Source organism: Cyprinus carpio, chromosome A7 (genome assembly GCF_018340385.1).
Source record: "Cyprinus carpio isolate SPL01 chromosome A7, ASM1834038v1, whole genome shotgun sequence".
Taxonomy (NCBI): domain Eukaryota; kingdom Metazoa; phylum Chordata; class Actinopteri; order Cypriniformes; family Cyprinidae; genus Cyprinus; species Cyprinus carpio.
Genome location: NC_056578.1, coordinates 6,661,610 through 6,733,698, shown reverse-complemented (window position 1 = coordinate 6,733,698; position 72,089 = coordinate 6,661,610). Strand labels below are relative to the sequence as shown.

The following is a 72,089-nucleotide window of genomic DNA, read 5'->3' as shown; positions in this document are numbered from 1 at the left end:
CATTCCTGTCACTCTGCTCACTATACTCTGCTCACGGCGCGCACTCTTCAACTGCACGCGAACATGCGCGCAAGAAACTAACGGCTAATTCTGTCATCAGTCAAGTCGTGAAATTACCAAAAAGGCTAAGATTAAATCTGTGCAAAACTGTGCATGCATGTATATGCATCACATTTTCGTCTCTCAAATGCATGTGCTAAAACATCCTGCAATTCGAGATTACAATAATAAAGATCAGTATGTATTATTTATATATTAAAATTATAATTAAAATAAAACACATAAAAATGCATAAGTATATGTGAGCACAGAGCACTTGTACTAGAATTTTTTTCGTAAAAGTACGAATATGAAACGAAAATGAAATCATATTTAAATGCATAAAATAACTCAATTTACATTCCGGCGTTTATGTGCTGTTGACTTTCGCCCTTTTTCAAAAGTGAACAGGTTTTATTTCCCTTTTCCTTTGTACACAGTTCAATGTAGGTTTGAAAGAACTATTGCAATTAATTTAAACATTCACTGTTTACTTTTCAGGGTGCATTGATTAGGCTATACAGTGAAGGTTGGCTAAACTACGAAGTGCATGTCTCGTACAATGATGGAGAACAAGCTAGAACCAAGTAGACTAAATAATACCTGGAGGTGAGGAATAATGCAAAAAGTACCTCGATTACAATTAAGTACAAATGAATTGTATTCAGTTGTGTTTTAGGCTCTAAAACAGTCCAGTACTTTATAGTCAAACACATTTTTATACTGAAATAATGAAGATTTCTGTGCCACCCCAGACTGGTTGTTTCATGGCCCTTTCCTGGCCACCCCATGTGCTATAAACCCGAACGGTTTTCACTGACTGCATTACGTTTCCATTTATCCAGCAGAATGAAATAAGTCTCTGTCAGTTAATGTGCTCCTCAGTTAGTCTAACAACCCGATCATCCCGTCAGTCCCTCCGCGAACAGCAACCCCCCGCTAAGTGGCTAATGACCGAGGCGTATAATCCCCCTCAAAACAAGCACAAAGATGCTCTTTCGATCTCTCTATAAATAGGCTTGACTTCTGCCGCTCCTCCTTTACTAGAAGCGGCACCGCGCACTGGAAGACTCCCAGATCCTACCGAGAAATCAGTCGGGTTGGAGGTACTTTCTATAACTGGTGTATCAGTGTTTGTACAGCTGAAGCAGTGATCAGAAAGACGCGTCCGGTGGATTCAGTCGCTCGCGCGCAATGGTGATATAAACAGACGCGCAAAACTCAAACCTAAAACCAGAAACAACAAACACAAACATATCCACTCTTCCTATGTTCACACCATATCAACACCCTAGAATCTGCCACAATCCTGAGAGAATCAGAAGGAGACTGGAGACATGGAGCGCTTGGGTCGCTTCCTCTGGTCGCTGCCCGCCGCGGTGCCCGGTTCCGCCGGAGAGCTGCTCAACCGGCACGAGTCGGTGATGCGCGCCCGCGCTCTCGTCGCCTTCCACGGCGGGAACACTTCGAGGCTCTCTATCAGATCCTGCAGAGCCACCGCTTCACGCGGGAGTCCCACGCCAAGCTGCAGGACCTGTGGCTGGAGACGCGCACTACCCGCGAGGCGGGAGCGCCTGCGGGGGAGGCCCCTGGGCCGGTGGAGACGAGAAGTACCGCATCCGGAAGAAGTTTCCCCTTCCTCGGACCATCTGGGACGGCGAGCAGAAGACCCACTGCTTTAAGGTGAGACACAAAACTTGAGAAAGACGCAAAACTTTGAACACTCTAAAGAGATGTGACTGGGCCTTACACTTCTTACTAATACGTATCTTTAAGGCACTAATATGCACTCTCTATGGGTAAAAATTGTCCAAAAGTGTTCCTTTTGAAAAAGGGACCTCACCAGTGACAACTTTTGTAGGCTACCTGTTTTTCTGAGTGGAAAGCTATTAAAGACTGAAGGGAGGATATTTTGGACACACCCACTCATTATGACTACTTGCCACATTTTAAAATAATACTAGTCATAAAAGCTTTGAAATAGCAGAGATAGAAATTATGCACTGGGTTATGCAGTGATCATAAATGTTAAACTAATTCAGACTCTCATATCTGATCTTCTTCAAAGTTGTCATGCTCTCAAATAGCTCCATGAGCTGCATCCTGAGATGCTTTTTAATCAAGCTTAACTTCTGGATGTTTTTCCTTCACTCCTGAATTTAAATGAAACATATATATAAAAGTAAGGCAAGTAGGATTGAATTAACATGAAATTTTGAAATAAAGAGACTGAAATAGTATTTTCTTGTAAAACAGATAATCTTCGTTTTATTTACAACTTTCAAAAAAGTGTATATATATATATATATATATATATATATATATATATATATATATATATATATATATATGTATATATGTATACACACCACACACACATATACACACATATACATATATATATATACACACATATACAACTTTAACTTAAATTACGAGTACATTTCACAATTAAAAAGAAACAGCAGTAACATTGAAATAAACAAGAAATTTGGAAGCAGAGAGACTGAAAAAGTGTTTTCTTGTAAAACACACACATAATCGTTTTTTTTCTTAAATATTATTTTTTACAGTGTAACTCAATTGACTAAAGTCTAAAAAACAAAAGCATGCTGAATATGCAAAACTTAAGAAAGATTGTCATTCAGTAGTAAAGTGCTTTGTATCTGATCGTTTGTGCACTAAAATGTTTTTTCAATGTGCTTCTTGTTGTAAAATCTACATTAACTTGCTGAATTCCAGTCAAAAATGTAATTTAATGCGACTGATTCAACCTGAATACATTAGGTTATGACTAACAAAGCCATACTAAGAGTCTGATATAGTAGAAATAGCTCTACATTTTCACATTTACAGTCGCAGTGCAAACAAATAAGGACTTAATTACACTGCATTCTTCATGCAACAATGCAAACACAGCATTAATCTCCAGCAGCTATGCGTCTCAATGCTGCTCCTGCAGGCTCACTATATAGAGTGCACAGACTCTCCTGACACATTGAGACGCCACCGGTGCTTCTTAAGCCTCTTGAGCCGAGGACCACCTGTGGCATTTAAGCTCTCATTCCGCATGATGACTTTCTACCTTTTCACCCTGCTCCAGACACTAGTGGCCAGATTAACTCACAGCTAAACTGCTTTGCAAAGCCCTCATAACGATTCCCCGAGTCTGTGATTGTTTTTGCAGTCTGACCGAATGTGAATTGAAACGGAAAGTGGATTATGAAGTGGTCTTCGTGCTGGTTCACTTCACAACGGTGGAAATGCAGGAAATGACGCTTAATCACTGCAGCAGACAGTAAATGAGATAAGACGGCTAGCGCTACGTATCTGATCTCTAGCACTTTAACACACAAACCAGGATTGACTTCAGAAGGCCTGATCCCAGAACAGTGCTTTAAGCCTAATAACAACTTTTGTCCTTCATAGCTTGGATTTCCAAGGACATCATGATGAAATGTAGACTACTGCATGACTACAAATGTATATAGTGAAGCTAATTGTAACAAATCAATACTATAAACAATGCATATGAAGGCAGTTCATTAGATGTTACTCCCTAACAACACGATAATGTTTCTCCAGCTTATAGTGATCTATAAATACATCCGACTTGGCAGATTGATTCATTTAAATGTGCTTTAATAAGATATAAAGCTGTTAACCTTCTTGATCTTTTTAAGACTCAACAGCGAATCTGAAATTAAGCTTTGCCAAATAGGTTATTATAGTTTATTTCTGAAAATGGGCACAAGCAACTGTTTTCAACATTGATGATAATCAGAAATGTTTCTTGAGCATCAAATCAGCATATTAGAATGATTTCTGAAGGATCATGTGACACTGAAGACTGGAGTAAATTCAGCTTTGATCACAGGAATAAATTACATTTTAAAATATATTCATATACAAAACTCTTATATTAAATTGTAATAATAATATGTCACTGTTTTCACTCTATTTCTCGCCTTGGTGAGCAGAAAAGACTTCTTTAAAAATCTAAAAAAATCTTACCAACTCCAAATTTTTGAACAGTAATGTAACTTTTAAGTAAATGTCTTTTTTGCTCTTGGTTTTGTGTTTTTGAGGAGCGAACCCGTAGCCTCCTGAGGGAATGGTACCTGCAGGATCCCTATCCAAACCCCTCCAGAAAGCGTCATCTGGCTCAGGCCACAGGCCTCACACCCACTCAGGTGGGCAACTGGTTCAAAAACAGAAGACAGCGGGACAGAGCGGCGTCTGCTAAAAACAGGTACACAAAACCCATACACTATTTCATTGCTCATTCAGTGTTGTTAATATTAGCCAAAACTATTTCTGTTCGTCTTGAATAATTTTTGTATTTTTTTTGCTGTCCATTGTCTTGAATAATTCCAGTATTTATTTCACTGTCCATTCATATTTCATTGTTCATTCACAAACATTTTAATAAATAACAATGAAATAAACAAAAAAAAAAAAAAAAAATAATAAAAATAAATAATGTAAATCTTATTAATGCCATGACAACCAATACAAATAAAAAAAAAAAAAAAAAAACAAAAAAAAAACATATAAAAAAAAAAAAATAAAATATATAAACATACAAAAATAAAAGCTAATTCAAGGTTTTAATAAAAAAAAACATAACACAAAACTAATTCACAAATCAAAAATAATAAAAAAATAAAACGAAATTCAAATACCAGGATTCAAAAAAGGACCACAAAACAAAACATAAATACAACACACAAAAATGTACATTATCTCACACAAACAAATCATGCATATGACGTTCTCAAATGAATGTTGTATTTCTCACACAAAGCTATTGTACAGCTTCAGAAGAGCTGAAATAAAGCGCATGAGTTTATGTGCTTTTACACTCAAACTCACATGAAAAATAAAGCTTCTTTTTTGGGGGGCATTGATGGTTCCATGAAGATCCATGGAATTATTCCATTCCACAAAAGGTTTTTTTAGATGTTTAAATGTTTCAAAAATGGTTCTTTTTGAGAACTGTTCACTTGAAGGTTCTTTGGGAAACCAAAAATGGTTCTTCTATGACATCACTGCAAAAAAAACTGTGTTTGGAACCTTTATATTTAAGAGTCTTAGAGCTTCAAATGTATCTATGTTGATTTGCATCTCAAGCATAGAGTAAATATTCTTGTACCTCAAATTTTTTTCCTCAGATTGCAGCAAGATTCATCCCTCCTTCCCTCCGGAAGCTCTCCAGAATGCTCCTCGGAGCACAACACGCACCTCCAGGGCTCCTCACTGCATCGTCCCGGGAGCCCGGGGGAGAACAGCGACTGTAGCTCAGGCACAGGGCCGCGGGGGACCGGGGCCTCCACGCCAGACATATCCGTTAGCAGCGACAGCGAGTTTGAGTCGTGAAGAACGCCTTCACCTGCCCTCCGAAACGGATGGAGAGACACGAGAGTTTGAAGCGTCTGGAGGGCAGAGGACTGCTGCTCGTACATGCACTTAAAGGAAAGACTGAGAAGTCAGACTGCAAGAAGTCACACAAAAAACAACACATCCCTCATTTGCTACCTTTTCCTTCCATCAACCTCTTACCCTGACCAAAGAGGAACTACAATTTTTAAACTGGACCTCTTAAAAGGCACGTGCCAAATCAATCTCTTCAGGTTCACTGGCTTTTTCAATCATTCTAATACTCAGGTGGCACAAAAGAGACGTATCACACAGAAGGACATATATTATGCAGATTTTGTATTTGAAATATAATCTAGATCGTCCAGCCAGGTCTTTCATAGCACTGCAAACATCTGTCAAAACCATGAAACAGTTAGATCTGCTCGTCCAAAAAGAGACCCACTGAAAACAGAAGGTAGAAGTAACTTGCTGCTGTATGTTTTCATAAGAATGTAGTGTAGATTATGTCAGTTACTTGAGCTAACACTGAATTTTGTTGTTTTTTTGTTCGTAAATGAGGATTTAGGTCCGTTGAGCTGTTTTATCTGTTGAATATAATGATGAAGTCTGGATGAACATAGATTAACTGACGTTATGGAATATTAATGCTGCTTACCTTTTAATACGCTGTGAATTTGAACACAGTGTGAACACACACCATTTTGCACTCACTCAGCTTTTTATGTGCCTATACATTGAGGACGACATCAGACCCGTCATTTATCATTTCCACACCCATACTCACTGAAGTCACATGAAGAACGGGGCTGTCTTGTGTTCATTTGTCTGAAATTTTGAAATAAATGATATTATTTTTGAATCTAAGAGACTTCAAGCTTGAATTGTAGATGCTAAATGGCTGGTAAAACAAAATTCAGCAATAATACAGCTTTACAAAACCTAAATCACAATTTCTAGGAATAATTTAATGATAAATGGACATTTTGACATAATTTACTCACTCTCATGTCATTACAAGTCTGTATGACTTTAAAAACACAAAAAAAGAATTCTGATCCCTACTTATATATACAAATGAATATTGCTTTGTTATGTACACATTTGCTCAATTATAAGGTAACTTTTACAGTAATTTAAGTATCTATTGGATATGAAAAAAAAAAAACAAAAACATAAATACATTATAATAAATTAAAAAATCAACAATCAACAGACTTTTACTTTTTTCTATTAAATTACATATTTTTAGAGTTTAACTCTGCAGGATAAAAGGTTTTTCTTTTAGGATTTTTACTGTTTTACTGTAAAAATTGCTTCATTAAATAGACTAAACATTTTATCAGTTATAAGGTAATTTACTCTTTATGTATAATTTTTCATAATATTTCAATGACATGTATTGTCTTTTAAAATGCAACATTTTATTGCATGATACACTGTTAGACATTTCTATAATTTCTACAGTTATTTACTGTATATCACCCAGTATAATACTGCAAATTCCCTTTACAGCAAGTAACTGTAATACCCTTTGCATAATGGGAATTTTCTGACATCAAACTCCACATACAGTGACTTATTGTATTTTTAAAAATTGCTGTATACTACTGTATTTGTCTCTGTGGCGCCATTCCATTGAGGTTGTTTTATTTTCCTCATTTCTTACATTTAAGGTGACATAAAAGGCTTTTCCTTTGGGATTTTATTTATTTATTTTATTTTATTTTACTTTTACCGTAAAAATACATGTATTGCTTTCTTAATTATAAATGGTCAATTATAAGGTAGTTCATTATTTTTATGCATCATTTTTCACAATATTTTACAGTAATTTAAATTATATATTCTTTACTTAGATATTTCAAAGTATAATATACTTTCTGTCCGATAAAGTTCACCAATTAACAGGTTTTACTGTATTCTTGCATAATTTTTCCATTAAATGTCATTTTTAGAGTGTAACAAGCAGTGCTTGCAGTGTAGGCGGAGTCACTCTGTTCCTCCTCAGGTAAACCGGCCCCTTTAAATCTGACCTCACTTCACAAAACAGCCTGACCGAGACTGACAAGCGTCTACATCCTCACTGAATGCACTGACAGACACTGCGGGTGTTTCCCTGCAGCTCATCTGAAACAGCATGGACAGCAGCGGGAGGAAAGTGGTCGTCTGTGACAATGGGACGGGGGTAAGAGATTTACAAGTCATTATTATGGGACTAAAACTCTATGTAAGAAATGTATCTGATCACTGATTTAAATATTGGATACTGATGCACAAGATTGAACAGCAACACTATTTGTGTTAAAATGAATGTTGAAGGAAACTTGTTTCAATTCAGAAACTTACATAGAACTAAATATATAGCTGTTTTAAAAGCTTCCAACATTCTTAACTAAACTTTTAACTTGATTAAACTTTTTATTTGCATGACTTTACTGAAGTGACTGCATTGCTGCATGCCTGACGTTGGCTCATGCAGAGGCCTGCTGCATTGCTAAAATCTGTCTGAACACGTCTGCCCAGAAACACCACTCACTTCACCTTAAAAGGTGTCAGGGAAAAAGATTCACAGTTATTGGTCACAAATAAGGAAGTGCTTTAAACTTTGAAGCTTGTTAGTGCTTCTCTAGTCTGTAAATTCATGAGCTTAAACTTTAAAACACAGATTAGTGAAAGTATAGAGAAGTTAGAGGGAGTAAGGGAAGCTGCAGTTCTTCAAAACAAGCCAATCTCAGATAATTCGGTGCAATATCTGCAGCGCTGACCTTAGAAACCTGAAATAGGAATAGAAGAGAACTGAGTTGTCATCTTCCCACATAATGTCTGCAGTTTGTCAAGTGTGGTTTTGCTGGCTCCAATTTTCCCGATCACATCTTCCCAGCCCTGGTAGGACGTCCCATCATTCGGTCAGACACAAAAGTTGGGAATATAGAGATCAAGGTGAGTTATCCGGGCAAAAAAAAACAAAAATACACATGCACACACACAAGCCAACATGCACACAGGCACGCACACACACATGCACACACGCACGCACACATGCACCCATCAGTGTTGTTATCGTTAACTAAAACTAAAATTATTACAATTGTTTCCCCAATTAAAATAAAGCTGAAATAGAAATATTATAAGAAAAAATAAAATGAAATTTTAAAATGTTGCAATACCAGGTTGTGAAATAAATACATTTAAAACAATAAAATTGCATTGAAATAAAACTGTTAAAACAAATAAAAAGAAATTAAAGTTATACAGAAATACATAAAAAACAATGCAAATGACAAAAGAACATAAAACTACTAAAACTTATCCTCAAATCCTTGAAAATATTCAAATATGAAACAATTCAAAATAATAATATATGGCATATTAATAAATAACACTAATATACATTGTAGCAATAAAAACATCTCTCATTTGTTATAGTTTACTATTTAAAATAACTCATCATTTTTATATATTTTACTGTAGTGCCTTGTTCTATATTATTTAATGCAATAATATATCCCTTGCATTTTCATACATTTCAAGACATTCAAACGTTTCAATAAACACAAAAATGTAATATAAACAATACACATTTACTATTCTATTGTAGATTTATATTTCTCAGATATATAACAACATTTGGTTAACATATGGTTAGACACAACCATACTCCACCTTTAAATTTTAAATTTAGAATTAATGGAATACGTGGATGAATTTTAAGTGAATTGAATAAAAATGAATTTGATGATTTATTAAAAACTTCAATACCCTCAGTAAATCAGTTATTTGTTCGTTTTTTTTTTATTTACTCTTTGAATATTGAAATCAACACTGTTCACCTGTCTCCAGGATCTGATGGTTGGTGACGAGGCGAGCGAATGCCGCTCCATGCTGGAGGTCTCGTACCCCATGGAGAATGGGATAGTCCGCAGCTGGGAGGACATGCTGCACCTGTGGGATCACACCTTTGGCCCGCAGCGGCTCAACATCAGCCCTCCCGACTGTAAGGTCCTGCTGACGGAGCCACCCCTGAACCCGCTGAAGAACCGGCAGAAGATCGCCGAGGTCATGTTTGAGACCTACAAGTTCCACGGCATCTACATCGCCATTCAGGCCGTGCTGACTCTCTACGCTCAGGGTAAACAAAGAAAAAGGGTTGCCAGGTCTGCGAAACAAAACCAGGCCAATGGCCCTCAAAAAGAAGCCAAAATAGCCCACAATCCGCTAATATCTATACACTGTAAAAAAAAAAAAATGCTGCGATTAGTTATCACAACTCATAATTTATCATTCGAATAATTAGTGATGCCTTATTGTTTCAACTTGTTTAAAACATAAGTGGAAGATTAAAAAGTAGGTTTAGTTAGTCTACGTCTAGTTTAGATAAGATTGATATTTCATCATCTATACAAAAATGGTGAATTTACAGTTTTAATAACTAATTACAACAACGACTCAGAATACACCACTCCCATCAGTGGAGCCTCTAGGGATTCTGGGTCCACTGCACAGAATTTGCTATGGGGCCCCCCTCAAAATCACATTCAGTCGGGCCCCTCAGTCTCTGGGCCCCAATGCACTCTGTCTCTTTTATGCATTAAACCAAAGTCCTTTTTAAGGAAAGTCCTTTGGAAAAACCTCTTACTACACTCAGGTTTAAATAGCATACATGAACAGCCCTATAAATATAATTTCCTAAGCTTAAATAGTGTTAAAAAGTCGTGTTGATCGATGACGTGATGACTTGACCAATCGGTGATTGTCTGTTTTATTTAAAAGGCTGGATTTGAAAATCACTCATAACCAGTCTGTTTTCAAAGCAGCTTAAAAGGCTGACTGGGACCCTCCCTCACAAAACTTGTCAGTTAGCACAGTTTTATCACTGGTTGAATATAAAATGGCTAAAATATATCAATATAAATATTCCAGTCAAATATGCAATATGTCAAACCTGTGAGAGAAAAAATAAAATAAATCAATCCGTCATAACTGTATAAAAGGAGCCCGATTCAGAAATCCGCAGACTTGGCAACCCTGAATGTGTGTTTTGTTGGTGTGGCAGGTTTGTTGACCGGTGCGGTGATCGACTCCGGAGATGGTGTGACTCACATCTGTCCCGTTTATGAGGGCTTCTCTCTCCCTCATCTCACTCGCCGCCTAGACATCGCAGGACGTGACATCACACGCTATCTGATAAAGGTGACATTTTCATATTCTCACCACCCAAAATGAGCATCATTTACTAATCCTCATGTCATTCCAAACCTCTATGTCCATGCAATTGAAAGTCAACATGGTGATGGTCCAGTGTAGTTTCATGTTGCTTAGAAGGCTGCATTTATTTGATCAAAATGACCTAATATTTTGAAATATTATTACAATTTTAAAAAGCTACATTCTATTGCAAAACATGTTAAAATATAATTTATTCTGTGATCAAAGCTGAATTTTCAGCATCATTACTTCAGTCTTCAGTGTCACATGATCCAATATGCTGATTTGCTGATCAAGAAACATTTATTATTATTATCAATGTTGTGCTGCTTCATATTTTTGTGGAAACTGTGAAATACTAACATCAGGACTCTGATGAATAGAAGGTTCTGTAATCAACATTACTGCCGACAGGGTTTAACTTCTATTGAACTCTATAGAGAGTCTATTTTGCGGACTCATTTTCATAAATGATCTTAAAACGGATCAAAACTAGAATCTAGAATTATTGAATTATTTTTTAAAAAGATCTGTCTGCATCTGGCATTATCAATATATGCTAAGTTTTAGCAAAACATGCATCTTTCATCTATTATATATTCATCCAGAATATTCCATCCATGTAGCTTTTGCTTCTGCGAGGCTATGCCTTCAACCACACGGCGGACTTCGAGACGGTGCGGATGATGAAGGAGAAACTGTGTTTTGTTGGCTACAACATTGAGCAGGAACAGAAACTGGCCAATGAGACCACAGTCCTGGTGGAGTCCTACACGGTAATACCCTAGAAATACTCTTACAGCTGACGAAAACGAAGGCATTGTAGGAATGCCTCACAAACCATGAACAAAAACAGGCAAAGTTCTTGGGTCCTGAGGCAAAACTAACTGAGAATCACAGATCTAGTGCATATTAATTTAACTTTCCAACTGAGATTTCCAGTTAAACCATCAATTCCTTTGATTCATAAGGAAATTAACAATAACTTCTAACATTTTAGGTCAGACTTGTTGTGAGCTCCAGGGTTGTTAATCGATGGTATATGCTTTGTTTGACACCATCTGTTCACATTATTTCAACTATTTCTTTTTAAATATTCCTGCTAAACAGTGGGATTTGTGGTGAAAAACTACATTTCCCATGATGCTGTGCAAAAATTCCACCAATTAGAGTCGCCGAGAGCTCTTTAGCTCCACCCACTCCAATGAAACACCAGAAATGATGTAATCATTGATGACATAAAAAGTAGGTCTCTCTACACTCTCACAATACTTAAATAGTTGTATAAACATTGATATTTTGCAATAAACGTAAAATCCATTGTTCCTATAGATAAAATCAACAACTTGAAATGAATACTTTTGTATTTTGCCGTCATTTTTAATTCAATCATGTCATTCGTAATGCTTCATGGGATTGTAGTTTTTTCCCCCCTCACTGAAACCGTTCACAGTCTTGTCTGTTTGTTTGATTTTCAAATACATCTTTGTTTCAAAATCCAAGTATGTAATGCTGTGATTCACCTTGTAGCTTGGTTCATGGCTTATAGTGCCTTAAAGAAGACTTTTTAAAAAATCCCTATGAGAAAAATGAATGGGAAAAAAAGCAGTTTGGCACTAATGCACTCTAAGTATCTGCACACAGGGGGCGCAAGAGAGCTGCTATAAGTTTCTCATGCATGCTTATGTAAACTTAACTGGCCTCTTTACGAAATATAAAGATTTTACTGACCTTGTGTGTGTGCAGTTACCCGACGGGCGGATGATAATGGTTGGAGGAGAGAGGTTTGGAGCACCAGAGGCTCTTTTCCAGCCTCATCTCATTAATGTGGAGGGTGTTGGTGTGGCCGAGCTGCTCTTCAACACCATCCAGGCGGCAGACATTGACATCAGGTCAGAATAATTCAGCAGCATCATCCTCAATTAGACGCTTAATGCTTGACCCTGTGCAGAAGTCGACTTGACATATGGTCAGTTATTGGACAGATTTGTTCTGCAAATGCTTATCTGCTAACAAGTTGGGAGATATTTTTATCCAAGAGCTCTTGGAGACTTTACTCAGTAAAGGAATATTTCAGGTCGGATACAAGCAAAGCACTTTTTCTGGGGTCATTTTCGGCATGTCACAGTTGTAGTCGATGGAAATTAAATCTGGGATGCTCCGTCATGTCTCACTGTCCATCTGCAGGTCAGATTTCTACAAGCACATCGTCCTGTCTGGAGGAAGCACCATGTACCCGGGACTTCCTTCCCGTTTGGAGCGCGAGATCAAGCAGCTGTATCTGGAGAGAGTGCTGAAGGGAGACACTGAGAAGCTTTCTGTAAGCTGTCACGCTAATGCTAAAGTTGCTAACTCCTATGCTAGGATTTCTGGATTTTTCTCCCTAGAGGAAACACCCTTAAAACTAGATCAGTTTATTTCAGAAGCAAAATTATGTTCAATATTAAAGCTTATTTGCATTATTTCCCCATTAGATTTTTTTTGTTTCAAATATTTTATGCATAAACCTCAAAATTCCTAGATTTATGCCTAAACCAAGACAAAAATTAATTGCAAGTGGGCTACAGTGTACAGTGTTGTTACTGCTAACTATAGTTTAGTTATAGTTTATTATATATATATATATATATATATATATATATATATATATATATATATATATATTAATTAACATACATTCTGGCAATTAAATAAAGTTGAATGAATGAATGAATGAATGAATAAATAAATAAATAAATAAATAAATAAATAAATAAATATTACATGTAAAACTAAAAAGAAAATTTCAGAAATAAGAAAAAACGTTTTACAAATTTTGAAAATTAGTAATTAAAAAAAAAGTCTTTCTTTTTTAAAGAAAACTTTAAAAAATAGAAATGTTGCCTTGATAACTAATTCAAATAAGATGAGGTTGAAGTACTTAAATTACTAAAAGTAAAATTTAAATAAAAAATTAATTATATAGAAATATTTTAAATACAAATATTAATAAAAATGATAAAATCAACTAAATGACAAACTAAATGACAAAAACTAAAAAGAAAAACTGAAAATATAAAAACAAACTAAAAGCCAATTCAAAATAATAATAATTTATAATAATAATAATAATAATAATAAATATTATAATAGTGTATTATATGCTAGTGTATGGACTTATATGCTAGTGTAAAACTCAGTTAGTGTGTAGAAAACATTCATGCATGAGGCCCCAGCTGAGCAGATCTACATCACACAGACCTGAGAAAAGCAATAGAGTTCACTGCTATTGAAATGTAAATGAAGCAAACATAGGTAACTATCACAATAAACTTATGTTTCAAATTCAAAAGATGCAGGCTATATGTCAGAAATTGAGCTCTTGTATTAGATTTCAGTTCATTTTGTTTCGGTCAAGCTGATTTTGGCGTTCTCTTCACTGCTGTCTTCTCACAGAAATTTAAGATCCGCATTGAAGACCCTCCGCTGCGCAAACACATGGTGTTCATGGGAGGAGCGGTGCTGGCCAACATCATGAAAGACAAGGAGTCCTTCTGGCTCTCGAGAGCCGAGTACGAGGAGAAAGGCCTGAAGGTGCTGGACAAACTGGGAGGAGCGCTGAGATGAGAGCCTCTACTGCTGTTCAACAGACTCTCACACTCAGACACGGCACATCAAACACATCTGATGCGTGTCTGAAGGATAATTACAGGTTTTAAAGTATAGCTAAGTAACTCCAACACTACCTAACTATCAGATAAATGCTCAAATAAATACTCAAATACATAAACGTCATAGTCAGGGTTATTATAGTCAACTGGAATTAAAAGCACAAAACTATTTTCATTACTTGAATTTAAATAAACTCTAAATGAAATAAAATCAAATATATATATATAATAGATATAGAAAAAATATATATATATATATATATATATATATATATATATATATATAAAAAACCTAAAACTTGTTTTATTTCCATTTAGCTGCTAAGGCAACATTTCTCATTTTGATTTAGTTTATCTTATACTATATAGACATATAAAAAATGAATAAAAATTACAAAATTTAAATGTAACAAAGTAAATTGAAAACACATAATGTAAAAAAAAAAAAAAAAATTAAAAATATGAATGAAAACTATAATAATATCTCAATGATACTAAAATAACCATGGTCACACTTAAGACTTAATACCATATTGATTATTTAAAATCAGATTTTATATTATTATTGCTGTCTTACCAAACACCAAACTTTATAATTTAAAAAAAAATTACAAATTAAGCTTTTTTACTCTATTTATGAACAGTTTTTCTCTCTGAATGAGGGCTCAAGGCGATTCTATCAGATTTAACTCAAATGTGTCCTCAAAATATAAATGTACAATTTTTGAATAAAGCTGAAATAAAATAAAATAGAAATATTAGAAGAAAAGGTTAAACTTAAAAAAATATAAAATAGTAATGTTTCCACTAACAAAAATAATGAGGTTATTGAATTAATTAAGTTAAAAATTAAACTAAAACTGAAATTAAAATTGAAGCTAAATAGAAATATATATAAATTCATAAATATAAAAAAAAAGATGAAACCTCCTAAAATGACTAAAAACTAAACCAAACCAAGAAACCAAATGTTATTTTTAGAAATAACAAATAAAATATTTTTCTTTATTTATGAACTCTTTTGCATATGAAACGAGTTATGGTTTTGTCAGATTGAACTAACTGGAGACTTGAGCCAATATTGACCTCACAGTATAAAGTCTGAATCACATCATGTTCTGTAGCCTACACAAAACAGAAATGTAATGCAATAAATGGTAAATTGAAACTAAAGACATTGAGAGAAGTGTATGACCTGGCTAAACATTTTTACATATTAAAATAGATCAATAAAAGTCACTTGTTGATAATCAATCTTTCTCATTGTTATTTTTCCAATCCACCAAATATAATTAAAATCTGAAAAAGATCTACGTTACACACATTATTACTAAGTTGCTGCTGCCATCTTGTGGGCTGCAAAGACTACAAACTTACTAAAGTTTTACTAAAGTTACTAAAGTCAGTGTGAGTGAAGGCTATAAAACAGCAAACAATAATCCACAATCACCAGCGGCTCCAGAGAGACAGATGTCAGGCGTTTGCATTCATAATACTGTATGTTTAATACTGTATGTCAGTGAACAAGCGTACAGCACTGTTCCCAAGGCAGTAAACATTCAGAGAAATTAATCTGAGCGTGATGATGCCATATGAAGCATATTGTTCATTCATGCATCACAATGAACCGCATCACAAACAAACGCATGCATCAGCCACGAGTTCAACTGATCCAGCAATAAAAAGCATCAAAGCTGAACTGAAGTCATAATCAGAGCCCCATGAATCATAGAATAAGCATTACATTATAGTTATAGTTCACTGTAGAAAGAAAGTATTACAATGTCACATTCAGAGTCAGAGTGAAACCGGCGAAAGAGCGTTTGATGAAACAGTCGTTTGACGGGACATTGACAGGAAACGCTGCCGTGTGTGTCTAACTCTGTCAAGTGTTTCATGGGAAAGAGAGTCATTAAAAATAAATAAAATGATAAATATTTGCATATTGTTCCCATTCATCACCATTACATACTAATGGGTTATATAGTGTTGGAACGAGCTCAAATATCAGACATTTTGACACTGATGTTCAAGCCTGAATATCAGTTGTGTATATATATATATATATATATATATATATACATATATATATTAGTATTTAGTATTAAGTAATTATACAATATATGTAGTGTACTGATTAGTAAGATATACTTTATAGTGCCAATATATATTAATAGATTAATACTAATATATATATATATATATATATATATATATATATATATATATATATTAGTGCTGTCAAATGATTAATTGCAAAATAAAAGTTTTTGTTTATAATATATGTGTGTGTGATGTGTATATTTATTATGTATATATATACACACACATGCATGTATATATTTTAATGAAAATGTTACATTTATATATTAAATATTATATAATTTATATGCATGTAAATATTTTCAATATGCTGTATGTGTGTGTCTTTATATATACATAATAAATATACACAGTACACACATATATTATGTAAACAATTTTTTTTTATTTTGGATGCGATCGCGAATAATCGTTTGACAGCACTAATATTTATATATATATATATATATATATATATATATAGTTATGTTATATGTTGCATATATGTATGTATGTATGTATATATATATATATATATATATATATATATATGACATTTTTGCACTGATGTTCAATATATATGATTATATATAGAGACATTTTACTATATATTTTAATAATTAAAACACATATCTGATTTCTGAACCCCAATTAAAAAATTAGTGGTGCAAAAATGTCATTTTTAAAAAAAAAAAAATTTTTTAAAATAAATTAATATCATAATAAATAAATTTAATTTTAATGTTGTAAGGCACACAAACATTAACTTATTATTTTAAAATTTTTTAATTTTAATGTTGTAAGGCACACAAAACCAGTGATACTCTACCAGAATTGTCTATTCAAATTAAAAGTACAGTCCAAACACGGTCCAATTAATGAAGCTTTTCATGGTAAGAGTAACAATAAATAATATTGGTGCTGTGTAAGGCAGTAACTTCATGTTTTATTCATGGGATAATAGGTAATAATTAAAAAAGGGTATTCGTGTTTCTTCAAAAACAATACAAAATTTTTAAAAAAAAACAATAATTCATCAACAAAAAACACCACCTCATCATGCGCATGACCCTGGCTTAAAACTAAAACCTGTCTGTGAAATACCCAAGTTTGACAGTTGATGACCATTTTGAGAATCTCCCTCTTCAGTCTGAGAGAGAAATTCATCCTGACTTAACACAATTTGCCTGCCGGTGTGAGCTGAACTGTGGGCAGCCTTAACTGGAGCTCCTGACCGTGTCTGCGTGGTTATCTGCCCACCACGAGGTGAAACCAGAGCTGTGCATTCATTATTAGTGCTGAACACCTCTGCCAAACACAACCAGCTGGATTCTTTGGAGTCTATTTACATGAGTATTCACAAATGATCATGATGCCACATGTTCACTACATCCTTCACACGCTTTCAGAAGGATATGAAGGAATAAATCAAACAAACACCAATATCAGGCCAGTGGTGATTCAGTGAGCAAGTCCACAATGATCAGCTAACAAAATAGCCGGTGCAGTTCAAGTAAAACTCATAAAATCAACCAAAGTACCACAAAACGACTGTAGTACCAGCAGTGTAACTGCAAAACCCACAACATACTCAATCCTACACACCCCAGAATCACACTGTATTCACACTGGAAGCGTGTCGGTTGTCTGCACTGGAAGTATCAAAGCTGCACTTCACCTCATAACGAAATATAAGTATATATATAAGCTCGATGTTAAGAGTTCAGCAAGAGCAAAATGTGTGAATAACTTTGATTTTTTCCAACTATATCGATATAGTTATAGATATATACAACTATGTTTCAGCAAAAAGCTACACTTCTGTTCAAATGTTTGGGGTCAGTGAGATTTATGTTTTTTTTTTAAAGAGAAATGGATACTTCAGCGAGGATGCATTCAATTGATCAAAAGTGGCAGTAAGGACATTTATAAGGTTACAAAAGGTTTCTTTCAAATAAATGCTGTTTTTAAACTTAACATTCATCAAAGAATCACAAAAATTATGGTTTCCACAAAAATATGAAGCAGCACAACTGTTTTCAACATTGACGAGAATCATCAGAAATGTTTTTTGAGCAGCAAATCAGCATTTTAGAATGATTTCTGAAGGATCATGTGACACTGATGCCGAAAATTCAGCTTTGCATCACAGGAATAAATTATACTTTAAGATATATTCGAACAGAAAACAGTTATTTAAAATTGTAATAATATTTCACAATATTACTGATTTTACTGTATTTCTAATATTATAAATGCAGCCTTGGTGAGCAGAAAAGTTAAAACATTAAAATATCTTTACCCTTATACGTGACGTGACATTTTGAATGGTAGTGTATACAACTATATATTTTAACAAAATAATTGGTATAAAAACGTACTACTATATATTTAATAGATGATTTTTGCCTATTTTTCTCATATGATTAAATATTTTGATTAAAATAAATTAATCAGCATTTCAGTGATGATAATGCATGTTCATAAACACAATTTGAGATGTTGTGCTACAAAGGAGCTTCAAAAGAAAATCTGAATGAAAAGGGTAAAATCTCACCTCAAAATCATATATATATTTTTTTTTAAATCAAACCCATTTTTTTTTTTTTTTTATGTGGTCTTATTGACCCCAATGCAGAAGTAAATAACATTAATATCTATCAATTCACACCTATGGTATTTGTAAATACATTTTTGTATTTCAGATGAATGAAAGAAATACAGAGGCTGCGGCAGCTTTGTAATGCGTCAGAAACAAAAAGTGCGTCACATCAGACACATCCAGTGTAAACAGCTCCAGTGATTCAAATAGGAGTGATATAATGCAACATGCTACATGCGTCCAGTGCAGACACAGTGCCATTACTCAGATGTGTACATATATGATGTATTATTTAAACATAACTCATTTTTTTTTTTGTTTATATTCAACACTTTGGTATTACTCTGCAATGCACACCTCTGCAAGCCAATCAAAAAGTGACCGCTGAATCTCAGAATGCTGAACAGCATTTCCAGATCTCCTGTTTGGCAGATATTGCTTTTTGCATTATTACCAAGTATCTTGCTTCGATTCATTTGAAATGCTATTGTGCTTTCTGATTACACGCAACACACATAAAAATAATCACCATCATCCATAGAACTGAACACATATACAGCATTCAAATACTTTGTGACATCCGTAATCCACTTGCCACCGACGTGACAACAAATATAAATGTAAAAGTCACATTGTGCACCTGCGTCTCTTCACTCCTCGCACACCGACTCGCCCAGATCTACAGCGCCTCCTCTGGTCAGTCTGCGCATCTTGCTGAAGTCGTGATCGGAGCGGAGGTACGACAGCGACCCCCCCTCATGCATGCCCAGCTGATGGGGCTGAACGTGGGCCGGTAGAGGACGCATTTCCCCTTCACTCCTCCAGAACAGACAGTAGTGCTGCGGCTCCGTCACGCCGAACAGACCGGCGCAGGTTTGGGCCAAAACCTCAACGTTTTCTCCCGCCTTCCAGAGGAGTGTTCGCACTCCACTACGACTGTCGTCCTGGAATAGCACTCGCACAAACCTCTGCACTCCGACAGCAAACAACAAGAAACACAAACACACATAGTTGATTTAAAGACATGAGAAATGTAGCATTGCATCACTTGCTCACCAGTGGATCCTCTGCAGTGAATGGGTGCCGTCAGAATGAGAGTCCAAACAGCTGATAAAAACATCACAATAATCCACAAGTAATCCACAGCACTCCAGTCCATCAGTTAATGTCTTGAGATGTGAAGGCTGTGTGTTTGTAAGAAACAAATCCACCATTAAAAGGTTTTAACGTTAAAATGTTGCTTTCAGCTAAATTACGAGTCCATAATCCACAATCTTCCAGTCCATCTCAAAAGTCCTTTTACATCAAAATCCATCAACAAATTTGTTATGAACTGTTTTGGCTTGTAAGCAGTGCTTGATCTGTGCATATTTCTCTCCTGATTCAGATGAGATTACTTTTTCACTGGAAAAAGCAGTATTATGGATTACTGACTCATATTTTAGTCGGAAGGAATAGTTTGAAGTTAAAAACATCTTGATGGATTTGTTTCTTACAAACATGCAGATTTTCACTTCACAAGACATTAACTGATGGACTGGAGTGGTGTGGATTACTTGTGGATTATTGTGATGTTTTTATCAGCTGTTTGAACTCTCATTCTGACGGCACCCATTCACTGCAAATAAATAAATAATCAACTGTTTAAATTCTTAATACAGTTTCAGTGTGCATGATTAATCTGTGCACACTATTTAAAAGAAAAAAAAAGTATAATCAATCATCAATATATATTCTCAACGTTTCAGTTTATGTAATCAAGAATGTGTGGGCAGGGAAAAAATATTATTTTGTTACCTAACATGTTTCACCGCTTCAAAATCCAATCAAACCTCTGATAAAAATCAAGACCTATGATCACAAATTTGTCACATTACATTATAATACATTATAATTTGTATCTACCTTCCCTTTAAGTTATTTTCCTGTTATATATGTATATAGCTAACTATGGCTAACTTTCTACCGTGTATATATATATATATATATATATATATATATATATATATATATATATATATATATATATATATATATATGTATATATATATAGTGTAATGAATAAAATATATGCAGTCGATGGTTTTTAACCTGTTTCAGCTGACTGTCTTTCTGGGTCTTGGCTTCTTGGCCCCGCCTCCTGCTCCACTCCCTCAAGTACTCTTGAGCCTCATTGGTCAGACTGCAGGTGGGCGTGGCCCCAGGCTTGCTCTGGATCAGACATAGGCTGGCATACACACTCGTCAAATAGTATCCACCTAGAAAAACAAACAACCATGAAAACCAGTTTGGAGTCATCAACAATTCAAACTTTTAAACTCATTTTCAGAACATCTAAATTCCAAAATAATGCATTTAAGTAGTTTTAAAGTGTAGATCAACTCGATTACATAATTCATAAGACTTCAGGGAAGTGTGCGTTCGCTGCTGGGTTTCCATGGTAACAGCAACTTCTGATTGCTGTTGCTCTGTTCAGGTAGTGTAGCTCTTCACTGGGAATATGGCTACTGAAGTTGATGAAGATTTATGAGAAATTATCTGGAAATCACACCCACTTGCAGCTCAGAGTTTATGGTAGGTCTGTCTCGAAAGGTTTGCATTTTATTGTAAAAAATAGAGTTTCGTCATCTGTAGAGCTGGTTCATTTTTAAATGAAACCATTTTGATTGACATTTCCCTGTAATTAATATCAATTTGTATAATTGGATAACCCTTGATTCTGTTCCTCCCAGTCTAGGATTCTCATATCTGTAAAAGGACTCATCCAATACCTGTTATCTAAAACGTTATCTTACACGTTAGCATAAAAGTGTCATCTACTGATTGGATCCATTAGAAGCAAGTCTAACAAACTCCAAAATGGTTTAAAACGGAGTCAGTATGTGTTTGTTTTTACCTTCTCCTGTCAGCCATGATGGCTCAAGCAGCTCCATCATGTACTCTGTCTCCAGCAGCAGTTGTGGGATGTTACATTGAACTAGCACGTAGGACAGCGCTGGTAGGAAGTCCTCAGACCCCACGTCCTGATCTGCAAAGAGGAAATAAACCTTAAAAACTAAAAGTTGTTCTATACCTAATGACAACCCAGTCTCAAAATCTTTCCTCACCAGGTTGCGTCCCCATGGCTTTGTACACACTCTTGCACACCTGCAGCAGAAGCAACACCTTGTCAATGGGTGAATGGCTGCGCTGCATTAGCGTGAGCTTCGCCTTCGCTCTGTCCATGCCACGGACGTCCAGGACGCTCACTCGTACGGCCAGGCGCTCCAGCGCCCCCTCCTGGTAGGCCAGCAAGCTGTCTGTGATCTTCTGTAGGGAGCCGTCCTGAGTGTGGATTGAAATGAGCGTCTGCTGCAGCTGAATCTTCAACGGCTTCAACACACAGCCGAACAGAGCCTTTTCCAGGGCAAGATCTGTGGGTCACATGACAGGAAATATGAATTAAAATGAGAAATAAGCATCTCGTACTGTGGGCAAAGCACATCACCTGTTATTTAAAGCTGTAAAGTTTCTAAACCATCTATGTGAAGTCATCCTCCTGTGGGAGGATATTTCTGAATGAGAACAGTCTCTTTCAGGTGCCCTTGTGTGCCATTTACAGTGTTTGCTGGCAGGGATTGAAATACTGGATGTTACTTTTTATAGACAAGGTTAGTGATTTTAAATGTTTCGCACATAAATATTGTCACTATACTTTGGAAATAGTGTTTATTTTAATGTTTATTGTGGTGCAAGGCCTTGCCCTGTAAACTAACATTGTATGTATTACTGAACATGCAATGCTTCATGTAAATAGAGCATATCTTGAATTGAACCCAGAATATTTCCTCATATGTTTGTTTCTAATTTAATAATGCTTTGATCAACCAAAATGAATGCTTATGTCTCACACAGGTTTTTCCTATGCGATGCAGCAAATGAGAAGATATGGCACAGATTGCATACTGGCATGCTCATGTTTGCCTACAGCTATTTGGAACGTGCACGTTTTTCCTGTAGCTCTATTTAAACACGGTTATGTTTTTGGTAGTGAACAAGGCACACAGCCACTGAGCAGCTTGGCGAAAATAAATAAGATCTGTTTAATAGCAAATTAATGTTTGTACAGCAGAAGAAAGAGCCAGACACATTATAGCAAACAAGAAAATCTGTGCACTGAGAAAATCTCCTCCCCAACCCTCCTTCTTTCTCTCTCTCTCCACGCGCTTCCTGAAGTATGCGTGGGAATGTGCTATGTGCTAATGATAAATGCAAAGTGGAAAATGCGAATGCCTCCACCAACATCTGAAACAGCATCCATCCCCGGGGATGTGGCCGGCTTTTAGATTTCTTGCTTTGATTTGGGGGAGATCTCATAATCAGCTCATAATCCCAGTTATGCAGGTTTATAAAAGATTGGATTTTCTTATTTGACTGACGTAATTGTTCTGCAGCTTAAAAATAGAGCTACAGAAACTACCAGAAGTTAGCATGCTGCATTAACATTAACAATCTTCCTGCAGAAACAAGGAAAATGTTTGGAATTATATATATATATATATATATATATATATATATATATATATATATATATATATATATATGATTTTACGAATGCATCATAGAACGGGAGTCATCATCTCACACCAAAACTGTGCTAATAAAAGGTTCATGTAACATTGCAGTTCAAACATTAATGCTATTTTCCAGAAATTCATTATTTTAAAGGATTAGGAAACCAATCACATCTTTTCTCCACTCCATGGGTTTAGAGTTTTTAAAACCCACTGATTGGTTTCCATGATGCAGTTCATAGCGTTGAGTCATTTACTTCCTGTGAAAGCCTTAGTGGTGTTTGCCAAGTCAAGCATCACAATTCATATTGCTCATACTTAGGGTTAATGACCTTAACAAACTCCAAGTGGATTCTAGTGTATTAAACTTGGTGCAACTTGACTGAACCATTTTTAAACACGAAAGGTACATCATGCTTCTTGTTGATTGTTTACGTTCATAAACAATCAGACCTTCAATTTCCACCTGGCAGACATTAAAATTGGCAAATAATCACTCAAAAAGACATTAAAGTGGGCATTAAAGTGGGGAAAAAAGACTAGACTATCATATGGTGCTTTTCCACTGCATGGTACGGCTCACGTTTAGGGGGTTTTCGACTGGGTACAGTACCTAGTACCTGGAACTTTTTATTAATACAACCTCGGAAGAGGTTACAAACAAGCCATACCGATACTAAAATGTGATGTGTGAATACTGCAGATCACTGATTGGTCAGAGAGAATTGTCACTACCAGCATCACTGGATTTGCGACACGAGACACCAAACAAGCTAGATTTAAATAGTCAGCAACAGCCACCGCAGTATCATTTGTTCAAACAATTTTTTTAAACAACTTGCTTTAAATGACCGTTGCATGCAACTTGAAAAAAATAAATGGCTGTATCGTGGTCAACAGATGAGGTGTCGGCGCAACTATAATGATCAGTCTATAATCCCACTCAGTTTGAAGCGGTATTATTGGAAAAGCAAACTGAGCCAAAGTAAAGTAACCCGAGTCGTGCCGAGCCGTACCATGCAGGTGGTGATATAATCTCAACCGTAAAACCATGTTGGCCATTCAGAAGCCTGAAAAAGTTTCCAGTAGGTGGAGATAACAGCGCGTGCTCAACGTCACAAACCAAAATCTCAGATTTCGCTGTCTACATGGTAACACCATAACCAGAGATTTTGAAAATCTTCACCCTGGCAGGAGTTTTCAAAAATATTTGTTTCAGTGACCTGGTGCTGCGTTTGCATGTGGACGAATGGCCAAACCGCATAGAAAAAGCTGCAGTTTTGAAAATACCCGCGTTCGTCTGGACAGGGCCTCAAACTCAATTCTTGGTGGGCCGGAGCCCTGCAGAGTTTTGTCCCAACCCTGCTCCAGTGTAGTTTTCTAATAAGCCTGAAGGACTTGATTAGTTGGGTCAGGTGTGTTTAATTAGAGTTGAATCTCCGGCCCTCCAGGAATTGAGTTTTACACCCTTCACACATCCTAGTTACCTTTAAGAAACGTCCTGCCAACCAACTCATATTTTCTTTAATCTATTTTCAATATTTTCTTCTATACTAATGGTTAAAATTGGTGTTGTGTGGCCTAGTGTTTGCTGGGCTGGTAACCAAAAGTCTGGAGGTCTGAGTTACATTCCATGCAAGATACACGTCTTATAAGCTCAAGTGTTCCCTGGAAATTTAACCCATCATTTCGGTATTGTGAGTATCTGCTCTACTTTTTGAGCTACAAGAGCTACTGTATCAATATTGTTTCACTGATTAAACCTCAAGTGATGTCTCCTTACCTTTCTCGTTCTCAGGCACCAGCGTCTCAATTGGAGGTTCTATTTCTCCTGCTTCCAGAAGGAGACTTTTGGCTTGGGACAGAAATCTCCTCACCCCCTGAAGCAGCTCCACGGCAGAATTATGCTTTGACGCCTCCATCTCCTGCCTTTGCTTCTCTAAAAAGTCCTGCACCAGTGACCCAAATGTGGAGCGCTTGTCACGGGAGAGTTCGTCCACCAATCGGGCAACTCGACGCTCTGGTGCAAACACGCATACAAAGGCAGCGGTCATGCGGCGCAGAGTCGAGGTTGGGTTCGCTGAGGGGAAACGGGTACCACGTGCGGCAGGAGGCCATTGGTAATTGGCGAGGTCCGCCTGGGCTTCCTCCTCCTCCAGACTGCTGAAGGAACTATTGCTGTCCAGTTCAGCAAGGGAAGGAGCTCGAGTCCTTTCCAAAGCAAGACACACTTCACCATCTTCAGTATCTTTGTTGAGCTCCGTGTGGTCTTGTCGGGGTAAGGGATTACTCTAGAGAACCACAGGATGTTATTTTTAGAACATGGCACTGTGGAAATAGTTTCAAACACACATCACGATCGTGACCTTCCAGAACCACAAGTGCAGTGTAGGCACAGTATGTGGAATATCATTAGACTGTTTGTAGGAGGCAGTTAACCAGTAAGGGTTATATTTGTGCTAACCTCTTTCCACCCGCACTAACTACTGCACAGTGCCGTGGGGATCAAGTGGATGTCAGTCCTGGTTCTGGGGACCCACTTATGTAAAACACCTACCTCATCCAGATCATCAGCTGGTCAGGAGTGAGCTCCATAAACTGAACTTAATGTGTCAGATATAAAAGATATACAAAACATGCAGAGCAGTGTGTCCTGAGGACCAGGACTGAAAAACAAAGATTTAGCAAAGTAGGATGTATTCCTGATTCCCATTTTCATTGGTCCTAAAATAATGTTATGTTTGTAAAACAAAGACACCCTTAACCATTTCCATATGCCTAACTATTAACTCTTTCCTCACCAAACATAGAATTTTCTGTGTTTCCGTGTTCTCAGTGTTATACGTTTGGGGCAGCTATTACGCATCTCCTGAATGAGTCAAGAATGTGCACATGAAAATCAATGCAATCATCAACAATAAACAGCATATTAATGAAAACTGCCTAATGTTACCAAGTAAAGTGTCGCTCCAGGAAATGTCAAAGGACTGTGAAGCTTTGGGGTGTTGATGGAAGCGACCTACTGCATCTTTGCTTTGACCATCTTACTGAATATGATCCAGATGTACTTGATTTTCTCTGCTTTTTGCTCAAAATGTTGCTTTTTTTTTTATAAAACTTTATTAAAAAAGTTTTAATAAAGTTTAAAAAAAGAATGCTTGATTAAAAAAATCAATCAAGTTTAAAAAAGATTAAAAAAGAATGCTTGAAGCTAGAATAAAACTGATTTTAATTTAAAAAGTAGAGGCTGTTCTTTATTTTGATGTATTGCATGTTCAGATATTCATAAAACTAAATATTCTGGGGGGCATGAAATTGTAGTGAAAATCATCAAAAATGCAGGCGGTGGCTGGCAACTTTTTTTTCAAAAACGTTGGTGGGGAAAGAGTTAAAGGGATAGTTCAACCAAAAATGAAAATTACCCCATGATTTACTCGCTCTCAAGCCATACTAGGTGTATAAGACTTACTTCTTTCAGACGAATAAAATCAGAGTTATATTCAAAAATGTCCTTTCTCTTCTAAGTTTTTATAATGGCATTGAATAGTGGTCGAGTTTTTGAAGCCCAAAAAAGTGAGGAGGAGGAGACTGGAAGCTAGAGATTATGGTTTATAAAGGTTTAAATATATTTTCCTTACACAAATGCATCGCCTCAGAAGGCCTTTATTAATGTGGAGTACTTTTTATGATGGATGGATGCACTTTTTTGGGCTTAAAAATATCGACCACCATTCACTGCCATTATAAAGCTTGGACGAGCCAAGACATTTTTGAATATAATTCCGATTGCATGTTGTCTGGTGTTGACAGAGAAACATGCCTTACTTTACAAAATCTCAGTCAGCCATGGGTAAACACACTTACAGGCGGTATCTGCCCCAACATCTGTTCATCCTCCTCTTGTGAAGTGGGAGTAAGTGCCGGGGTCCTCCTGAGCACGCTCAACCCTCCTGTTCGTCTCGGGCCACCCTGGTTGGAATGTGTCTCCCCCTGGGTTAGGTCCGATTCTCCACCCGACAGGCTGAGAGAGGTTTCATTGGACACACGGACCCTGAGGCTGCGTTTAAAGCGATGGCGTTTGTGCGAGGCCGTTCTGCTGGGCTGGGGAGGCTGAAGGAACAGGGGGTTGACGAAACATGGGCTGAACAATCTGAATGTCCGGTGTGGCACTGAAGGTGGAGGGGGACCATTAGGAAGGCCAGGAGACATCTGAGAGCTCCAGAACTCTGAAAAAGCCATGGAAGGTTGCAAAGAGTGGAACTGAGATGTACTTCTTAGGAATTTTAGAGCAGTTATGCCATATTCCAGCATCTATTGAAACTAAATCTTTCAATGTACCATGAAAACATAACATAACGACATCCTTTTGCAATATCTGTTTGGAAAACCATGACCTGTCCTGTTATAGTTTGGTAATAAGCATGCAATATGGCATGCTATTTGGAATTGCTTAGCCATGTGGTATTTGTTAGTTGGTAACAAACAGTAAGGGTAAGGTGTTGGGAAAGTTTTCCAAATATTGTCGACTCACTCTTGCTCCCAGCACCAAACAATTATCCCTGAGTTTGAGCAGTACATTTCAACACTATTTTAACAGTATATTTCAACAGATTTTGCGATCCTGTCAAAAGGAAATGCTATCTTTGCAAAGAGGCAGTTATTGAAGGATGGATGGGATGATTAAAAACTATAGAGGAGAAAACTGCACACCCGCAGGTGAGCATAAGCACAGAAAAGCGCTGCAGCTGGTAGCAAGAGGGTGTTAAGGATGCTAAGTGGGTGTTTATATACAGTATAAGTGCGTAAATGGCTAGTTTAGTTTTAAAGTGGAAACGGTCGTGATAAACATGCATTCTTACCTAAACCCAAATGCGAAATGTTTTCCAGCTGGGTGTGTGTTGTGGCCTGTATAATTGCATCTGGGAGCTCAAGTGGGAAAGGCAATACATCTCTGTTGAACACATACACAAAGAGCAGAATCACATAATACATTATAGCTCAATCTACACAAATCATTTTCCTATAATGTTTGATGTTTGTTACCTGCTGATGGTGTAAAATGCCACTAGTCTGCAGAGATCAGGGAAGCTCAGGGCAGAGCTTTCTAGAGAAAATGCTAAACGGTGAAAAAGAAGATGCACTAATTTAAGACAGCCAATCAAAAAATCAGGTATATTTTGATAATGTCATTTTGCGAGCTTGTCTAATTGGGGAGTACCAAATATGGTCAGGTAGACATGCATAAACAAAATAATCCTGTATATTTCATGTTTTTTAGGGTTTGAATTAGTCTTTAGTAATTATAATGTGCTTAACAATAATAGAAGCTCTGCAGCACAATATAACAACAAATAATCATAATGGTGGACTAAAGGCTTGTTTGTGAGGTTCACGGGATAGAAAATAGCTAAGTCCAAAAGCTGTGAAGTATGTATGTGTGACATGCTGAACTTACTTGAGTCTTCCTCACGGATGGGATACTGTGACACTCCTCCCTCCTCCAGCCGCACACACAAAACCTTCCTGTGAGAGGCGCTACACTTACACACCAGAAACGTCTGTGGAAGAAGACGGGAGATACAGCATTCATTAACCCTCATTAGATGATGTTGTACATGTTAAATGATTAAACATAACAATAAACTTGATATATAATGGAATAAAACAGAGATATTGAGAAGTCAGTGTGTTTAACTGGAGTTTAGCTGCAAATTACAGCCATCTAACTGGCCATTGTTATGGAGTCAGAGGTACATCACTGCATGATTACTGTAAATATGACTTTAGATTGTGAATAACAGTGATAAAACATGACGATTTGATTGTAAGTGGCTGTTGGGATTCTCTCACCCCGACTATCTCTCGTTGCAGGATTTGGTGGGCGGAGTCAGGGTTGATTGACAGCTGCAACCATATGGAGTGTGTGAGGAGAAGACGATCCAAAACACTCAAACTCCTCTGGAGAGACACGTCCATCTATAACACAGAGGACAGAGGTCAACAAACACACAAAAGCTTCACAAAAAGTTCATCATTCACAAAATTCTGTAGTATTGGGAACACTTTACAGTAAGGCTCTATTTGTTAACTACATTGGTAAACATGAAGTAACAGTGAAAGAATTACAATTACTATACACTTTTTTTTTACCCTGTTCAAACTCTAAAAAAGTATCACATTACTTTATTTACATTCTAACTCCCATATCAACATCAGATACAAGGATAGACATGAAACTGCTCTTTAAATTCTAAATAACATACTAAATAATAAACAACTGCATAAATTATTCTTGAAGTGACCAAAACTTTAAAGGGAGAAGGTTACATTAAAAATATACATTTGTTAAAGGGATACTCCACCCCAAAATGAAAATTTTGTCATTAATCACTTCCCCAAAGTCGTTCCAAACCCGTAAAATTTTGGATGAAAACTGGGAGGCCTGTGACTGTCCCATAGACTGCCAAGTAAATAACAGTGTCAAGGTCCATAAAAGGTATGAAAGTTGTCGTCAGAATACTCCATCTGCCGTCAGACATGCAATCTGAGTTATATGAAGCGACGGAAACACTTTTTGTAAGCGAAGAAAACAAAAATAACGACTTTATTCAATAATTCCTTTGTCAACAGTCTCCTCTGTGTCTCTCCATATCACCGTATGCTGTATGCTCTTAGGATGCGTTGTTTTATTTCAAATCTAAGCTAAATAAACGTAGAAACAGCACATCCTTGTGGTGTAGATGACACAGAAGAGCATACACAGCATACCAGTCACAGGCCTCCCGGTTTTCATCAAAAATATCTGAAATTGTGTTCCGAAGATGAACAAAGCTTTTACGGGTTTGGAACGACATGGGGGTAAGTGAATAATGACAAAATTTTCATTTTGGGGTGGAGTAGCCCTTTAAATTTTGAAGTTAAATCCGCTTTTGTTTTATATAGAATTGTTTTATAGTCTATACAGTATTTACTACAATACAAAAGTTAAGAGTAATCCGAATACTTTTTCAAGTAAGTTATTAATTTCTTAGTAATGCATTACACCCAATGCTGTTTATAATACTAATGCAAATGTGCTCTCTGCACATTTTTACCCTGTCAAAACCCATCATGCAGTTTTACCCCCATAAAAACCAGCACAGAAACTGTGGATTAAAAAGATTCGGTCTGGGCCTACATAAAACACACAGACAATGAGCCGTGCAGCAGTCACTGCTTCAAACGCTCGCTCTCTCTATATCTCATTGCGATGACACTGTGTGGGCAGCCCGAGAGGATGCTTATGCATAACAGCAGATGGTTGTCATGGCAACAGATGCCTACACGTCCTACCAGGCAGTCCCACTCATCCACAGACACCTACTCACCCGAAACACGCTCGCGCACAAGACAGACTGCGCTTAAAACGGTGAGGAACTGTTGGCAAAGTAGAGAGGATGTTTTTTAATTCCTGCTTGACTTGCCCTTTCCCTCTCTAGCGGTGTCAGAGAGCTCTCCGGCACAATCAGGGCTCTCTGTGATATTTTTATCTCGTTTTTGAAGCCCACTTCCCTTCCTCAAACACCATCAGACAGGTAGATTCAGCTGGCGTCAGAGTTTTATACGAAAGGCCAGCGATGACATAAAAGTAACCATGCAACTGTGTGCAACTGCTGAAACTGTGAGTTTTAGTAAATCCTGTCTACATAAATTCATTCTGAAGCTTTCAAAAACACAAATGTGCATTGCATTCATGCATCGAGCGTCTCAATACAGAGAGGTCTGCCAAGCACACAAACACACAGATATGAGTTTGATAGTGTTACATCAACAAATTAAAGGCGTTGGTTTTCTTTATCGGTCATTCTCAGAAAATGGTGCTATTTGTGCCTGAAAATGTCAGGAATTAATTATCACATCAAATTCTCATATCAGCTTGAATAGAAGATTGATAGTATCACAGTAATTCATTAATTATTAACATGTGTAACATTTGTCTTTCAAAACATGCTTTGTGCTTTAATTTAACTCTCTTACAATAACAATGTACTGGGCTTGAATGTTCTGCCAAAAAAAAAAAAAATAATAAAAAAAATCTGATGTCTGAGCAAATATCACAACTGCATCATAATTTACAGTAAAAATTCTTGTTCTTTTTGCCAAGAATTTTTTTTTTCCAGTCAAATATTTATCTATTAATATTTAGTCTAAGGCTGACATATTTAACTCTGTTTTCAAAATAAAATATAATAATATATATAAAATATATAGGCTATATAGTTGTATTTTTGTGTATTTAGTAATATATGTATATATATACATATATATATATATATATATATATATATATATATATATATATATATATATATATATATATATATATATTGCATCATAGTTTCTACAAAAATATGACAGCACAACTTCAATGTTTTCAACATTTCTAATAATCATATATGTTTTTGAGTATCAAATCAGCATATTAGAATGATTTCTGAAGGATCATGTGACACTGAAGACTGGAGAAATGATGCTGAAAATTCAGCTTTGATCACAGAAATAAATGACATTTTACAATATATTCAAATAGCAACCAGCTATTTTAAATTGTAATAATATTTCACTGTTTTTACTGCATTTTTGAGTCATAAACCTTAACATTTCCATCCAGTCCCCCCCCCCAACCTGGCCCAAAAAAATCACATTCTCCTCTGGCTAAACGCAGCCTTGACTTGATTATGAGGAAAACGGTTTTACCATATACCAGACACTCCATTCAGCAGCACAATGACAGCTATTATATCTCAGTCCTGCTTTGTTTATTCCATATGTACGTTGTAGACCTCTAACACCCATCTGAGGTTTATGGAGAGGGTTTATTACATAAACATCACATCATGACTTTACCACCCACAAACGCATGCACTAAACCACTGCAAGAGAATCTGAGAGCGAGTGCCATCAGCACACAAAACTGATGGGTCAGTAACCTCCATACCGCAAACCCTAACCAGATAACATCCGAGGAGAGACAGATGATGTCCAATTGCAGCGTAGGCCTCCTTACATAAAGCCCAGAGCAGCCTACACACACAGTTATGCAATTAAGCGTCACACAGGGAGAAACACAGGAAGAGAAATGTAGAAAGAATAGGAGAAGAGGGAGGTGAGTTCGATTTGAGCAGCGTGTCGCTTTCTCCTCTTAAAGAACTGTTTTTTTTCTTGATGCTATTTTTGAGTCTGTGGTTCAGGAAGATTATAATTACGAATCAAAGAAGTCATACAAATTTTTTTCTCAGCACTTAAGTTTCAATGGCTTTTGAATACTCAGAGGACTTTTTATTGCTCACCATTTGAGATCTCTAAGGAGATCTTTCTCAGGAGAGAACTGATTTGCAATTTTACTTTCCTAGAGGTTCTACACCAGCATGATGAGTTTATAATAATTATATGCACAAGCTCATTATTATGTGCATTAAACAGAATGAAGGATTACTGATTTACCACAAAACAGTAGCTGCTATTACAGCAATATGTCACCCAAAAAGGAAAATGTGCTAAAATGTGCTCACCCTCAAGACATCCAAAATGTAGATGAGTTTGTTTCTTCACCAGATTTGGAGAAATTCAGCATTTCATCCCTTGTTCACCAATGGATCCTCTGCAGTGAATGGGTGCCGTCAGAATGAGAGTCCAAACAGCTGATAAAAACATCACAATAATCCACAAGCAATCCACACCACTCCAGTTCATCAGTTAATGTATTGAGAAGCCAACAAATCCATCATTAAGATGTTTTAACTTCAAACCATTGCTTCCAGCTATAGAATACGAGTTTATAATCCAGAATATTGCTTTCTCATTTGAAAAAGTGGTCAAGACTGAATAAGGAGTGAAATCTGCACAGATCAACTCAGTTTACAAGCAAAAACAACTCAAAACAAAATATATTGCTGGATTTTGATGTGAGAGACAACAGGACATTTACATTTTTGCTGGATAAAGCATCATTATGAATTATGGACATTGTGGATTTTGGCCAGTAGCAATGATTTAAAGTTAAAACACCTTTAATGATGGATTTGTTGCTTACAAACACACAGCTTTTCACTTCTCAAGACATTAACTGATAAACTGGAGTGGTGTGTATTACTGGTGGATTATTGTGATGTTTTTATCAGCTGTTTAGACTCTTATTCTCATGGCACCCATTCACTGCAGAGGATCCACTGGTAAACAAGTGATGTAATTCTACATTTCTCCAAATCTGTTCTGATGAAGAAACAAACTCTACATCTTGGATGGCCTGAGTTTGAGTAAAAGACAGAATTTTCTTCTTTTTTAAAGAAGTTTGTCTGTAAATAAGATTTGAGAGTTACAAAAGAAGCAAGGATTATGAAAACAGCTCAGATTGGGTTTTTGCAATCCAAAGAAATTGAATACTACCGAATACTTTTTGAGGACACTGGGAAAACATAAAACGAGCGAGCCGAGGAGCAGGTGGTCACTGCGGCTGCTCTGTGTAAATGAAGAACTAAACTTCAGTGACTGTCAGACAGACTTCTGCACTTCTGCAAGACAGCTCTCAACATTTCCAGTAACAAGCACAGAGATGAGGACTTGGAGAGACATGTAGAGATGGTTTCATGAAGCAAAAGCGTGTGGGAGACCAAACATGAGTTGCAGCAAAAGCCTGTTGAGAAACATCTCCAGGGACAGAAACGAGAGAGAGAAAGATTGGAGGAAGTGAGGAGAGATGGAGGGAGAGAGACAGGAAGCCCTGCAGAGGAGGAGAGTGCTGCATCTTCAGCTGGAAAATGAGCAGCAGCAGCTGTCAGAATAATGGAGCTCAGACGCAGAAAGTTTCAGATGAAATCCAGATTTTGAGAAGGAAATGTGGAGCATACAGAATACAGACGTCACTGAATCACTCCACCATCTGATCTGACACCAGAAAAGTGTTGTCATCAGGTTCATCAGGCCTCATGAAGGTCAGTGGACCGAAACGTTGCTTTTGTTAATAAACTTCAAAAACACTCTCATATACTGTAAAAAAAAATGATATGATCAATAAGCCATGGCAACTTATGTTTTTACTTTAACGCATCAAAATAAGTTTTTGCAATTTCATTTCTTTTTTTTTTTTTGGTTTGTTCGTTTCTTTAAAAGTCAGTTTTGTATAATGTAAGTTTAAATGACTTAAAGGGATACTCCATTTTTAAAATGAAAATTTTGTCATTAATCACTTACCTCCACATTATGAAGCGATGAGAATACTTTTTTCCATGAAGAAAACAAAAATGATGACTTTATTCTACAGTTCCTTTGTCAACAGTCTCCTCTGTGTCTCTCCACATCACCGTATGCTGAATTGTTGAATAAAGTCGTTATTTTTGTTTTCTTCATGTACAAAAAGTATTCTCATCGCTTCATAACATTACGGTTGAATCACTGATGGCAGATGGAGTATTCTGACGATGCTTTTCATACTTTCCTGAACCTTGACACTGTTATTTATTTGGCAGTCTATGGGACAGTTTCAAGCCTCCCGGTTTTCATCCAAAATATCTTAAATTGTGTTCCGAAGACGAACGAAGCTTTTACGGGTTTAGAACGACATGGGGGTAAGTGATTAATGACAAAATTTTCATTTTGGGGTGGAGTATCCCTTTAAACCAAGCTGCTTATACTTGAATATTTAAGTCAACAACTGAATTTATGTTTTTAAGATGAAAATTTTCTGCTAAAATTAAGGAAATAGTTCATTAATTTAATCTAAATTCAGTTCATTTTTACTTCAGTCAGCTCAATTAAATGCTCATTCAAAGAAAACTCATCATTTACTCACCCTCATGTCATTCCAAACATGTTTGACTTCATTTCATCTAAAATAACTGTTTTGAAGTATTTTCTAGAAATATTTCAATGTTTTTTTATCCATAGAACAAAAGTCAGCAGGGTCCAAAATTGTTGGAAGAACTATCCCTTCAACATAAATCATCTCACCTCAGCTAAACTCATCTCATTCATTTCCATTCAGTTGTTAAAGACTACTATCAACTGTTAAAGTATGTCACTGTTCGCATGTCATTTGACTGAAATGTGTCTGAATGTGACTGTCATTATTAGCGCAGCGATGCTGTCATTCTCTATTGAAGCGGCTGATGAATGACGTGGCGGATTGAGCTTGTGTCTAAAACAGGCCTAAAGTGACAGATAAGATGAGGTGGGATGTGTGAAATCAGGGGTCCTAACGCCAGCTGCCCAGTGCCCACTGAGGAGCCTGAATATAAAGCTGGCCTTCATTAAACAGGATGACGGAAGTGACAGAAGAGAAACGAGTTTACAGTCAGATGGACACAAATAAACATGACACACAGATGAAGGACTATGCAATGATTGGACTATGAAATGGACGATTATGTTGAAGACCCAGTCATTTAAGTATATTACGTATCATGTGTTTTCTCCAGAGAAGAAGACCTCAATCTTTCTCACGTGTGTCTCCTCCAGAGCTTCAAAGGAAATCTCAACCCTATCAATCATTAAATACACAACTCTTGGTACTAAAAGGCACGAAACACCTTCTAATTTACATATAATCAATATATAATAATATTTATGTAAAAATATAGAAAAAAATAATTATATAAAATAAATATATAACAAAATATATTTATTTTATTATGTTTATTATACTATCACTTTATTTATATAAAAATTTATTTTAAGCAAGATATCATGTATTTTCACAATATTACACTGCAAAGTTAAATTTGATCTTGTTAATAGAAACATAAATGAAAAATTAATAATGATGTTGATGATTATCATTGTTATTCAATTTATATTTATATATACAGTAATAATTAAATAAATTACATATTTATTTATTATATTTATTCTACTTTATTTTTACTTATATTTAAATTTATATTAAACAAGAGAACATGTACTTTCATAATATTTTATTGCAATACTATCTTGTTAAAAATAAATTAAACATAACTGATAGTAATAATATATATATATAATACAAAATGTAAACATAAAATAATAACTAATAATAATAATGATGTTTTTAATTGTCGAAAAAAAGCATGAGTGACCTTTTAATTTAGAGTGGAAAAACAAACTATGCTTCCGTACAAATTACAAAATAGCACCCCCTTACATTCTGAATCACTCTTAATGTTATTTCAGATTTTATTCGTGTTTTTAGCTCGTTCTCTCTCTCCACAACAATCATATAATTAAATAAAGCATCACTACAGTAAAGTTGAGGAGCTCAGGGTAATGGAAAGTTTTGCTGTGTGATGAGTGAATGAGTCATGTAAGGCTGCTGAAGGGCTCTCCACATGCAGAAACACAGCTGGATGAGGGCAGTCTGATATTGTCCTAAAGCAGGGAGCTGGTGACTGTGAGCTCATTCAGACATGTGATCATTCTGCCACAGGTGCTTGCGGCACATATGAACACTACTCATATCGAGGGGAAGTTTAGGAAAGTTTCTGAAACCACATGAAAGCTTAGTGTGAGGAACAGACCGAAACTTCAGTCAGTATTTGTTATCCTCCACCAAATAGTCTTATACATATGCTAATTTACTTTTATATTTATTCACTTTATGCACCCTCAGGCCATCCAACATGTAGTTACATTTTTTCTTCATCAAACTTAGAGAAATGTAGCATTGCATCACTTGCTCAGCAATGGGATCCTCTGCAGTGAATGGGTGCCGTCAGAATGAGAGACCAAACAGCTGATAAAAACATCAGAATAATCCACAAGTAATCCACACCACTCCAGTCCATCAGTTAATGTCTTGAGAAGCGAAAAGCAGTGTGTTTGAAAGAAACAAATCCACCATTAAGACGTTTTTAACTTTAAACCATTGTTTTGGGCTAAAACATGAGTACTCTATACAGTACATCAGGGGTAGGTAACGTCGGTCCTGGAGTGCAGATGTCCTGCAGAGTTTAGCTCCAACCCTGAAAAAAAACCTCACTTGTCTGTAGCCTTAGTAATCTTGAAGACCTTGATTAGCTTGTTCAGGTGTATTCGATTAGGGTTAGAGCTAAACTCTGCAGGACAGCGGCACACCAGGACCGACGTTGCCTACCCCTGCTATACATAATATTTCCTCCAGTGAAAAACTCATCAGGAGAGAAATCTGCACAGATCAAGCACTGTTTACAAGCTTATACAGTTCTAAACAAATATGTGTGTGGATTTTGATGTAAGAGACAACAGGAGATGGACTTTTTCACTGCAGGAAGTGTTATTATGGATTATGGACTCGTATTTTAGCCAGAAGCAATGGTTTAAATAACTCCTTAATGATGAATTTGTTTCTTACAAACGCACAGATTTTCACTTCACAAGACATTAACTGATGGACTGGAGTGGGGTGGATTATTGTGATGTTTTTATCAGCTGTTTGGACTCTCATTCTGACGGCACCCATTCACTGCAGAGGATCCACTGGTGAGCAAGTGATGCAATGATACATTTCTCCAAATCTGTTCTGATTAAGAAACAAACTCATCCACATCTTGGACAGCCTAAGGGTGAATGCATTTTTCAGCAAATTTCCATTTTTGGAGGAACTATTCCTTTAAATGGCATGCATTCCCTATGAATCTTGGCATTGCAAGCGCCTTGCGCTACTGTTTGTTTTTGCTAATTTGTCATGTGATGAGGATTAAATTGCATTCAACGAAAAAAATAAAAGAAAGGCAAATGGATTAGACTCCTTTCAAAAACTAATAATAGTGAGGGCGTTACACATGTGTATCAGTGGCAAAACAGAATATATAGTGTCCACAATGAGTGATTATGACATGACAGCACAAACGACATCATTCTAATAGACTGATCATTATAGCACTGGAAAAACAAGAGTTTCATCCATCAGTCAACTTCCAACAAACAAACCCACCAAAAGTGAAAACACACCTCTTGTATGTGTGTGTGTGTGTTTCTCCCAGGAGGCTCACCACCACACTTTTCACACTGCCACCCCCGCAGCCAAAGATGCTCAGAGCCGCGGTGGTTTTTCTATCTAACTACCACCAGGCAACAAACCTTTACTGTACATGCTAAAAAAAGGACGACTTCCAAACCAAATGAATACATACTTAAGAGATTTTAAAGACTGCTCTCATCCGAACTCTTCATTTACCAAGAAATCTGAATTACTGTAGAGATCGTCTATAAAAAACAAGCAGATGGACCACCCAGAATCACTGTAGAGAAACTATACTGACTATTCCTGCATCAAACCATAATCACTGATTATATTTAATATATTGTGAAACTCATAAATCAAATATCACAACTTTACAGACTGATTTGAATCAAAATTCTATCATATTGTGATTCACAGGGTTTGGATGATATTATATAGCCTACATTATGGCTTCACATATGAAAATACATATATTATCAAAATGCAAATTGGGCCCATTCTACCATTCTGAGAATTCTCTGTAATCCGCTGTACAACAGAAAGGTTGTCAGATTAATCTGGAGAATCACAATTTATAGTTTTAAAAACTGATCTCTTACAAAAATTACCACAGAGGACAATGATGGTATCAATTAGTATTACCACAGTACTGAATGAATACAGTTTTTCTTTACCATGGTAGGCTATTTATGTAGTTGCTTTAAAGAATAAAATGGTATTACCATAGTAAACATCCAAAAAAGCATGGTAATAAGTGGCAGTACCATATAAAACTGATGGTATCCAACAGTAATACCATGGTATCTTGATATATATACTGTACCACAGTACTGAATGATGGCTATATTATACACAGTTCGATCTTCGACATCCAAGCAAAAAGCATGGTAATACTTAAGTACTTTTTGTTAGATATATATAAAAACAGAATATCTATCTATCTATCTATCTATCTATCTATCTATCTTAAAAAGTACTGTGGTGATTCCTGCTACCATAGCACAGTAATATATCATGTACCCTAGTAATACCAAGCTACTGTATGTATACCACACATGTGCAAAAAAGCATATTTTTAAGTACTTTTGCTTGTCGCTTCTTAGCAATCTATCCTCCTATTCCTAAAAATATTGTGGCAGTATCATGTGACACTGATGGTGTCAGATACAATATGATGACCATATTTATATACAGAACCATAGTAATTTAATGAAGAATCATGGTATTACCATAGCACACATCCAAAAAAAAAAAAAACAAAAAAAAAAAAAACACTTTTATTACTCTTTTCTATCCATTCAAATATCTATCCATCCTGAATTCTGAAAGTACTGTGGTGAAAACATGGTTTTGAATGGTGGCAAACATGGTACTCCATTAGAATAGATAGATTTTTCAAATATTACCATCTTAAAAATAAGGTATCACCATGGTAGCTACACGCACAAATTATGGTAAAATCACGATACTTTTTAATTAATGTATGATGATGATGACAGAAAAAGAGTAACTTTACCTTCTCCGCTAATAGTTGTTCACCTTCGCGTCCATCATCATCATCATCAGGTTGGTGAATTCAGGCGCGCTTTCGGCTGAGCATCATTGGACCCGCTCGGCAGCACCGGGGCTTGTGGTGATATGTTTGATCTGATGATATGACGAGTTTGGTATTATTAAATGATCCTCCGTGTTCATCACATTCTGATTCACGCGCAACTTTCCCCACGCGACACAAACTCTTGTGTCACTGCGTGCGCAGGTGCAGGCTGGAAATAATATCTTAGCCAAATCGAAACAAACCGGTAACTTACGAATATTTTGTACTGAAATATAAAATCAAATAGAATTTTTCAGATCAATCATTCTTTGTCGCGGTTATAGGCTACAATAAAAATAACTGAGAATTATATATAAAAGAAATGGAACACACGAACATGCAAACACTGAAATATGTAACTGAGCTCAAAAACGAGACTGAAATCACGAGTGGAAGTGTTGAAGACACAGCCCACATGAGGCGCGCGCTGGAGCATTGCCTGCGTTTCACGTGATATCCGCTGGATGTCGCCAGAGGAGAGAGAGAGAGAGAAAAAGCGCGCGAACGAGAACGACCGTTAGATGATAGACAGGTCGTCAGACGACAGACAGTTACGCTAAAGATAACTAAAGCATTTTTAAACATTATAAAATGCTTTAAAAGGATTAGTGTAATTTACAGACTCCATTTGGTCCACAGCAGGAACACGCTAAATGGACATTTTGGCATCCTGTCGTTTCCAGATGTAAGGTAGGCTAATTAAAGTCACGTAGCCTAATGTTATAGTTTTGCGGTTTTAATTTAGACATTAACTGTTCCATTTACCAACTTAAATACAACAGGAAAGTTGTGTGGATATCTGCTAAATGTATGCTTCAACTTGCAGTCACATAAATTCACTACTTTTATGGTTCTTCTACGCCAAAATATGATCATGCTTGTGTGAGGGACCCCTGCCTAAAATTGAAAAGGCTATAGATTTTCATGTATAAAAATCTAATACTGTGAAAAATATGTATTTTAAATATGCAAGATATTATTTTTTAAAATACTTTATAGTTTAATAAACAATAGTTTTTCTTCTACTTCTGTTTTTTTCTTCTATACTCACTATAGTAGGCTATTATACTGTTAGGCCTACGTGCATTATATGCTTATTTATTTGTTAATCTATTTTTTATTTTATAATAAATATATATATATATATATATATATATATATATATATATATATATATATATATAAATAAATAAATAATATATTAAAATAAGACTAAATAAAATAAAATAAAATAAAAATTAGAAATGAACAAAAATATTGTTTTTTATTATTTAGGCCTATTCAGTATGTATTCTTATATTTATTATTATTTTGTAATTATTAATTTATTTTTATGTTTTCATAATTTATTTTAATCTAATTTCTATTATGCATTTAATATTTTTTATTATGTTTTTTTTTTTTTTAATTTATCTTAATTTTTATATTCATTTATTTTCACATTATTCACAGTGTTTCCTCTAAAGTTTTCTATGGACTTCCAGCACTTCCTTGGGGCCCCCTGGGGGTCCCCATGCCCCAATTTGAAAACCCATTTTCTATGGTCCATTTTATCCTTTTAAGAGCTTGATAACCCAAGGTCGCCACTTTTGTTGTATAGAAAAGAGCAGTTTGGTGTTAATACAGAAAAAAATCATAAAAGTCATATAAGACCTTAGAGTAGGGTTGAGCATCGCTTGTTTTTTTTATTTTTTATGATACCTGTGCCAAATCGATACTTTTACAATGGTATTGGTACTTAAACGGTGCCTGAACCACACTTAAAAAAAAAAAGGACAACAAAATGATGGTGGACGACATTAAAAGAATGGCTTTTTTAAAAAAAAAAAAAATAAATCTTTAAATTGAACAATATATTAAAAATTTAAAGTGTACGAAAATATATAAATATAGGTAAATACAAAACACAACAAATTTACATAACAAATGAACAATAAACTTAAGCCACCTAACAAAACTATAATAATTTAACACTAAATAACAGTTACAGTACTAATAACAGCAAATTAGTCCATATTCTTGGCAGGGATGCAACAATACAGGGATGCAACCCACAGTTCAATACATACCTTGGTTTTTAAACTACGGTTTTAAGTTCGGTTCTGATGGCCTGGCACATCAGAGTGTTTTTTATGATTTGCGTTTTATATTGTGATTTTAAAAGAATTAACAAAGAAAATCCTTTACACTGAATGTGTAACATGGATTATCATTTGTCTGCTTCAAAATTCTTTTGGGAGAAGTTTTATCATTCCTATTTTTACCCAAAATAGGATTGACTTGCCATTATTGAGCTCTATAAACACGTCCGTTTCATTCATACTGGACGCCAGAAGGTGCCTTCATGCAGAAACTACACATATGTACCACAGAAGTAATAGAACTCATTACACTTCAGGAAATCCCTAATATGGACAAAGGCATTGCTGTCAGTGTAACTGAATAAAAAGAACACAGAAACACTTTCAGTACTGAAACATGAAGACAATAAACACTAGACTGCGACAATGTATAGTTTATCTGTGTTCTTCAAGCAATCTATGGTATTATCATAATAATTTGATATATTTATAATACATTGCTAATTGACTTAATGTTTTTAAGTCTGAATGTGAAAACAACATGGACACTAACAAAGATGTGTTGGATTTGTATTGTCAGATCACATGTGGTGATGATCCTTTATATGTTTGTTTCGGAGCACCAGAGGGCAAATATTTAAGTCGATAACTCAGGCATTTAAGTGGCACCAAAATCTGGGTTCTGATTTGGTCCAGTACATATGGGTCATAAAGGTACCAGTACCATATTGACACTGGGTTTTGGTATATTTTGGTTCATTCAACCATTAAACCATTCTGCATCTTAAGTGTCTGTTCTCTCTTCCCCTTTTCAAAGAAATCTCTGCTTTAGCAGCAAGAGGTTAAAAAAAGCAACACTCCACAATCTCCACGCGCTCCAGTGCCCTTATCCTCTGCCGTAATTAGTGCCGAGAGCTGACTGCTGCGCCTCTGGCGATCTCCATGCCTGTATAAGGTGGATGTTTCCCCTTCGCCGCAGAGCAGAGCACCACACCGCAGTGACAGAAGGCAGAAGGAGATACATCTCTCTAACAACAACCAAGGGACAGTTTATGAAGGCATATAAGGATAGGGTCAATCCAGAACAGGCTAAGCTCAGGGAAAAAGCGTGTTGTAACGACAGAGTTCAATTATAGTCTGCAGGCAAACTCTCGAGACGTGCCCTCACAAAGCAATCATCCGTGACCCAGGAACAAAATATGCTGCCCTGTCACTTTTGTCAAACTGTGTTATCGGGTCAGATCTGTATCTCACACTAAACCGGTGCTCATTTGCATAACGTTAAACTCAGCTTGTCACTATGCCACATTGTTATACCCACAAACATACATGTAAAGTGATATATTATATACTGTAGCAAATCTCAACTGCTTGATTGTTTATATCTTTGCAAGATGTATCAGTGAACAGCAATATTTAGTACATCCAACCTTCACATACATACACTCACATAAAGTGATATATACTATATAGCAAATCTAAATTGACGTTGTGGAATTACTGTGTGAACACCCCTTTAAAAGTGACCCCAGGTCCCCTTGATGGTATAATGACCCACTTATATTATGGTAAAAGTATGTAATTAGTTAAGTTTTGTTGGGAATAACAACAGCAACACAGGAACTGAGAGAAAAAAGGGCTGAAAAGTTATCAATTGCATTTACTTCTCATTCCATCATCCCAAAATAAGTTTTTTTGTTGTTGTTGTTTTGTTTTAATGTGTTTTTGGTGAAATACCTGAAATAGGGTTTGTGCCAAACACAAGTTCATCATATTTTCACATTTTATTCTACAAAATATAACATCAGTAATACCTCACCCGTAATTTTTAGACGTCTCGAAAAAGGCAGCTGCTATCTAAATGGGACTACAGGTGTTGTTGGGGACATTAAACATCACCACACCGACCAGTAAATCGTCCACTTTCACAGACTTTTTGTGTGTATAATCTCACTCTTGCAAACGTATAACTCATACTTTTCAACTTTTTCGATTTTGGATTAGATTCTGAATAAAGATGGAAAGGGTTGTTGAAGTTTGTTTATAGACTACATTTGACCTTTTACTTCAGGCAATTATACTGTATTTAGGCTTCAGAATTCATAAAAGCTGTGTAGATTATCATGATTAACAAAACAAAACTTGGTCACAGAGTTTATTTTCTGCAGTAATCCAAAAGCCAATGGAAAAATCCTTTTAGTTTTTGTTAAGGAAACCACGATGTGAACTTGCTCACTTTGTGTAGTTGCTGCATTTTTCCTTTCTATGGCAGTATAGGCTGACTAGAAGAACTGCTGTTGGTTGTCATGGAGATCAGCTCAGCATCCAATTTGACTAATTTCACTTGATTGTGCCCACAGAACCATTCCATCCATACATCACACATACACCCATCTCACCAAAATACACCCGAGTTTGATGCGGATTAAACTGCTTGCCTCTCTTCCCGTTACATGCTCCAGATTTCCACATGGAAATCCTTCCCGAGGGACCCACAAGAGCTTCTGCATGATGAAGTGGCTGGGATGCAAGCTGTTCATGGCTTCATCAACACAACAATGGCTGTATGATTCAGTGTCTCGAGATGCCTGGAGGAAGTGACATTTTGTCAGTGCCAGCCTGGCTGTGACCCCTGCGACCTGTTGAATCAAAACCAAGAAGAGGTTACAGCCTCTGTGATGGAGACAGAAGACATGAAGAAATAAATACAGTAATTTAACTTTAACAAGCTTTTAGCATCCAATCATAAACAACCCACACATAAAAAAAAAAAAAAAAAAAAATTGCTGTATGATGGTGGCTCTAGACAATTACAGAAAATAGGCACATAATCATCCCGATGGCAGAGAGAGACTGTAATTGTTCCTTTTTTAACAATCAGATCAAGTCTTAGCTAAAGCACAACTAGAAAATACTTTCTATTTGTAATTACTGTATTATGATTATGTTGCCCTTTCATAGCATTTAACTGAATAATTTATCTCATTTTTGTTATGCAACACAAAAAGTGAATATTTGAAGAATCGTTGTCTTTTCCATACAAGGACGGTTCAAACATTAAAAAATAAAAGTCATAACTCAGAATAGTAGTTTATATGATAGTAGTCCATAGGCACATTTCCATTACATACTTGCGCAAAACTTCAGCGATATTTTATAAATGTCGATTAAAAAAGTATTGCGAAATGACGGCGTTTCCATTTACCGATGTTATGCGACTAAAAGCGTAATTTTTTCCTGTCGTGATAAGTCATGGTAACGGATTTTGATGGGATTTTGACGGATTTTGGCTACACTAGCCATTTTATTTAATCGAAGGAGGTGTATCTTGACAGAAGCAGCGATGTGGCGCGACCGCAGACATGTTCATTGTAAATAGTCTAAGCATTAATGGCAGGGAAAGCCCCTTATACTTGAGAGCTGCCACATATGAAGAAAATTTATGCATTTCCATTAGGTGTATTTTCAATTCCCAGTTTCAATTTGCACAAGTCGAAAGGTAATCGAAAAGCGTCTCATATCATATGACTTCAGAATATGTATTTTTTTTGAGCTTGACAGATGAACATGTAAATTAGCTCTCAGCAATGACTAAAATTTCTACTTTTCGGTGTCATTGTCTTTTCTGTCATTGTCTTTTACTTTTCTGTAATTCCTTAGAAGTAAAAGAGACACAAACGAGTCAATAGTTCTCATAAAGTAACGGTATTGATTTCTAAAATAAATTAATTAGAAATATTTTGAGTTCATATCAAGATATTTTGATTACACATTTGCGTTTTTGGCAAATCTGTACTGAGAAAACATCTGACAAGGAGAATTAAGTAAATGCCTCCCATTTGACCTCCATTTAACTTCACTGCACTCTTGAACAACAGAGATATTAGGGGTTCACTTACTGTGTACGCGTGTTATGTGCATGTGTATTTGTGTTAGTCTGTGTGTGAAACTGTACCTGGAGGGAGAACATCAGGGAATAGCTGCCTGCAGCAGGACCACATGTGAGGAATAGTGAGACTGCGCGAGACAAACAGGCAAGGAACGGAGGGTGTGAGTGGTGCTGTGCAGCTCAGCCTCAATCTTCTTAACAGCTGCAGGCCACATTCTCCATATTCAGCTTTCACGCTGCCCTCTGATAACACGGGTCACATCTGAAGCACCTGTGGTGACCGAGCGCTGAAAGAAACACGCATCAATATGAAATAATCCCTAAACATCAGATTCTCTGTCCAGGGCTTCACGCCAATCCTCTTTCACATATATGTGTCAGCAAAAACACGCCGCAGTGTTACATAAGCAGCCCTCTGCCTGCTTCACAAACACACTGCATCTAGAAGAGAGGCAGAGAGAGACAGAGAAAGTAAAGAACAACAGACAGAAAGAACGACAAACAGAAAGAAAGAATTACAGGAAAAAACAAGACAAAGAAAAGGATGACAAATAAAATAGCAACAGAACAAAAGAAAAGGATGACCGAGAGTGGCAGAAAGACAGAACAACAGGCAAAAACAACAAAGAAAGAGACAGTAAAGAGATATGGTCAAAATTAATATAACAAGACAGAGACCAAAAAAAGAACAACAGATGGAAAAACATGACAGAAAGAAAAGAACAACAGAAAAGAATGACAGACAGAAAGAACAACAGAAAGAATGACCAATTAAGACCAAAAAGGACAGACTGAAAGAAAAAACAACTGACAAGAAGAAATTACAGATATAAAAAAACGACAGACAGAGAGAAAGAAAAAGAAAGGTTAACAGGCAGAAAGAAACAAAAGAGAGAAAAAAGAATGACCGAAAGAAAAGGCAGACAGAAGGAATGACAGAAAGAGACAAACAGAAAAAAAACAACAGACAGAAAGCAAAGAGGAACAGAAAGAAAGAAAGAAAAATAAAGCAGAAAGACAACAACAGGTCTAAATGAAAGAGATGGTAAAAGGATATGGGTAAATAGAAGGAACCAGTGCGATGGGGCTTCTAGGGGCATGATGGGTAATTGGAAGGAGGGAATAATGGGTAAACCATTTGCTATGGCTAGACAGTAACCCTCATTCTGTGGAAACTCGAGAGCGCATTCGCTTCTACCAAGGGATTACCAGGTTTGGGTGAGCATTAATCTAAAACCAGAGGGGTCCATTCCTCCTCCTGGATGGCCAAGGATTGGGCCCCAACACCTGACAGGACACTTCTAGATCCTGAGGACCTTGATTAGCTGGTTCAGGTGTGGTTTTTAATTTTAAACTCTGCAGGACAGTACACACTTGATCTAAGAAAAGTAAGAAGGGGGGAAAAGTCAGACAGAAAGAAAGAAATAACAACAGACAGAAAAGAGTGACAGATGGAAAGAAAATAATGACAGACAGAGAGAACTAAACAACAGACAGAAAAAAGAGGCAAAACGAATGACAGATATAAATACAGAAAGGAAAGAAAGAACATCAGACACAGATGAATAGAAAAGAATAACAGACACAAGAATGAGTGACAGATTGAAAAACAAAGACAAGTAGAAAGAATGACAGAAAGAACAAAACAACAAGCAGAAAAGGACAACAGACAGACAAAAAAAAGAACAACATAAAAATAATGAACAACAGAAAGAAAGAGAGATGGTAAAGGAATAAGGAAGTACAGGAGCCAGAGGTATAAAAATATAGAAATACAGAAAAAGATAGACTGAGACAGACAGAAAGAACAACAGATGCAGACAGTCAGTAATGAACGACAGACAAAAGAATGAATGACAGATTGAAAACAGAAAGATGGACAGAAAAAAGTACAACAGACAGAAAAAGTATGACAGACAGACAAAATAACAACAGACAAACAAAATGAATGAACGTCATATAGAAGCAATAACCAAATCAATAATAGAAGGAACCAGAGGAGACAAAACCGAATGACAATTAGAAATATAGAAAAAAATACACAGACAGAAAGAACAACTGACGGATATAAAAGAATGACAGACCGAAAGAAAGATGAGATGGTACAGTTTGTGTGAAAGAGAGACGGTAAAGGGATATGAAAAAAACAGGGAACCAGAGGAGTAAAAAATAGAAATAGATAGATGGAGACAGAATGAACAACAGACACACAGAGGGACAAAAAACGACAGACAGAAATGAAAGAACAACTGAAAGAAAGAACGACTAAACTAATCATCAAAAACAAGGGTCATTATCTAACCACAAATGGAAAGAAGAGTAATTGAAAAGCGGGGAATGATGGATGAGTGCAGATTCTTGGAGGAAGGGTTTAGCGTTTGATGAACGGTTACACATCCAAACGAACACATGGCAAATGTGTCCCAAAACGAGACGGACACATCTGTGTAATCCCTTCACATCTACAGCCAAATTAATCACAGCACAACAGTTTGACCGCTCTCTCATGCAAAACAATCATGAGAGATTACTGTCATAATCCATCTTTCCATTCGGCAACAATCACACCTTTTGCCACTTGTGCAAGACAATTCCAAATTAGATGACGTCTGTCAGTTAGCATCTAATCCCGGTCTGGAGAATTAAATCTGGCCATAAAATCATCACACGGCAAAGTGTGAAAAGAGAATTTACATTCATTCTTAAAACTCAGTCTCTGACTTCACAGGCGATTCTGCGTGGGAAAACCAGCCGCTCGCATGCAGATTAACCGTAATGAGCAACGGCGTGACAGTAGGGGGTTCTGCGGAGAACCCATCCAAGGGGAACAAACCCCATTCACACACCGTAATCCAATTCTGAGAGCCGTCGCTCCCTTGGAGGCCCTGCACAGAATGGCCGGGCTTGATTTCAGACTCGATTGCAGTTCTTTAAAAACTGGAGCCTGAAGGGGGGGTCGTATTGCACATTTGCACACGCACAAAAACACAAGCTGCCACATAGTGACTAGTGAAAAACAACTCGGATTACCTAATATCCATGCGCTTTTCTTTAGGGCTTAAGTTACAGGGGCTTTCAGAAACACATAGACGGGAAAAAGAGTGAGAGCTATAGATTGGAAACGGCCTCCCAAGGGCCCCATATAGGCGATGCAGTATTGATGTTTAATGATGGCACATCTGCCTTCACTCGCTCTGTGTAATCGGAGGCACTCTTGACCCGTCTGCTAATATCGAGCCGTTGCTCTTTAGTAAAGAGTAAAATCTTGTTCATCTTGGCACGCGAATGTCTCGATGGCTCGTCGATGGTATTAATCTCCAGGCGGGATGTCGATCGTTGTGCTCTACAGCCCGATAAACCAAATGAAGTGGTGAATATTTTGAAATGTTATTCCCATTTAAAATAACTGTTTTCTATTGTACTACATTTAAAAATGTAATTTATTCCTGTGATCAAAGCTGATTTTCAGCATCATTACTCCAGTCTTCAGTGTCACATGATCCTTCAGAAATCATTCTGATTTACTGATCAAGAAACATTTCTGATTATCATCAATGTGGAAAACAGTTGTGCTGCTTCAGAATTTTGTGGAAACCTTTTTTTTCAGGATTCATTGAAAAACAAAGTTGAAAAGAACAATATTTATTTGAAATAGAAATATTTTGTAAGATTTTAAATGGTCTTTTGACCAATTTAATGCATCCTTGCTGAATAAAAGTCAATTTCTTTCAAAAATTAAAAAAATAAATCACACTGATCCCAAGCATTTGAATGGTATGTGTGGCACAATCCACAATATCTCAGCAGTCTAAAGAAGTCTTAAGATGGCTGCGACAGAGCAGTGCCGCTCAAGCTGTTACGTCTTTGCCCTGAGCGGACTGCAATCTGTACACACACACACACACACACACACACACACACACACACACACACACACACACACACTTATTTTCCATTGACCTCTATTGTTTTTATTCAGAGCTAATGATAGTTTCTAAGCTAAAACTTGAGTTTCACAGTAACCTTTCTACATTTTCATATAAAGCATGTTTATTAAGCCGTTTTCCTCATAGGAAGCGTTTATTGAAGGGCACACACACATCCAGTACATTCCTCAGGGCAGTTATTTATTCTGGTGACGGAGTTGATCTCTGAAAGTCTCTATTGGCTGCAGGGTCTGTAAGAGTCCTGAATAATTCACCTCCGAGCACCATAAATATTTAGTCTGTTGCTGAAAGATCTCGCTTAGAGACTAAACTTCCAGCGTGCGTGTGTGTGTGTGTGTGTGTGTTTGGGGCATTGAAGGGCTTTAAATCTTTACTGCTTAATGTTAAAATCTCCCATCATCCTTCCTCTGCCTCTGATATCTGCTGTTTTTCATCTACTCATCTGTTTTTTTTTTTTCCTCTGAAGGATCATCTGCACCCACTCTTCTCCCACACACACATTATTCTGCTCCCCGGGTCTGTTTGCTGGAGATTTCCTCTGCCATCCTCTCTTCATCTCTCCCTCACCTCGCTTTTTCTCTCTCTCACTGTCAGCTTGTGCATTTTACAGCTCGTTAAATTCAATTTCTGTAAAGATTTTTATATTCCATCAGACAAATAACATGTTTGAGGGTTAATAATTGTGTAATAATTGTAATTAATCATGTTTGATATACTTTATGTAAATATGTTATTTATATAAAGTGATCACTGTAAAAATACGTTATGTTAAATTTGTTGTAAAATGGTTATACTTGAAATAAAATAAACTTAACTGAAATCAAATTTTAAAATATGAAGTTATTTTATTTCAGTTGGCCAAGGCAAGATTTAATAATATATTAATAAAATATATTAAATATATACATATATTAATAAAAACTACACAGAAATATTTAAAATAATGATAATAATAAGTCATGATAAAAAACACAACAACCAATCCAATATACTTTGACTACCAGAATCTGCTTTTTTCCCCCTTAAAATATACAGGATAACACACATAACACTAAAATAATGCAATAAACATTAACTAAATAACATAAATAAAAACACTGATATAAAATATAATATTGATGAGATCCTTATTACCGTGAGACAGCCAAAGTAATTTTGATTTATTTCACTAATTCCATTCAAATTGAAACTTGGATAATATATTCATTCATTACACACAGACTGATATACTTCAAATGTTTATTTCTTTTAATTTTGATGATTATAATTGACAACTAAGGAAAATCCCAAATTCAGTATCTCAGAAAATTTTAATATTACTTAAGACCAATACAAATAAAGGATTTTTAGAAATCTTGGCCAACTGAAAAGTGCTGTATGAACATGAAAAGTATAAGCATGTACAGCACTCAATACTTAGTTGGGGCTCCTTTTGCCTGAATTACTGCAGCAATGCGGCGTGGCATGGAGTCGATCAGTCTTTGGCACTGCTCAGGTGATATGAGAGCCCAGGTTGCTCTGATAGTGGCCTTCAGCTCTTCTGCATTGTTTGGTCTGGCATATCGCATCTTCCTCTTCCCAATACCCCATAGATTTTCTATGGGATTAAGGTCAGGTGAGTTTGCTGGTGAGTTAAGAACAGGGATACCATGGTCCTTAAACCAGGTACTGGTAGCTTTGGCACTGTGTGCAGGTGCCAAGTCCTGTTGGAAAATGAAATCTGCATCTCCATAAAGTTGGTCAGAAGCAGGAAGCATGAAGTTCTCTAAAATTTCCTATTATACGGCTGCGTTGACCTTGGACCTCAGAAAACACAGTGGACCAACACCAACAGATGACATGGCACCCCAAACCATCACTGACTGTGGAAACTTTACACTGGACCTCAAGCAACGTGGATTGTGTGCCTCTCCTCTCTTCCTTCAGACTCTGTGACCCTGATTTCCAAAGGAAATGCAAAATTTACTTTCATCAGAGAACATAACTGTTTGACCACTCAGCAGCAGTCCAGTCCTTTTTGTCTTTAGCCCAGGCGAGACGCTTCTGATGCTGTCTGTTGTTCAAGAGTGGCTTGACACAAGGAATGCGACAGCTGAAACCCATGTCTTGCATACGTCTGTTCGTAGTAGTTCCTTGAAGCACTGACTTCAGCTGCAGTCCACTCTTTGTGAATCTCCCCCACATTTTTGAATGTGTTTTGTTTCACAATCCTCTCCGGGGTGCAGTTATCCCTATTGCTTGTACACTTTTTTCTACCACATCTTTTCCTTCCCCTCGCCTCTCTATTAATGTGCTTGGACACAGAACTCTGTGAACAGCCAGCCTCTTTTGCAATGACCTTTTGTGTCTTGCCCTCCTTGTGCAAGGTGTCAATGGTCGTCTTTTGGACAAGTGTCAAGTCAGCAGTCTTCCCCATGATTGTGTAGCCTACAGAACTAGACTGAGAGACCATTTAAAGGCCTTTGCAGGTGTTTTGAGTTAATTAGCTGATTAGAGTGTGGCACCAGTTGTCTTCAATATTGAACCTTTTCACAATATTCTAATTTTCTGAGATACTGAATTTGGGATTATACTTAGTTGTCAGTTATAATCAGCAAAATTAAAAGAAATAAACAATTGAAATATATCAGTCTGTGTGTAAAATTTTCACTTTTTGAATGGAATTAGTGAAATAAACTTTTTGATGATAATCTAATTATATGACCAGCACCTGTATATATATATATATATATATATATATATATATATATATATATATATAGGCTTCTGATCACACACACAAAAGACAGGACACACACACACACACACACACACACACACACACACACACACTTAACTCTCTAATGCCTCAGGGTAACTGCCTAAAGAATGGCAGCAAACACACACACACACACACACACACACACACACACACACACACACACACACACACAGTGCTGATGCATCATAAAGCTACAGGAGCAACACTTAACTGAAAAGTCTGTACAGTATCTGCCTGTGCACTTCTGATTTTACCATGTTTTTGCTTGCTTTTAACAGAAGTATGCGGATGTTCTGAGAAGTTTCTTAAGGGCTTTAACCCTGTGTAACCAGAATTCTTGTTTATCTTTCTTTCATGTTTCAAGCTGCTCATAATTTACCCAGGGTTTGTAATTAGTTTAGTGTATTTACAAGCTGACAATTCACACTGTAGGCCTTCACTCCTAAACCTGAGGTTAACATTCTTATTTGCAGTGTCCCTTTCACTGATTGGACCAACACACCATGTGACCTGTTTACATAACGGCCTTAGCATTGCGCATCTTTCTAAAATATCCCTTATCGAGTTTTCCTAAATGGACTTTCAGACTATAAAGGTAAGAATGGAATGATAAGATGAAAGATAAGAATAAAAAGTATTATCTGTACTCCAATTCATGCATTTTCTTTTATTATCTGTCATATTTCACCTCAAATGCTGAAAGGACAATGTGCGGTGTTTCCATGATGGGCCAAAACACTTGAAAATGAGGTGTGCTATTGGCTGTTGGTTGCTAATCATCTAGCCGTAATATTCCAACACTGCATCATTCCACACTGTGCAGTTTTACTACAAATAAAACCAAAAAACATGGTGGTAATCACAAATTAACCATGGTTTTGCTACACCAACCATAGTGTAACCATGGTATTTGCCTTAAACTGTGGTTATACACATGGTAATCAATACTCCAAAAAATCAAGGTTACTACACTTTTACTATAATAAAACCATGGTTAATTTTTGTAAGGGGTAATATTCTTTTGATTTGGTTCAGGTATGTCTTATTTGAAGAATGAGATCTATGGTTTCATTTTCAGTTATATTAAAGCTTTTGTTATCCAGATGTAAAAAGGACACTGCTGGATGAATTACTATGAGTAAATGCTGACAAAAGCATTGCCCATTAATTTAAGAGAGACACTAAAAGTGTCTTTAAAAATGTCAAGCACAGCAATTTGAAATGGAAACCACGGTCACAACAGTATTATTCTCCACTGCAAGAATACTTGACATTCTGGTAATTCATCAAATTTATTATGATTTATGATTTACTTATAGCCCTTGGAAATCTGCAGAAACTTATTTTTAGTGTAAAATAAGAATCACACTTATTTCTCTTGTAAAATAAAATTAATTAACTTGTGAAAATCAATGACACATTGGAAATGCAATGTCAAGGCAAGCACACAGCATTCTCCTTCTCTTTAACCTTAAGTACTGAAGTTTAGCGTATCGACTATTTAATTAAAGGCTTTCTGTGGTTACCTAACTATTGAAGGCATGACAAAGAAACCTGCTGACTGACATCCATTCCCAAGTGACTGTGTAAAACCGTTTTACTCACCTTTCATTTTTCAGCAGCTCCTATAGATTAATGACAAATCCATGTTCATAAAACACTGAAAAGCAATATGAAAACACATGGAATGTTAAAACCCTAGGCATGTGTCATATTTTGGGCATGTTAAAAAAAAGAAAAAAATTCCAGCAGGGATCAACATCAGCTGACATGTATTCAATCATCACTCTAAATAGCACAAAAACATGTTGGAGAATATTATATTTTATACTTGAATTAGAAAGCATATCAGGGTGGGCCAGTTGAAATTTCATGGCACCACTCCTTCTACTCAATGCTTAATCCTTTGTTAGTCAAAAAAAATCTAACTATTAACAGACAAAAATATAAAACCTGATTACTGGAATGAAGCACATGAGCCAGAAGGATGTTGTTTTTCCAGCTTTAATGGTCAATGTTTTCACATGTCTCATTACACAGGTTCAAAAGCCAACCTCTGATTGTCAGAAGCATCTTATTCAAAGCCCCTAAGAAGTCACTGAAAGTAGCAGTTAAATAAATAGATTATGGAAGAATGAATTTGATGGAATAACATCTATTGTCATCAAATCATCCAGCACAAAAAGCATGAAAATCTCTCTCTTTATGAAAAGGTCGTACGGTTGCACAGCAGATTCTTTGTATGCAGTAAATTACGGTAAATCACTCCATGCTTTACTTCTAATTCTTCTCTTAAAATACATCAGAGATAACAAAAAACCACAACATTGAATTGTCTCCATCATTTTCTACTGAGAGGTTTTCTAGCCCAAACAAGAATGAATGAGTTGCGTGTTCAAAGTTCATCTTTAAATTTAAACTCAAGATTGTGTTATGTTCAACAGAAAGTACATTATATACAATCAAAGAGCACTTTCTACATGTCTAATGTCTCGACTGTCGACGCTTCCATTAACAAAAATTTTAATTGTATTAACTGAGGTATTTCTAGTTTTGAAACATGAGGATTTTGGATGACTATGTTGTAATTTGGGATTCACAGAACAATATTTATTTAGGTATCATCTAGCACTCCTAAAAACAGGAGTTGGTTTATGGGTGGTTAATTGTTTCAAGGTGCTCGTGATGCTTTAATCTACATACCTTTATTTGACTAGTAATAACTGTGTTATGGCGTACTTATGGGAATACTTATTGCAGGAAAGTTCAAGTGCGAACAGCAAATTTAGCTTCATCCTGTCCAAGAATAAATTCCTCTTTCTTTGAACAGCAAAGAAACCAATATTAGAAACGATGTCCTTTAAGAGGCTGTTCTTTCAGAGGTATTCAGTTACCCTAAATAAGTGTTTCCCAATTTTGTTTGTGGAGGCACCTCAGCAGTACACATTTTAGATGTCTCTCTTATCTAACCAATCCATTTCAAGTCTTGGAGTCACTACTGAAGAGTTAATTACGGTGAATTTGATTAGGAAGACTTAAAAAATGTGTAGTGTTGGGGTGCCTTCAGGAACAGGAATGGGAAACACTGGCCTAAATTTATTTCAAAGCCACTTCTGTTTTGCAAATGCCAACCAGTTGAGAACCACTGGCTTAAAAGAAAGAAATGCAGTGATGCGGTTTAATTACAAAGACACAATGTTCAGATTGGAGCAATGTTCTTACATTCAACAGGCATGACTCTTCATGTTTGTTCGGTCACCACCCAGTAACTCTACATCACAGTGCCTTTGTTAAGTGAAGCTCCAATAAAGAAAAGTTAGGCAAGAAGTACACCCTACACACGTATGCAAACAGGCATTTTAAAATAATTTGTGCGCAGCTAGAACTGTTTGCATTTACTGTGTACAGTATGTTTTAGACAATGTGGAGTTAATATAATTTAATTAGCCTACATAAGTTACATATTTGCAAGTGCACTGCATTATAAGCATTATCCCAAAAAACACAATAAAAACACATAAAGATGAAACTAACACATTGCTCACTCTGGCTTATGACATGTAGTGATGATTCTTCAAAGTAGATGAACTGTTTTGTCACCATTCTCAGCTTCTAGTCAAGAATGAACCTCTCTGGCCTGGTCCACAGTGGCCTCATAAAAATTTAGGGCTGTGTAACCCTGGCTAAAGAGGCTAAAGATTAAATTATTAAATATTTAAGTGTCCTTCGAGATGGCTGCATCATCATTGACACATGATGCTGTTTTTTTTTTGGACCACACCTGAAGAGTCAATTGTGGTGATTTGTGGCTCAGGTGCAACTGTCAGTATGTTTATAAGCATTGGTTAAAGTTCACACTCAAACAGAGTGCTGTTGGTAAAAAGGAAGCCTTATAATACTCAAATGCAATTACCAGAAAAAAAATATATATATATCAAGGTCACACCAAGTTGGTTTGTAGCTGGTAGTCTATCAAGGTAGTACTAACCAAGCTTGTCATCTAAACATGGTAATACAGCTGATCAACCTTCAATATAAGCTTGGACCAGCAATGATATGAGATTAGCTTCAACTAGCTAGAAACTATTTAAAACCAGGTACAAATTTAAGCTGATTTAGGATTTTCCAGAAGGGTAATGATGGCTTAAATACAAACAGAGAGTGATGGAATGTATGTAGAGAGATTATTCCAGATGTCAGGCTTTTAGACTTCAATGTATATTTTCCTTCACCTTTTTACTTTTCAATTTGAGAAACACTAAGATTTTTCTAACTTTTAGAACAGTTATGTTGTGAGTGTACGTTTGGTTGTGCTCACATCCAATACAAATGAGGTATGACCTCAAGCTTTCAAGTAATTCCAACATCTCATGGACATTTAGCTGCAAGAAATGGGGAATAAAAGGAAAGAAGTTTAACTATCCTTTCGCATTGGTCATTGGGAAAGCCGTAGTGCTCCTTTGGTGCTCCGAGACATAGTCTCTGAGGGTTGTGGATTCAAACTCAGAGCTGGGGATTCTTTATGGGCCCGTACTTGTCCCACAGTTCGTGAAGTCTGCTGGGAGCTCTGTAATGGAAACCGCTTTCGATAACGAAGGGACTCTGAGCGCAGCAAGAGCCGTGTGTATTGTACTTCCGGCATTATCATCTTAAGACACTCGTCTGGAGGAGGAACATGGCCTTTTGGTGTCATGTTAACTGGTAAATCATACCCAACGATTGCCACTTTGGAACTGGGCTGCCAAGGGCGTAATTCCTTATTCGCGATCTGTGCAGCAGAGCGAAGTGGTGGCAAATGGCCTCCGAAGCACCTGCGGACAAGTCGGTCACGAGACTTACGCAACAGCTGGACTTCCCGCTCAACGCACGATAGTCCCAACTCTCTCAGCTGTCGCCACAACGAGGCATTGAAGTAATCATACAGTACAGAATCTATAGTGTTCCAGGCTCTGATTTTGGCCTTATTTTCACTGGAAAGGCTGCTCTTGGAGTCAGGTGTGCGCATGTTGAGACTGACATACAGAACGTCGTCGAGATCCCAAGACAACAGGCGGCGTAGCAACACCAAAGATTCATCAAAGTATTCCGCGATCATAACCAAGGAGAACACTCGCTCCAGCTCTGCGGCAAATCGTTTGGCATACACTAGCGCCTCTGAAAATGGCCGGTCTTTATCACCGCCTAGGTCAAAGGTCAGTGTATTTCTCGCATACATTGAATCCTTCTCTTCTGGACGATAGTAGCTCCACGGGTTGTCCAGGAAAGTCTCTAAAGAGCCATTTGGAACACGTTTAAAGCTAAGACAGTACTGATTGTAGTAGGTAAACAGAGACTCAAACATTGCTCCCGGTTCCCGCAATATTGTGATGTAGCTTGTGTTGTTGGGCATGAGACGTCGTAGCTCAGCCCGGCTGAACCGTAAGTGATTGGTGATGATGTCAGGTGGTGTGGTGTGTGGATGAACAAAGTGGGCACTGAACGGTCGAGGGTAGCAGAACTGGTGGTCACAGGTGGTAATAGGCAACGCCACAGTGAGGTTGTTGCGTTCAGCAAAGCGGAAGAGGATGTTCTGCACAGTGGAGCTGGCGGTTTTGTGGGTCTTCAGGAAGGCTACACTGGTGTGTTTAGCAGAAGGTCCACTGCTGCCCTGGGTGGAGGAGGCCATAGAGGATGGACAGCCCAACCAGAATGCCTCCAACATCCTGCAATCAGAGGGGGAGAATTAATGCAGAAATCAAGAAAACACAGTCAGTTTAAAATACCTTACTGATAAAACTTAATCAAGTCTTAGCTGGTTTGCTGATTTCAGCTGGCCTGTTCTGGTCTGGTATGCTGGTTTTTGACATTTTGGGGATTTGGTCAAGTTGGGAGACCAGATGCTTAAACAGCTAAACCAGCCAAGATCAAGCCAGAATCAAATGGAATAGACTAAAAACAAATGGTGGCAGAAATGAGTAATGAGTAATGATGCTCTAAAATTTTGGTGACCGCAAATATTTGGCCAAAATTGGTTTGGAGACCAAAACAGTGCATTAAATTAATGCTTCTCCTAATTCCGAGTTCACACTGCACAATTTTCAAAGTCATCGGATCACCACTGTTTTCACACTGCGTGACTATCTGGGGAAGCATTCAGTTGCTTCTGTGTTCACATTGCACGATGGTTCGGCGACAGGGGGTTACACTTTACAATAGGAAGAATTGCTGACAACTCTGTCTGGTCCGCAAACTACATTTCACAACCAAACGCATGCGAGAAGTGATAAGGAAATAACTCCTCCCCGAACTTCCCGCTGCCCTGTATGTTGTGCTCTCATTGGTTGAAATTCATCGTCGATGTATTTTTCGGTCAGAACTTATTTCACACAGCAGGATTTTGAATCGCCAACAGGTCTAGATATTTAGCATGCCAAATATTTCACGGGCATCTGCGATTCTCTCAGATCACGTCTTTGATAATTCACACTGCATAATTGTCTCTCACGTGAACGAGCACCAATTTGCCTCTGATTTCGGGGATTTGTCTGCGATTTCGCAAAAACAGTTGGCAGTGAAAATCGGGGCTAAATTCGTGCAGTGTGAACTTGGGATAAGATGCAATTTGACTGTCAGTGTCTTTATGGAGCCACAAGAGCAGCAGTTGAAATATGTAAAATTTTTAGGCTGAAATAGTGTGATAGCTCATTGCTCATTTTGGATTTTTTTTTTTTTTTCATCAATAGGAACGAGGTATGGACAAATGGAGGGAGCATTCTTCGAAGGCTCTTACAAGTTCAAGTGACCCCCATGGTGCAGAAGCAAACTGACAGTACTGATTGCAATCAATACTAGGAAAATCTTCTTCTGAGACATCTTCAGGTTCTTTCACTGCAAAAAAAGAAGAATGGGAATTTACAAAGATATACGTTACTCATACATTTAACATGCATCCAGAACACCAAGTATGTTCTCTGCAGCAACATAAATTCATGAGCACAAAAATTAATAAATTGTGCCAACCATGGTTTGGTTGACAGTGTTTTCTTACAAGCTGGAAGTGCCTTTTTAAAAATGTTTTGGGTCATTCAAACAAACACGTTCAGAGACAAAGAGAACGCACAAACCTAGAACAAGGACAGGACAGGTGTGACGTATTAGCATTCAGACAGTATTGCCTGTCTAACGCTAACAAAGTCTTGGATATCTTCCATACGAGTCAGGGCCACCTCTTCTCTAGGCTTCTAATTACAGTTATCTCATCTCACTTTCCCTTTTTCTCTCACCATATCGAATGGCACTTTTACACAACCTGCCTTTACTGTATATCCACTGATCAAGCCCTGATACTACTGTAGTTTAATTGGCATTAGCATTACAAATAGCGTAAGCCATTAAGCTTCCAATGCCAATCAACAATAAAAAGAGTCAATTGAATGACATGACTTTTTGTAAAAATTTTATGCACATTGCAATAAGCACCACTGCAGAAATGCTAGTCCAAGATTAGTAACACAAAACACTGAAAAATATAATGGAAACACAGTTTTACAGCAGTGCAATGGACAATGAAATGGTTGCTACTACACAAAAAGAAATCACAGTTTAAATGGAGTAAAGCAGGGTACATTGAGCAAAAAAGTAAATCCATTAAAGTGACTGCTTTACATGACCAATATAAGGAAATTAGTTTTACTGAAGGCAAAGTCAAGATTAAAATGCAGATGCAAATGAATACTGCAGGTCAGAGTTCAACACCTACTAGCTGTCTTGGCCCTTTTTCTAGTGGTAATATAAACCATCACTGTCATGTATCAGCACATGAAAAAAGCTCATAGTAAAAAGGCTCTGAAGGCACAGCAAATAATTAATAGTGAGGTTTGTTAAGGCATAATTATTATTCATTATACTTGAAGTAAGGGATTTGTACCAATCCTTTAAACCTTTTCAATTTGGGTGATAAGTGAATGAATGATACTTCAAGCCATGCAGCTTGAGGAGAGATGTGCTATTAAAATTTCCAATTACTTGAGCGCCTTGAAGAAGCTCTTACTTTGGCTAGTGAGTCTCAAAGTTAGATGCCGCTAATTTCCCGCTCTTTAATGAAACTGCGTGTGTTTCGAATGATCCCGAAACATCTGGTAGCCCATGAGAGCTGCTCAGATTATGTACAAGGAGGAAAGGTTTGGTAGAGAGAGGAATTGTGCTTTTCTGAACAAGAAGAAAGAATAAATTAGAGGCAGAGGAAGACACGAATCACCCACGCAACCATCCACCTACCTACGCACACTCAAGTATGCAACACCACAGTGTGAGATAAAAGACTTTACATTATAAATGCCCAGATCTACAGTAGTTTCAGATTTGGTCTTGAATTTTAAAAACGTTATGTGTATCGACCCCAGACTAGGGTATAAAAAATCACATTCTCGATGACATCAAAGAGAATTCTCTGCATTACTCACCAAACAAACACAACCTTAACCCTAATGTATTCTTGTTTATTTCTACCACATTGCACTCTTCCCCAGTACCATTATAGCCCCTGTATGTGTATTGAATTGCATTGTATATATTAGTAGTCTATCAATAAAGGGTTTTGCCAGTGGCTGATTACAACATCGATATCTAGATCATTGTTTCCAAACCAGGGGGCATCAGCAAACTTCAAAAGGGCCTGAGAACCTGACTTGATTTTGATTTACATTTTTCTTGGAAGAACCGGGTTCCCAGACTTGGAAAACCTGGATATATGTAACCTGATCTCATGAAAGTGCGTATAAATAGTACGCCAAATAAAAACGAAAACTTGTGGTACTGATACACAAAAATGGACTTTGGCGTGCATATGCTACACGATGGGTATAGGTTTAGGGTTGTGGGGTAGATGAGTATCATATGCACGCAAAAACTGCGTATTAAATGCACGTCAAACAAATGCGTATCATATGCACAACCAAAGTTCATTTTTGTGTTTCAATACCACGAGTTTTTGTTTTTATTTGGCGTACTATTTATATGCATTTTTTATGAGACTGGGCTCATACATGAGGACTTACTTAAAATTGTGAACTTTAAATCTGGAAAAGTCATGTAAACCCATCCTCCAACATCAGTGCCTCACTGACATTTGAATTTGAACGGAACAATGGCAAAAAATAAATAAATAAAGGTTCTGGTAACACTTTATTTTAAGGTGTCCTTGTTACACTTGTTACATGTACTTACTATTATAATAACAATTAAATATGCATAATTACATGCAAGTAACCCAAATCCTAACCCTATAGTAAGTACATGTAGTTAATTATTATTACTCAGTAATTACATGTATAACTACACCGTAACAAAGACACCTTAAATTAAAGTGTAACCAAGGTTTGTTATTGGCATCTGTGGTTGAATGAAGAAACATTAATATAACTGGAACCTTTTCATTCCACCAAAGGTTCTTTAAAGTGGACAAAAGATTCTTAAAATGTTTGTCACACTAAGAAACAAAATAAGAATTATTCACTGAAAAACCTAAAATGGTTCTTCAAACCCCTGTCGGAAACTTTTCCAACTTTTTTGCATATCCCTGCATCCATGTCCCAAAAACTAGTGTAAAAAATACACATTTAACTATGAATTATATATTAAAACATCATCTTCCTTGAAAATAACAGCTAATCCCTTTTATTGGTACCAGTAATACAGCAACAGATTCATGATCATTCCCTGTCATTCAAGCCACACAAAGCCAGAGTTGAGGTGAAGGCAAGGAGATTAGAATCCGATCTGTGCTGTTTTGTAGGAATCAAGATGTGGTTTTTGGGGGAAAACACAGAGCTATTGTAGAAAGACGCTCTCTGGAGAAGGCGTCGAGTTAATGTGATACATCCAAGTTTGTGTGACCAATCCAGCAGTGACATGAGAAACGTCCAGCCAGACATGCAAAGTTATAGATGTCTGGGACACGCTAGGTTAGATATACGCTCTAAAAACAAATGTTTTGAAGTTATGACAAATTCAAATAAAACCATGTTCAACCAACAAATAACACAGGGTTAGAGGACCAAATTTATAGCATAAATTAAGTTGATTATTCATAAAAAATGTAAAAAATTAAAAAATCAACGTAATTGAGTTGTGATCCTGCAGAGGCGGTCTTTCATTGCACTATTACGTCATAATGTGACAAAATCTAAAAGGAGTCGTTTTCTGATCTTGGTTTCAATAAAAGCTGTTTTTGGACTAATGAGGAACACACACACACACACACACACACACATTTACTTAGCTATATATTACATAGACTTCTATTGTTTTTATATACAGATAGTTATACACTTTTTTAACTTAAACCCAACCCTACCCCTAACCACACCCCTCAAAAAAAAACTTTCTTCATTTTTACAATTCCAAAACAACTTTGTTTTCTTTATTTTTATACCAGTTTTACAAATGAGGACATCCCCAAATGGAGGTTTTTGGCAATTCTGTCAGGTTCTGCTTACTTTTGGGTACATATTTGTCCCAAAAATATGGTTAAGTAGGTACACACACACACACACACACACACACACACACACACACACACACACACACACTTATTTTAAACATTTATTCTCCATATCCAGTCCTATGCACTGCATGCTGGGATCTAGAAATCCACTGGCCAATTTTCACAAGTTATGAAGACAATTCCATTAAGTTTATGCAAAATAATGTTTGAACCATAAAAGGTTGAATTAAATCAATAAATTTGAATTTTTAACTTTTTTACATTTTTATTTTTGCAACTATGCAGTAATTTAAGTTGTGGTAAAAGGTCCCCTGTTTTTTTTGTTTTTAAGAGTCTAGGAATAATGACATTTACGCATGTGGCTACTGTGTTGACATTTCTCTTTCTACTTGCTTTTCTGCACATGATGATTTCTGGAGGGCAGAAGGAACTCGAGGAATCACAGCATCAGTTTTGCACTCAGGGTTGACCACAGAAACAAACTGGGTAGAAAAGACCTATAACCATACTTCATTTTGACAGGAACAAGGCTGTGAGGGATAGAGGAGTACAGTGCGTTCAATGGATTGAACAACATTCCAGTTGTTCAGCTGACGAAAGGCTTTTCCAAAAATGCTCAAGACTCCATAAACAGTTTTGAAAGTGAAACCTAGATACAGTAAATGTCACTGTAAAGAATGTAAGCCTATCCCATCATCTGAGTAAAATTCATTGCAATATCAGTCCTAAAGTAATTAACAGGTACAAAAGGTATACATAATAATTCTCTTAGTCATATAGCATTTTCTCAACACATGTTTTTCCAAAGCAGCTTACAAAGATTAGTGCCTCAGAAAACCCCAGTTAGTACGGCAAAGTTGACAAAGAAAAACTTATCTTATTTTAACAGTAAGTTAACTAATGTGATATTTTGTTCAGGTGTTAACTTTGGCAAGTAGCTTATTGAGAAAATAAATTGTATGTTAGCCAAATTAAAAGTTTTATGGCCGATTTTCTAGTTTTAGGCTAGTTTATTACAGTTTTTTAATGGAATTTAAGATTTACTACATTTTTTGTGTGTGTGTGCTGATGCCTACGTTTTGGAGCAGCGACTGGGTTTTTAAGATGCCTTTTCTCTGGCTGCTTATATTTTTTCCCCATTATTTTTCTGTTGCATTAATATTTTTTGTGAGGATAAATCCAGAGGATACAACATAATGCACTTTAAAAATTCATAAGACTGGAGAAATGGTGAAGATGCCGTCCGTGTTCCAGCAATGAAAGACTGTGTATTTTTAAGTGTCATATATGCAGTGTTTTAAATAAAGAATATATATATTTTGTAATTATTGTGTCTGTTTGAATTGAATGTCAGTAGTACTATAGTAATGTAGGAAAAAAAATAAATGAATTCTATATAAAAATGATAAAATCTAATGAAATACATATTCAAATTAAGGAAATACAGTAGTGTACTGGATTTTTTTTTTTTTTTTACAGTAATTGCACTGTATTACATGATTACAGTACCATGTAGTTAGTGTAAAACTGAAATACATTTATGGTACAGTAAATCTTAATTACAGTAACTTGCTAGCAACAGTGTTGCCAGTAAGTTACTGTAAAAACCCTTTGAAACATCTAAGAGTGAACGTTTAACATCGTATTTCCAACAAAACAATTAGAGTTTGCTCAAACCACCTACACTGAAGGAACACAGAGGAAATGTAGAGTCAGAAAAGGCTCTTCAAGTCAAATATCTTCTCATATACCTAAATATAATGAGTTCATTTAAAAAAAAAAAAAAAAGTAATTCACTTCTAGTTGCGAGTATGTGTGTAGATGTGGATGGTTGGGGGTTTGCTGATGCTCGTTTTCAAGCTTCATTTCACAGATTGATTCTTTTAGGGGGAGTTAGACAATAATGCCGCATCAGATGTGCAGACCGAGAGAGGGAGAGAGAGGGGGGACGTTTCATGCACATTTACTGAACTGTGAATACAATAAAATACTCTAGAAGTGCTCTGTGGTGTGATTATATGAAGAAAAACTCAAATATAATGTCTAAGGCTTCTGTTGCAGTTCCCACAGACTGTTCTTCACATTTATTTCTACTTAAGTCCTGTCCAGCTCTTAAACTATCTTCCTCATCTTAAACAGGAACGAGAAGTTTAACATATTGTTATGAATGAGGCTCAACCCGGCTGTCAATAGAGCTAAAAGTTACTAAACCCAAAACACTCTTTCAGTGGAGAACCTGTTAAGATATATAATCTGCACATACTTTAATAAGGCTGGGTTCGTTTACATTTAGATTTATTTTCGTTTTTCAACGGTGTCACCTAATCCATTACTGAAATGATCTGACATGTCATCTGCACTCACAACTGGCTACCTGAAGCCATCTTTAAGGATTACATGAAACATACGCCTTAAGAATACAAAGAAATGATTGGTTTTTAGTTTGTTGTTTTCACAGCACTTAATGACCATCTACAGCAGCTCTGTCAGTGTCCTCTTCACATTGCATGTTTATGCCCAATGAAGTGTCCACCGTCCCATCATCCACCAGCCAGTTGCCCCAAATACCCCTGAGAGAAGAGCAGATTAGACACGCAGACGTCTCTTTACTTCACAACATTAATTCCTGCTCTAAGCTGACGTTTACTCATGTTCTTGACTTGTAGGATTGCAGTTTAAAAGGGACCATTTACAGTTGTGCAACAATCACAGTTGGTCCTTCAATTTTAACGCATTTGTCAACTAATTAGCTGTGCAAGTTTACAGCTGCAAAAGAACAGAACAAAAAGCATTGAGGGATTCGATGCAACCGTCTTGCAAAGCCAGAATTTTGATATATACGACCTATTGATTTATACAACGCAGCAAAGTCCATCTCTGCAGCTTTAACATGCCTTTGTGAATGCAGCGTTCACTTTATTTACACGTTCACATCATTTACAACCTTTTTGTGGACAGAAGTTTACAGCATTTCACCGATTTTCCACCAAAATAAAAGCTTGAGGATTTTAAATATTAAACACTCAAGGGTTTGAACGTTTGAATGTCTTATATCTTGAAATGCAAAACAAAATCATTATAGTTACTATTTTTATATTATTATTTTAATAATTTTATAATTATTATTATTGGGTCCACTTTAAAGTCCATCCACAAAGTACAAATAACACTTCACGTTACGTAAGATTAAATAAAAAGAGATTAAATATATAACATCAGAGAAGCGCAAACATGAGCATACGTCTTTGCAACTTTTTTGATATTTTGATATATAGAAAAATCGCCTCATTCTGACCTACTATACGTTTAGGTGCAACTCTGAAACTGATTTGATGTGTCCTGCACAGAACGAATGCGGCGGCAAGAGCATCCCAACAGGTCATGGGTTCAAATCCCCTGGCTCTCATCTAACTAAATCCCCGCAGACCAAAACATCCCGAGAGGCAGACAGATCCGATCCTCGAGCGCAAGATTGAATTATTGTGTGAGATGTAACAATCAGCGCAAAGCTGTTCGGCCCTCACTAGCGCCAGTTTATGGACTCGAGCAGATGGCACGACCTCTGGTGTAATGCTGCGGGGAGATAAATCAAAGCGATCAGGATGTGTGTGTGTGTAAGGAACAACGAGTGAAAAATGGGAACATTACATCCAGAAACATGCACGAGTGCAGACGGTGCTGCTTGACAACGCATTATAAGCTCACAGTCACACATTATTTAATATAAAAAAAAAGTGCTCGAGGGGGCGATAGACCTTCCTTCAAATGTCAAATGATCTGTAGGTACCTGATCTCGTTTAGGTTTAAAGGAACTAAAAGAAAAGCACAGTTTTCATAAAGTTGTTACTCAAGGGTTTCATAAAGGATTTTAAGCCGATGAAGAGCTAATTAAGTATTTTGATGGATATCGCTTGTTTGTCATGTCAGAGTGAAGCACAGCACTGTGTTCATTTACATGTCAGTCGCTGGTGATCCAGTGTTTTCAGAGTCTCGCGAGTTTAATATTTGTTGGTGAAAGCAACGTTGCATTATTTACTCATACACATAAATTTCCAACATTTCTGTGGACAGACATCTACAGCACTTCATTGTTGTTCCACCAAAATAAAAGCTTGAGGTTTGAAATGTTAAAAGTTCAAGGGTTTGAACATTTATGAGTGAAGAATTTAAAACAAAAATATTAGTATTGTATATTGTAGCATAAGTTAAAAATTATGATTTTTTTATTTTATAGTACAACTGTAATTTAAAACTAATGCATTTTTCTTAATTTTTATTGTTATTACTACTACTACTTAATTTGGTTGGTTTCCCAAAACAACAGTGCAATAATAACAACAGCAATAATAATAATAATAATTTAAGATTAAATATTTACGTTAACTAATAAATCACGTGACCATTAACTGACATTAAAGAACTCTGGACATTTGTGTTGTTAAATTATTGAAATATTACAATGCAAAATATCAAGGGAACTGCTTATAAATATTTTATGTCTAAGGGGTTTGGCTGGCAAAAATGTTTGGAAACCCCTAGTTTACACTAACATTCAAGTCAGTTTAAGTTTGCCTAAAGCATTTGTAGAGTGCCAGATAAATACAGAGATGAACAGAAAAATGCAGCATCCAGAACAGAAAAAGAGGAAAAGAAGAACTGACGGCAGCATCAGTGATGAAAGAGGCATGGCGCTGTCGCTGATATCCACTTACACTCCTGCTGTCTGAGCAGCAAGAGACGCCCTGCACTCACCCGCGGGGGTTCAGCTGCGCCGCTCTGTGTCTGCATGCATGTGTTTATGGGGTTAATGGATCTGCTGCTGGGAAGGAGCATCTGTAACAGACCGAGAGCCAAGGCCCTTTCTAAAGAGCATTTAATTAATCTTTCAGCGGCCTCTGAGCAACCGGCCATCCACCGCAAGTCTGACAATAAAATTCAACAATAAAAAAAAGTGTTTATGGGTATGTTTGCAAAGACGTCTTCAGCTTTTTTATATGCATCTGAATGAAACAAAAAGCAAAAATCTGCAGTATACGACTGAAAATCCCACAATGAAAGTGCTCAAACTTTCAACATTATACACATGATTTCAAAAATAGATGTGCAAATTTTAACATCTTTGACTCATTAATCAGTCAAACCAAAAATAAGGACATTTTACACATAATAATAATAATAATAATAATAATAATAATAACTATATAAATATATACATATATAGATAGATAGAAAATAGAGAGAGACAGAGAGAGAGAGAGAGAATGTATATTTTAAAATACAATTTTATATATATAACTGTAAATATATAAATATCATTAAATTATGCATTTTTATTACAAGTATAAATTATATATATATATATTGTATAATATTTTAAAACAATTATATAAATATAATTCTAAATATATAAATATGTATCTTTAAATTATACATTTTTATTACAAGTATAAATTATATGTTTTTGTATGTGTGTGTGTGTATATATATATATAAAAAACGTATAATATTAAAAAATATTTAATTATATAAATATAATTCTAAATATATAAATATGTATCATTATACATTTTTATTACAAGTATAAAATATATGTGAGTATATATATATATAATATATATATATATATATATATATATATATATATATATATATATATAACATGTTATATTTTAAAAACACAATTATATAAATATAATTAGACATATATAAATATTTATCATTAAATTATAAATTTTATATATATATATATATATATAATAATATATATATATATATATATATTTTTTTTTTTTTTTTTAAATAAAATAATATAATAATAACAAACTAATTTGAGAAAATAAATCCAACTCACTATAAATTAACCATCAAACATAGTTTGAAAATCCAATGCATGAAAGCATTTGTACACAAAATTGGATTTAATTACATTAATAATAATAATTATTATTATTATTTTATTATTATTATCAGACAGAATGTAAAAAAATTCAGTATTTAAAAAATAAATTAATCTAATAATAATTAATAAAAAAAATTTTTTTTAGATAATATATCTGGCACCCTATAAATTAAACATCAATCATAGTAAAGTCATGCAAGAAATCCTATGCATGACAGCCGGAAAAAGCCCTGGCTGAAAACCAGCTCCATTTTCCTGACACTAAACCCAACAGCTCAGCCTCCGATGTTTTCATTCGAGCACATTTGAAGTTTGTGAGAAAACAAGGAGAGACTGTAGAGATTCTCTTCTCCATTCACAGAGATGACAGGATGAAAAACGTTGCTTTGAAACACAATATCACCGAGACCACAAAAGCGGCTAATTTCAGTCCGCTGTAACACTGAGGTCAAAGTGGAGCCATTTGATACAACAACTGAAGTTTGTCAATGGCAGAAGAGTTTTATCTGTTTCACCAAAGAACTAGAAAGTGTTGAAAAGGTTCATGGGAGTTCATACCTCAATATATTCCATAATTAACTCATTAATGGTGTTTGCTAAAGCATGTGTATCGAGGAGATCATTAGCTTAGCTAAATGTCAAGCTGTCTTCACTATAATTGACCGATTGAAACTATATTTACATTGCATGATGACAGTCACTAACAATAAATAAAAAAAAAAAAAGTCATGTTGACATGCATTGTTCAAGTTAAAGTATTTAGTAGTGGACAAAATGATAAATATACAATACTGTTTAAAAGTTATGTTTTTTTAAAAAGAAGCCTCTTATGCTCACCAAAGCTGCATTTATTTGATCAAAAATACAGTAAAATATGTCAAATATTATAATTTAAAAATAGCTGTTTTCTATTGTTATATATTTAAAAAATGTAATTTATTTCTGTGATCAAAGCTTAATTTTCAGCATCATTACTCCAGTCTTCAGTGTCACATGACCCTTCAGAAATCATTCTAATATGCTGATTTGCTGGTTAAAAATACATTTCTTATTATTTCAATGACGAAAACTAAAAAATTATTGGGAAAACCTTGATACGTGCATCTTTGATGAACAGAAAGCTCAAAAGAGCAGCATTTATTTGAAAAAAAAAAGCAACATTAATGTCTTTTAAGTCACTTGATAAATTTAAAGTCTTTGCTGAATAAAAAAGCATTTGCTTTAAAAATGAATAAAACATTTTTGGAAAAATCTTTTGTAACACTATAAATATCTTTAACATCGCTTTTCATCAATTTAATGTGTTCGTGCTTTATAAAAGTTTTAATTTCTTTAAAAAAGTATTTTCTTTCCCATACTGTGATTTGAAAAATATATATAATTATAAACCAGGCATTTATTTCAATTCTTTACACTTTTCCAATCATTTTTCCTTGACAAAATAAACATTTTAATTAAAAAAAGTGATATTGTTTCAAATCATGAAACAGGTTTGTGTTGTCTGACTTTAACGATGCAGGCTGAAATATTAATATAATTTTTTGGGGGTCTCTTAGAAATGCACATTGAGTTCCAGCTGTAAATTTATGTTCATTATCAAAAACATCCAGACCAGACGCACCATAGACGTCTCCGCATCTCACCTTACCTTCTCAAGTGCCCACAATACATGCACGAATGATCAGGAGTGGCACAGCTCTGATATCATACCAACTGGCATCATTGCAATGTATGATTATATTGGCCTGATGTTTACTAAGTAACGATCACAATCTATCCTGTAAATGTCATATTAGAAAGTGCCTGTACTTTGCCCCATTAGATTAGATTAGCACCAATTGAAGAGTCTTTTAATAATGAAAGGGAATCATGTAATTGATCTCAGTTGAACACACATCCTATTGACTTTCAGAGAGAGCGGCGATCAGACTCTCACAACAAACTCTTTCCAGATCTATTACTGTAGTAATGCGATATTCAAGAATCAAGATTGTAATTACATTTAGTCTAATCAATTCAAGCAGCCACATCAAAGCAATTTGGTAAATTTACATTTTCATATACCAGCATTGGAAAAAAAAAATGGTATAGAAACAATTTCCACTTATAAGTTGCTAGTAAGATTCACAATTACAAAGAAATGGCAAGAAACACATTGCCAACATATGCTCAATATATTTAGGGAAGAGCTGTTTATATGGAGGCAAAAACTGGTCAAAATAAATTGGAATGTGCACAGTTTCATTCACCAACTAAAATGTACACTATCTGTTTAATAACCAGAGTTTCGTCCATCCAAGATGTAGATGAGTTTGTTTCTTCATCAGATTTGGAGAATTTTAACATTGCATCACTTGCTCACAAATGGATCCTCTGCAGTGAATGGGTGCCGTCAGAATGAGAGTCCAAACAGCTGATAAAAACATCACAATAATCCACACCACTCCAGTCCATCAGTTAATGTCTTGTGAAGTTAAAAGCTGTGTGTTTGTTAGAAACAAATCTATCAAGACGTTTTAATATTAAACTGTCACTTATGGCCAAAATACCAAAATATCAATAACCAGTCCATAATCAATAACGCTTTCTCCAGTGAAAAACTCCATCTCCTGTTGTCTCTCACATTAAAATCCACCCATATATTTGTTTTGAGCTGTTTTGGACTGTTTTCACTTTTAAACGATGCTAGATCTGTGCATATTTCTCTCCTGATTCTGATTTTTCACTGCAGAACACAATATTATGGATTATGGACTTGCATTTTGTCCAGAAGCAATTGTTTGAAGTTAAAACATATTAATGGTGGATTTGTTTCTCACAACCATATAGCTTTTGGCTTCCCAAGAGACATTAACTGATGGACTGGAGTGATGTGGATTATTGTGATGTTATAATCAGCTGTTGGACTCTCATTCTGACGGCACCCATTCACTGCTGAGCATCGGTTGATAAGAAAGTGATGTAATGGT

At 36.1% G+C, this 72,089-nt stretch overlaps 3 protein-coding genes and 1 pseudogene across 4 annotated transcripts in view; 2 read left to right on the top strand and 2 right to left on the bottom strand.

Moving 5' to 3' along the window:
• The first annotated feature begins 1,308 nt into the window (after nucleotides 1–1,308).
• LOC109061593 lies at nucleotides 1,309–5,556 on the top strand (annotated as a pseudogene).
• A 1,793-nt stretch (nucleotides 5,557–7,349) lies between these two features.
• zgc:101810 (uncharacterized protein LOC493612 homolog) lies at nucleotides 7,350–14,479 on the top strand. The gene is made up of 8 exons (XM_019078693.2): nucleotides 7,350–7,606; nucleotides 8,251–8,361; nucleotides 9,262–9,550; nucleotides 10,475–10,611; nucleotides 11,253–11,402; nucleotides 12,373–12,518; nucleotides 12,814–12,946; nucleotides 14,062–14,479. The coding sequence occupies exons 1-8, from the start codon at nucleotides 7,559–7,561 to the stop codon at nucleotides 14,230–14,232; spliced, it is 1,185 nt and encodes a 394-aa protein (XP_018934238.1). The 5' UTR covers nucleotides 7,350–7,558; the 3' UTR covers nucleotides 14,233–14,479.
• Nucleotides 14,480–18,982: 4,503 nt separating this feature from the next.
• rin1b (Ras and Rab interactor 1b) lies at nucleotides 18,983–40,466 on the bottom strand. Its single transcript, XM_042759427.1, has 11 exons — nucleotides 39,980–40,466; nucleotides 29,364–29,489; nucleotides 28,969–29,071; nucleotides 28,557–28,629; nucleotides 28,373–28,464; nucleotides 27,378–27,739; nucleotides 25,297–25,804; nucleotides 22,068–22,373; nucleotides 21,857–21,988; nucleotides 21,052–21,218; nucleotides 18,983–19,928 (listed from the first exon to the last, which is right to left on the bottom strand). Exons 2-11 carry the CDS (start codon nucleotides 29,487–29,489, stop codon nucleotides 19,611–19,613), a joined length of 2,187 nt encoding a protein of 728 aa, XP_042615361.1. The 5' UTR covers nucleotides 39,980–40,466; the 3' UTR covers nucleotides 18,983–19,610.
• Nucleotides 40,467–54,724: 14,258 nt separating this feature from the next.
• Nucleotides 54,725–72,089, bottom strand: part of LOC109110308 (galactose-3-O-sulfotransferase 3) — a 19,452-nt gene continuing 2,087 nt past the window's right edge. Inside the window, exons 2-3 of one of the 2 annotated variants that reach the window (XM_019125168.2) lie at nucleotides 59,508–59,605; nucleotides 54,725–58,440 (exon numbers count right to left, since the gene is read on the bottom strand). In XM_019125168.2, the coding sequence (XP_018980713.2) occupies nucleotides 57,174–58,440; nucleotides 59,508–59,590 (1,350 nt within the window). In that variant the 5' untranslated portion in view covers nucleotides 59,591–59,605 and the 3' untranslated portion in view covers nucleotides 54,725–57,173. The remainder of the gene's footprint in view (nucleotides 58,441–59,507; nucleotides 59,606–72,089) is intronic. The other variant, XM_042759430.1, reaches the window with a different exon arrangement.

What these genes read in the sequence shown, in the direction of transcription:
- rin1b (XM_042759427.1), bottom strand. Translation starts at nt 29,489, where the DNA reads ATGGACGTGTCTCTCCAGAGGAGTTTGAGTGTTTTGGATCGTCTTCTC. An exon ending in GCATTTTACACCATCAGCAG is followed by an intron (nt 28,465 to 28,556) that starts GTAACAAACATC and finishes TGTGTTCAACAG; the next exon opens with AGATGTATTGCCTTTCCCAC. An exon ending in CATTTCGCATTTGGGTTTAG is followed by an intron (nt 27,740 to 28,372) that starts GTAAGAATGCAT and finishes TGGCTTTTTCAG; the next exon opens with AGTTCTGGAGCTCTCAGATG.
- zgc:101810 (XM_019078693.2), top strand. Translation starts at nt 7,559, where the DNA reads ATGGACAGCAGCGGGAGGAAAGTGGTCGTCTGTGACAATGGGACGGGG. An exon ending in GCTGACTCTCTACGCTCAGG is followed by an intron (nt 9,551 to 10,474) that starts GTAAACAAAGAA and finishes TTGGTGTGGCAG; the next exon opens with GTTTGTTGACCGGTGCGGTG. An exon ending in TCCTGGTGGAGTCCTACACG is followed by an intron (nt 11,403 to 12,372) that starts GTAATACCCTAG and finishes GTGTGTGTGCAG; the next exon opens with TTACCCGACGGGCGGATGAT.